We start from the raw sequence: 64,625 nt of genomic DNA on the forward strand, positions 1-64,625 counted from the left end.
TAAACCAGGGCAGGACATATACAGTGAATGGCAGGGCCCTGGGGAGTGTTGTTGAGCAGAGAGACCTTGGGGTGCAAGTACATAGTTCCCTGAAAGTGGCAACACAGGTAGACAGGGTGTTGAAGAAGGCGTATGGCATGCTTGCCTTCATCGGCCGAGGCATTGAGTACAAGAGTTGGGACGTCATGTTACAGTTGTACATAACGTTGGTTAGGCTGCATTTGGAGCACTGTGTGCAGTTCTGGTCGCCGCACTACAGGAAAGATGTGATTAATCTAGAGAGGGTGCAGACAAGATTCACAAGGATGTTGCCTGGTTTGGTGGGCCTGAATTATAAAGAGAGATTGGATAGGCTGGGTCTGTTTTCCCTGGAGCGAAGGAGGCTGAGAGGGGACATGATAGAGGTATATAAAATGATGAGAGGCATAGATAGGGTAGATAGCCAGAGTCTGTTTCCCATGGTAGGGGTGACATGGTAGGGTGGCACAGTGGTTAGCACCGCAGCCTCACAGCTCCAGTGACCTGGGTTCAATTCTGGGTACTGCCTGTGCGGAGTTTGCAAGTTCTCCCTGTGATCGCGTGGGTTTTCGCCGGGTGCTCCGGTTTCCTCCCACAGCCAAAGACTTGCAGGTTGATAGGTAAATTGGCCATTATAAATTGCCCCTAGTATTGGTAGGTGGTAGGAGAATGGTGGGAATGTGGTAGGGAATATGGGATTAGTGTAGGATTAGTATAAATGGGTGGTTGATGGTCAGCACAGACTCAGTGGGCCGAAGGGCCTGTATCAGTGCTGTATCTCTAAATAAATAAAAATTAGAAGGCATAGATTTAAGGTGAGAGGGAGGAAGTTTAAAGGAGATCAAAGGGGTAAATTTTTCACACAAAGAATAGTGGGTATCTGGAATGAGCTGCCTGAGGAGGTGGTGGAGGCAGGAACAGTAGCAACATTTAAGAGGCATCTGGACAGGTATTTGAATGAACAAGGCATTAGAGGGATATGGAATTAATGCAGGCAGGTGGGATTAGTATAGATAGGCATTATGGTCGGCATGGATGCAGTGGGCCGAAGGGCCTGTTTCTATGCTGTGCGACTCTATGATTCTATGACATATTAGCATCCAGATTTTCAAAGGCCTCTATTTTGTTCTACAGATCATTACTTATTGTCCAGGTTTCTGAGGCATAAGGAAAGTGGATAGAATGCAGCATCTTATGAGGTTTTTTTGTAAAAAAGCTTGAGTTTTCTTGTTAACACATCCGTCATCTTCACAAAATTACTTCTGGCTATCTCTATCCTCCTTCTGACTTCTTCATTGCATCTACCATCTTCTGTTATCATTGTCCTAAATAGACAAACTTAACTACTGTTCCAGTGTGACACCATCTACTTCAACCTTCACTCTGGTTTCTTATAATGTATTCCTTCTAACTCCCATTGTTTTTGTCTTTTTGGTGTTTATACTCAACCCATAAACTAAACTTCTAGATTTTACTTGATCTGTGATTTTGTACAGTCTCTTCTGATTCTGTAAATAGTGCCGTGTTGTCAGTATACCTGGGCTATTTTCCACATTGCTGGGTAGATGCCAGTGTTGTAGCTGTACTGGAACAGCTTGGCTAGGGGCACGGCAAGTTCTGGAGCACAGGTCTTCAGTACTATTGTCGGAATATTGTCAGGGCCCATAGCCTTTGCAGTATCCAGTGCCTTTAGTCGTTTATTGATATCACGTGGAGTGAATTGAATTGGCTGAAGACTGGCATCTGTGATGCTGGGGAGCTGAAGAGGAGGCTGAGATGGATCATCAACCCGGCACTTCTGGCTAGAGATAACAGCAAAAGCTTCAGCCTTATCTTTCGCATTGACGTGCTGGGTTCTCCCATCATTGAGATGTTTGTGGAGCCTTCTCCTCTGGTTAGTTGTTTAATTGTCCACCACCAATCATGATTGGATGTGACAGGACTGCAGAGCTTAGATCTCTTAATCTCTCTCTTACTCTCTCTCAACCTATGCATAAAAACGTAAGAACTAGGAGCTGGAGTCAGCCATTCGGCCCCTTGAGTCATTCAATAAGGTCATGGCTGATTGTCTACCTCAACTCCACCTTCCCATCTGATCCACATATCCCTTAATTCCCTTGGTCTTCAAAAATCTATCAACTTCTGTCTTTAATATACTCAACAACTGAGCATCCACAACCTTCTGGGGTAGAGAATTCCAAAGATTCACAACCCTCTGAGTAAAGAACTTTCTCCTCGTCTCAGTTGTAAATGGCTGACTCCTTATCCTGGGACTCTGACTCCTAGTTTGTTTCTTTCTGTTTCTCTTTCCCTCTGCGTTTTCTTTGTCTTCACCAAGTTCTATTCAGAGACTGCCTTTCTCTCTAGCTCTATACCTCTCTCGCTCTCCCTCTCCCATCATTCTTTCTCTCTCGCCTTCTCTCTCTGTCTCTCTAACTCTCTCTTTCTCATTACTCTCTCTCCACTTTCACTGTCTCTCTTACTCCTCAAACACTTCTTCCTGGAAGAATGTTTCTTTTTGGCCCTGGGGGTTCAGATCCACCCGATTCCTTTATTCCAGAGTCAGTATTCCCTTTATTCCTGGGATGTCAGAATATCTGTGATAAGATGGGGCTGCCTCCTCTCCTGCCCTATGTTAATGTTTGTCCGCAGCAGTGAAGGATTGATTTGTTAATACTCTGCTGCTGTGCTCTAGGAATTGTCGGGAGATCTTCATTCACCCCCACTGCAGCTGGCCAGTGCGAATGGGAGCAGTGGCCCAAAGCTATACCACTCGGAGAGCTGTGATGGGGACATGCCATTGGACAGCGCTCGGCTCAAGACTCTCTTCGCCCAGGGGTAGGTCCCCAGCCGCCAAACGGCACCGACTGGAATCCGCCATCTTGGCATGTCCTCCCTGACTGCATGGAACCTCACATCCTGTCAGCAGACAGGAAGTGACAACAACAGGAAGTCCTCTGCTCAATCATGTCATCCGTATTGTTGACATGACAATGTCTGTCTGAATTATTTTCACATTTTACTTCTGCCAAACACTCACCAGTAAATGGAAGATGCTCATTGTGAAATTGCAGTGCCCAATATGGCGGTACTGAGGCACACTGAGCTGAAAGGGCCCACATTCCAACCCTGCGTTGTATCAAATATGCTGATCTCAGCCAGGGCCTGAGTATTAGAAAGGATCAGCCTGGGCTCCCAGTTCTGACCCCAGTGATTCACTGCTGCATGGAGATTGGCTGAGGACAGGAATTCTGATGCCTTCCATGGGTTGAATACCCTGACAATGCATTGACTGGGCTCAAAGATAAAGAAAGAGCCAATTGGGGTAGAACCTAAGGGTGGGTAACGCCCATGGAACCCGTACCCCAGTGAGAGTCAGTGTGTGTGGGACCCATACCCCAGTGAGAGTCAGTGTGTGTGGAACCCGTACCCCAGTGAGAGTCAGTGTGTGTGGGACCCATACCCCAATGAGAGTCAGTGTGTGTGGAACCCGTACCCCAGTGGGAGTCAGTGTGTGTGGAACCCGTACCCCAGTGGGAGTCAGTGTGTGTGGAACCCGTACCCCAGTGAGAGTCAGTGTGTGTGGAACCCGTACCCCAGTGAGAGTCAGTGTGTGTGGGACCCGTACCCCAGTGAGAGTCAGTGTGTGTGGAACCCGTACCCCAGTGAGAGTCAGTGTGTGTGGGACCCGTACCCCAGTGAGAGTCAGTGTGTGTGGCACCTGTACCCCAGTGAGAGTCAGTGTGTGTGGCACCTGTACCCCAGCGAGAGTCAGTGTGTGTGGGACCCGTACCCCAGTGAGAGTCAGTGTGTGTGGAACCCGTACCCCAGTGGGAGTCAGTGTGTGTGGAACCCGTACCCCAGTGAGAGTCAGTGTGTGTGGAACCCGTACCCCAGTGAGAGTCAGTGTGTGTGGCACCTGTACCCCAGTGAGAGTCAGTGTGTGTGGAACCCGTACCCCAGTGAGAGTCAGTGTGTGTGGGACCCGTATCCCAGTGAGAGTCAGTGTGTGTGGGACCCGTACCCCAGTGGGAGTCAGTGTGTGTGGGACCTGTACCCCAGTGGGAGTCAGTGTGTGTGGCACCTGTACCCCAGTGGGAGTCAGTGTGTGTGGAACCCGTACCCCAGTGAGAGTCAGTGTGTGTGGCACCTGTACCCCAGCGAGAGTCAGTGTGTGTGGAACCCGTACCCCAGCGAGAGTCAGTGTGTGTGGGACCCGTATCCCAGTGAGAGTCAGTGTGCGTGGAACCCGTACCCCAGTGAGAGTCAGTGTGCGTCGGACCCATACCCCAGTGAGTGTCAGTGTGTGTGGGACCCGTACCCCAGTGAGTGTCAGTGTGTGTGGGACCCGTACCCCAGTGAGTGTCAGTGTGCGTCGGACCCATACCCCAGTGAGTGTCAGTGTGTGTGGGACCCGTACCCCAGTGGGAGTCAGTGTGTGTGGGACCCGTTCCCCAATGAGAGTCAGTGTGTGTGGAACCCGTACCCCAGCGAGAGTCAGTGTGTGTGGGACCCGTATCCCAGTGAGAGTCAGTGTGCGTGGAACCCGTACCCCAGTGAGAGTCAGTGTGCGTCGGACCCATACCCCAGTGAGTGTCAGTGTGTGTGGGACCCGTACCCCAGTGAGTGTCAGTGTGTGTGGGACCCGTACCCCAGTGAGTGTCAGTGTGTGTGGGTCTGTACCCCAGTGAGAGTCAGTGTGTGTGGGACCCGTTCCCCAGTGAGAGTCAGTGTGTGTGGGACCCGTTCCCCAGTGAGAGTCAGTGTGTGTGGGACCCGTACCCCAGTGAGTGTCAGTGTGTGTCGGACCCGTACCCCAGTGAGTGTCAGTGTGTGTCGGACCCGTACCCCAGTGAGTGTCAGTGTGTGTCGGACCCGTACCCCAGTGAGTGTCAGTGTGTGTGGGTCTGTACCCCAGTGAGTGTCAGTGTGTGTGGGACCCGTACCCCAGTGAGTGTCAGTGTGTGTGGGACCCGTACCTCAGTGAGAGTCAGTGTGTGTGGGACCCGTACCCCAGTGAGTGTCAGTGTGTGTCGGACCCGTACCCCAGTGAGTGTCAGTGTGTGTGGGTCTGTACCCCAGTGAGAGTCAGTGTGTGTGGAACTGTATCTGTTGCTGGTGTGGGGGGATGGGACGGGGATGGGGGTGGGGATGGGACGGTGATCCTACAGCTGCCTGATTTGATTCTTCACTGAAGTTATCTTGGATCCTGGGCAGTTTGCTGGTTGGACAGAGAGTTTAAATTATCCGCGTTGGGCTCAGGCCCTTGGCTGAGTTTGCTGTGAGCTCTTTGTATCCATCTCTCTCTCACTCTTTGCCACCTCTGTCTCCGTGTCTCTGTCTGTCTGTCTTTCTCTCCAGTTCTATTGGGGAATCACAGTGGGAGCTGGAGCTGTTTGCTCTTCAGGAAAGTAATGCCAAGCTAGTGCAGGCACTGCACGAATCAAACATCACCGTCGAACAATGGAAGAAACAACTGACCACTTATAAAGAGGAGACAGAAAAGCTGCGAGACCGGGTGAGGTGGTTGGAACCAGGAGGCTTGGTGGTGGGTTACTGGGGTACATTGGAGGGGGGGTGGGTTCTGGGCTGGGTGTGCGGAGTGGGAATGGGTTTCCCTGTTCTTGCCCCAGTGTTGGTTTGCTCAATCATGAGACTTGCTCTTGGTGCCTGGGCTCAGACTGGGATCTTCCTGCACAATAAGGGTCCGGGGTCATACACAGGGTGAAGCAGCTGTTACTGAAGCAGTGACAATCGCTTGCTGCTGTCTGCAGAAAATCACCTCAACCCCTGAAAACCACAGCCCATTACAGGAGGGAGCGGGGCCCTGCCCACGCCCGCTGCTCCTAGGACCCAGAACCCCTGTTTCCATCTCACCAACTTGTTACCTCCTCCCCAACTTGTTTCCCCCTCTCCCCCCCCTTGTTTCCCCCTCTCTCCACCCCCCTCTCCCCCAGTTGTCTACTGCTCCCCCCGTTGTTCCCCCTCCCCCACCGCTTCCATCCTCCTCCCCCTACTCTGCTCCCTTCAGTGCTGTGAAACAGGCAGGAACATTCTGTTCTGAATTAACAAACTATCTCAGAACTGAGCAGTTAATCATTTCTCATTATTTACTCCCCCTCTCCCTGCCCCCCCTCCCCCCGCCTCCCTCCCTCCCCCCGCCTCCCTCTCCCTCCCTCCCCCCGCCTCCCTCTCCCTCCCTCCCCCCGCCTCCCTCTCCCTCCCTCCCCCCCCCCCGCGTCCCCCCCCCGCCTCCCACTCCCTCCCACCCCCCCCGACTCCCACTCCCTCCCACCCCCCCGCCTCCCTCCCCCCCCCTCCCGCCTCCCACCCTCCCTCCCCCCCCCCGCCTCCCTCTCCCTCCCTCCCCCCCCCCTCCCGCCTCCCACCCTCCCTCCCCCCCCCTCCGCCTCCCTCTCCCTCCCACCCCCCCCCCCCTTTCTCTCTGTGCAGGTTATTGAGTTGGAGTCACAAGGTGAGGCCATTGTCACAGTTGCAACTCAGAACACAGACCTGAGCCAATCAGTGGAAGAGCTTGAGACACTGTTAAAGGAAAAGGAGGAGGTAACCTCCCCTCGCCGACACACTCGGGACAGTAACCTCCCCTCACTAACACACTCGGGACAGTAACCTCCCCTCACTGACACACTCGGGACAGTAACCTCCCCTCGCCGACACACTCGGGACAGTAACCTCCCCTCGCCGACACACTCGGGACAGTAACCTCCCCTCACTGACACACTCGGGACAGTAACCTCCCCTCGCCGACACACTCGGGACAGTAACCTCCCCTCACTGACACACTCGGGACAGTAACCTCCCCTCGCCGACACACTCGGGACAGTAACCTCCCCTCACTGACACACTCGGGACAGTAACCTCCCCTCACTAACACACTCGGGACAGTAACCTCCCCTCACTAACACACTCGGGACAGTAACCTCCCCTCACTAACACACTCGGGACAGTAACCTCCCCTCACTAACTCACTCGGGACAGTAACCTCCCCTCGCCGACACACTCGGGACAGTAACCTCCCCTCGCCGACACACTCGGGACAGTAACCTCCCCTCACTGACACACTCGGGACAGTAACCTCCCCTCACTAACACACTCGGGACAGTAACCTCCCCTCACTAACACACTCGGGACAGTAACCTCCCCTCACTAACTCACTCGGGACAGTAACCTCCCCTCGCCGACACACTCGGGACAGTAACCTCCCCTCACCAACACACTCGGGACAGTAACCTCCCCTCACCAACACACTCGGGACAGTAACCTCCCCTCGCCGACACACTCGGGACAGTAACCTCCCCTCGCCGACACACTCGGGACAGTAACCTCCCCTCGCCGACACACTCGGGACAGTAACCTCCCCTCGCCGACACACTCGGGACAGTAACCTCCCCTCACTAACACACTCGGGACAGTAACCTCCCCTCGCCGACACACTCGGGACAGTAACCTCCCCTCACCGACGCACTCGGGACAGTAACCTCCCCTCGCCGACACACTCGGGACAGTAACCTCCCCTCGCCGACACACTCGGGACAGTAACCTCCCCTCACTAACTCACTCGGGACAGTAACCTCCCCTCACTAACTCACTCGGGACAGTAACCTCCCCTCGCCGACACACTCGGGACAGTAACCTCCCCTCGCCGACACACTCGGGATAGTAACCTCCCCTCACTAACTCACTCGGGACAGTAACCTCCCCTCACTAACTCACTCGGGACAGTAACCTCCCCTCGCCGACACACTCGGGACAGTAACCTCCCCTCGCCGACACACTCGGGACAGTAACCTCCCCTCACTAACTCACTCGGGACAGTAACCTCCCCTCGCCGACACACTCGGGACAGTAACCTCCCCTCACTAACTCACTCGGGACAGTAACCTCCCCTCACTAACTCACTCGGGACAGTAACCTCCCCTCGCCGACACACTCGGGACAGTAACCTCCCCTCGCCGACACACTCGGGATAGTAACCTCCCCTCACTAACTCACTCGGGACAGTAACCTCCCCTCACTAACTCACTCGGGACAGTAACCTCCCCTCGCCGACACACTCGGGACAGTAACCTCCCCTCGCCGACACACTCGGGACAGTAACCTCCCCTCGCCGACACACTCGGGACAGTAACCTCCCCTCACTAACACACTCGGGACAGTAACCTCCCCTCGCCGACACACTCGGGACAGTAACCTCCCCTCACTAACACACTCGGGACAGTAACCTCCCCTCGCCGACACACTCGGGACAGTAACCTCCCCTCACCAACACACTCGGGACAGTAACCTCCCCTCGCCGACACACTCGGGACAGTAACCTCCCCTCGCCGACACACTCGGGACAGTAACCTCCCCTCGCCGACACACTCGGGACAGTAACCTCCCCTCACTAACACACTCGGGACAGTAACCTCCCCTCGCCGACACACTCGGGACAGTAACCTCCCCTCGCCGACACACCCGGGACAGTAACCTCCCCTCGCCGACACACTCGGGACAGTAACCTCCCCTCGCCGACACACCCGGGACAGTAACCTCCCCTCACTAACTCACTCGGGACAGTAACCTCCCCTCACTAACTCACTCGGGACAGTAACCTCCCCTCGCCGACACACTCGGGACAGTAACCTCCCCTCACTAACTCACTCGGGACAGTAACCTCCCCTCGCCGACACACTCGGGACAGTAACCTCCCCTCACTAACTCACTTGGGACAGTAACCTCCCCTCGCCGACACACTCGGGACAGTAACCTCCCCTCACTAACTCACTCGGGACAGTAACCTCCCCTCGCCGACACACTCGGGACAGTAACCTCCCCTCACTAACTCACTCGGGACAGTAACCTCCCCTCACTAACTCACTCGGGACAGTAACCTCCCCTCACTAACTCACTCGGGACAGTAACCTCCCCTCGCCGACACACTCGGGACAGTAACCTCCCCTCACTAACTCACTCGGGACAGTAACCTCCCCTCACTAACTCACTCGGGACAGTAACCTCCCCTCACTAACTCACTCGGGACAGTAACCTCCCCTCGCCGACACACTCGGGACAGTAACCTCCCCTCGCCGACACACTCGGGACAGTAACCTCCCCTCGCCGACACACTCGGGACAGTAACCTCCCCTCACCAACTCACTCGGGACAGTAACCTCCCCTCACTAACTCACTCGGGACAGTAACCTCCCCTCACTGACACACTCGGGACAGTAACCTCCCCTCACTAACTCACTCGGGACAGTAACCTCCCCTCACTATCTCACTCGGGACAGTAACCTCCCCTCACTAACTCACTCGGGACAGTAACCTCCCCTCACTATCTCACTCGGGACAGTCACCTCCCCTCACTAACTCACTCGGGACAGTAACCTCCCCTCGCCAACACACTCGGGACAGTAACCTCCCCTCGCCGACACACCCGGGACAGTAACCTCCCCTCACTAACACACTCGGGACAGTAACCTCCCCTCACTAACTCACTCGGGACAGTAACCTCCCCTCGCCGACACACCCGGGACAGTCACCTCCCCTCACTAACTCACTCGGGACAGTAACCTCCCCTCGCCGACACACTCGGGACAGTAACCTCCCCTCACTAACGCACTCGGGACAGTAACCTCCCCTCGCCGACACACTCGGGACAGTAACCTCCCCTCACTAACGCACTCGGGACAGTAACCTCCCCTCGCCGACACACTCGGGACAGTAACCTCCCCTCACTAACACACTCGGGACAGTAACCTCCCCTCGCCGACACACTCGGGACAGTAACCTCCCCTCACTAACACACCCGGGACAGTAACCTCCCCTCACTAACTCACTCGGGACAGTAACCTCCCCTCACTAACGCACTCGGGACAGTAACCTCCCCTCACTAACTCACTCGGGACAGTAACCTCCCCTCACTAACGCACTCGGGACAGTAACCTCCCCTCGCTAACGCACTCGGGACAGTAACCTCCCCTCGCCGACACACCCGGGACAGTAACCTCCCCTCACTAACTCACTCGGGACAGTAACCTCCCCTCGCCGACACACTCGGGACAATAACCTCCCCTCACTAACTCACTCGGGACAGTAACCTCCCCTCACTAACTCACTCGGGACAGTAACCTCCCCTCGCCGACACACTCGGGACAGTAACCTCCCCTCGCCGACACACTCGGGACAGTAACCTCCCCTCACTAACTCACTCGGGACAGTAACCTCCCCTCACTAACGCACTCGGGACAGTAACCTCCCCTCGCCGACACACTCGGGACAATAACCTCCCCTCACTAACTCACTCGGGACAGTAACCTCCCCTCACTAACTCACTCGGGACAGTAACCTCCCCTCGCCGACACACTCGGGACAGTAACCTCCCCTCACTAACTCACTCGGGACAGTAACCTCCCCTCGCCGACACACTCGGGACAGTAACCTCCCCTCGCCGACACACTCGGGACAGTAACCTCCCCTCACTAACGCACTCGGGACAGTAACCTCCCCTCGCCGACACACTCGGGACAGTAACCTCCCCTCACTAACTCACTCGGGACAGTAACCTCCCCTCGCCGACACACTCGGGACAGTAACCTCCCCTCACTAACTCACTCGGGACAGTAACCTCCCCTCACTAACTCACTCGGGACAGTAACCTCCCCTCACTAACTCACTCGGGACAGTAACCTCCCCTCGCCGACACACTCGGGACAGTAACCTCCCCTCACTAACTCACTCGGGACAGTAACCTCCCCTCACTAACTCACTCGGGACAGTAACCTCCCCTCACTAACTCACTCGGGACAGTAACCTCCCCTCACTAACTCACTCGGGACAGTAACCTCCCCTCACTAACTCACTCGGGACAGTAACCTCCCCTCACTAACTCACTCGGGACAGTAACCTCCCCTCACTAACTCACTCGGGACAGTAACCTCCCCTCGCCGACACACTCGGGACAGTAACCTCCCCTCGCCGACACACTCGGGACAGTAACCTCCCCTCACTAACTCACTCGGGACAGTAACCTCCCCTCACTAACGCACTCGGGACAGTAACCTCCCCTCGCCGACACACTCGGGACAGTAACCTCCCCTCACTAACTCACTCGGGACAGTAACCTCCCCTCGCCGACACACTCGGGACAGTAACCTCCCCTCACTAACTCACTCGGGACAGTAACCTCCCCTCACTAACTCACTCGGGACAGTAACCTCCCCTCACTAACTCACTCGGGACAGTAACCTCCCCTCACTAACTCACTCGGGACAGTAACCTCCCCTCACTAACTCACTCGGGACAGTAACCTCCCCTCGCCGACACACTCGGGACAGTAACCTCCCCTCACTAACTCACTCGGGACAGTAACCTCCCCTCGCCGACACACTCGGGACAGTAACCTCCCCTCGCCGACACACTCGGGACAGTAACCTCCCCTCACTAACTCACTCGGGACAGTAACCTCCCCTCACTAACGCACTCGGGACAGTAACCTCCCCTCGCCGACACACTCGGGACAGTAACCTCCCCTCACTAACTCACTCGGGACAGTAACCTCCCCTCGCCGACACACTCGGGACAGTAACCTCCCCTCACTAACTCACTCGGGACAGTAACCTCCCCTCACTAACTCACTCGGGACAGTAACCTCCCCTCACTAACTCACTCGGGACAGTAACCTCCCCTCGCCGACACACTCGGGACAGTAACCTCCCCTCACTAACTCACTCGGGACAGTAACCTCCCCTCACTAACTCACTCGGGACAGTAACCTCCCCTCACTAACTCACTCGGGACAGTAACCTCCCCTCACTAACTCACTCGGGACAGTAACCTCCCCTCGCCGACACACTCTGGACAGTAACCTCCCCTCGCTAACGCACTCGGGACAGTAACCTCCCCTCGCCGACACACTCGGGACAGTAACCTCCCCTCGCTAACGCACTCGGGACAGTAACCTCCCCTCGCCGACACACTCGGGACAGTAACCTCCCCTCGCCGACACACTCGGGACAGTAACCTCCCCTCGCCGACACACTCTGGACAGTAACCTCCCCTCGCCGACACACTCGGGACAGTAACCTCCCCTCGCCGACACACTCGGGACAGTAACCTCCCCTCGCCGACACACTCGGGACAGTAACCTCCCCTCGCCGACACACTCGGGACAGTAACCTCCCCTCACTAACTCACTCGGGACAGTAACCTCCCCTCACTAACTCACTCGGGACAGTAACCTCCCCTCGCCGACACACTCGGGACAGTAACCTCCCCTCGCCGACACACTCGGGACAGTAACCTCCCCTCACTAACACACTCGGGACAGTAACCTCCCCTCGCCGACACACTCGGGACAGTAACCTCCCCTAGCCGACACACTCGGGACAGTAACCTCCCCTCGCCGACACACTCGGGACAGTAACCTCCCCTCGCCGACACACTCGGGACAGTAACCTCCCCTCACTAACACACTCAGGACAGTAACCTCCCCTCGCCGACACACTCGGGACAGTAACCTCCCCTCGCCGACACACTCGGGACAGTAACCTCCCCTCACTAACTCACTCGGGACAGTAACCTCCCCTCACTAACACACTCAGGACAGTAACCTCCCCTCGCCGACACACTCGGGACAGTAACCTCCCCTCGCCGACACACTCGGGACAGTAACCTCCCCTCGCCGACACACTCGGGACAGTAACCTCCCCTCACTAACTCACTCGGGACAGTAACCTCCCCTCACTAACACACTCGGGACAGTAACCTCCCCTCGCCGACACACTCGGGACAGTAACCTCCCCTCGCCGACACACTCGGGACAGTAACCTCCCCTCGCCGACACACCCGGGACAGTAACCTCCCCTCACTAACTCACTCGGGACAGTAACCTGCCCTCACTAACTCACTCGGGACAGTAACCTCCCCTCACTAACTCACTCGGGACAGTAACCTCCCCTCGCCGACACACTCGGGACAGTAACCTCCCCTCACTAACTCACTCGGGACAGTAACCTCCCCTCGCCGACACACTCGGGACAGTAACCTCCCCTCACTAACTCACTCGGGACAGTAACCTCCCCTCGCCGACACACTCGGGACAGTAACCTCCCCTCACTAACTCACTCGGGACAGTAACCTCCCCTCGCCGACACACTCGGGACAGTAACCTCCCCTCACTAACTCACTCGGGACAGTAACCTCCCCTCACTAACTCACTCGGGACAGTAACCTCCCCTCACTAACTCACTCGGGACAGTAACCTCCCCTCGCCGACTCACTCGGGACAGTAACCTCCCCTCACTAACTCACTCGGGACAGTAACCTCCCCTCACTAACTCACTCGGGACAGTAACCTCCCCTCGCCGACACACTCGGGACAGTAACCTCCCCTCACCGACACACTCGGGACAGTAACCTCCCCTCGCCGACACACTCGGGACAGTAACCTCCCCTCGCCGACACACTCGGGACAGTAACCTCCCCTCGCCGACACACTCGGGACAGTAACCTCCCCTCACCAACACACTCGGGACAGTAACCTCCCCTCACTGACACACTCGGGACAGTAACCTCCCCTCACTGACACACTCGGGACAGTAACCTCCCCTCACTAACTCACTCGGGACGGTAACCTCCCCTCACTATCTCACTCGGGACAGTAACCTCCCCTCACTAACTCACTCGGGACAGTAACCTCCCCTCGCCAACACACTCGGGACAGTAACCTCCCCTCACTAACACACTCGGGACAGTAACCTCCCCTCGCCGACACACCCGGGACAGTAACCTCCCCTCACTCACGCACTCGGGACAGTAACCTCCCCTCGCTAACGCACTCGGGACAGTAACCTCCCCTCACTGACACACTCGGGACAGTAACCTCCCCTCACTAACTCACTCGGGACAGTAACCTCCCCTCACTAACACACTCGGGACAGTAACCTCCCCTCGCCGACACACTCGGGACAGTAACCTCCCCTCACTATCTCACTCGGGACAGTAACCTCCCCTCACTAACTCACTCGGGACAGTAACCTCCCCTCGCCAACACACTCGGGACAGTAACCTCCCCTCGCCGACACACTCGGGACAGTAACCTCCCCTCACTCACGCACTCGGGACAGTAACCTCCCCTCGCTAACGCACTCGGGACAGTAACCTCCCCTCACTAACTCACTCGGGACATTAACCTCCCCTCACTAACACACTCGGGACAGTAACCTCCCCTCGCCGACACACTCGGGACAGTAACCTCCCCTCACTAACTCACTCGGGACAGTAACCTCCCCTCGCCGACACACTCGGGACAGTAACCTCCCCTCACTAACTCACTCGGGACAGTAACCTCCCCTCACTAACTCACTCGGGACAGTAACCTCCCCTCACTAACTCACTCGGGACAGTAACCTCCCCTCACTAACTCACTCGGGACAGTAACCTCCCCTCGCCGACACACTCGGGACAGTAACCTCCCCTCACTAACACACTCGGGACAGTAACCTCCCCTCACTAACTCACTCGGGACAGTAACCTCCCCTCACTAACGCACTCGGGACAGTAACCTCCCCTCGCTAACGCACTCGGGACAGTAACCTCCCCTCACTGACACACTCGGGACAGTAACCTCCCCTCACTAACTCACTCGGGACAGTAACCTCCCCTCGCCGACACACTCGGGACAGTAACCTCCCCTCGCCGACACACTCGGGACAGTAACCTCCCCTCGCCGACACACTCGGGACAGTAACCTCCCCTCGCCGACACACTCGGGACAGTAACCTCCCCTCGCCGACACACTCGGGACAGTAACCTCCCCTCGCCGACACACTCGGGACAGTAACCTCCCCTCACTAACTCACTCGGGACAGTAACCTCCCCTCGCCGACACACTCGGGACAGTAACCTCCCCTCACCAACTCACTCGGGACAGTAACCTCCCCTCGCCGACACACTCGGGACAGTAACCTCCCCTCACTAACACACTCGGGACAGTAACCTCCCCTCACTAACTCACTCGGGACAGTAACCTCCCCTCGCCGACACACTCGGGACAGTAACCTCCCCTCACTAACTCACTCGGGACAGTAACCTCCCCTCGCCGACACACTCGGGACAGTAACCTCCCCTCGCCGACACACTCGGGACAGTAACCTCCCCTCGCCGACACACTCGGGACAGTAACCTCCCCTCGCCGACACACTCGGGACAGTAACCTCCCCTCACTAACTCACTCGGGACAGTAACCTCCCCTCACTAACGCACTCGGGACAGTAACCTCCCCTCGCCGACACACTCGGGACAGTAACCTCCCCTCGCCGACACACTCGGGACAGTAACCTCCCCTCACTAACTCACTCGGAACAGTAACCTCCCCTCACTAACTCACTCGGAACAGTAACCTCCCCTCGCCGACACACTCGGGACAGTAACCTCCCCTCACTAACTCACTCGGGACAGTAACCTCCCCTCACTAACTCACTCGGGACAGTAACCTCCCCTCACTAACTCACTCGGGACAGTAACCTCCCCTCGCCGACACACTCGGGACAGTAACCTCCCCTCGCCGACACACTCGGGACAGTAACCTCCCCTCACTAACTCACTCGGGACAGTAACCTCCCCTCACTAACTCACTCGGGACAGTAACCTCCCCTCGCCGACACACTCGGGACAGTAACCTCCCCTCGCCGACACACTCGGGACAGTAACCTCCCCTCACTAACACACTCGGGACAGTAACCTCCCCTCGCCGACACACTCGGGACAGTAACCTCCCCTCACTAACTCACTCGGGACAGTAACCTCCCCTCACTGACACACTCGGGACAGTAACCTCCCCTCACTAACTCACTCGGGACAGTAACCTCCCCTCACCAACACACTCGGGACAGTAACCTCCCCTCACTAACTCACTCGGGACAGTAACCTCCCCTCACCAACACACTCGGGACAGTAACCTCCCCTCACGAACTCACTCGGGACAGTAACCTCCCCTCGCCGACACACCCGGGACAGTAACCTCCCCTCACTAACTCACTCGGGACAGTAACCTCCCCTCGCCGACACACTCGGGACAGTAACCTCCCCTCGCCGACACACTCGGGACAGTAACCTCCCCTCGCCGACACACTCGGGACAGTAACCTCCCCTCACTAACTCACTCGGGACAGTAACCTCCCCTCACCAACACACTCGGGACAGTAACCTCCCCTCGCCGACACACTCGGGACAGTAACCTCCCCTCACTAACTCACTCGGGACAGTAACCTCCCCTCACCAACACACTCGGGACAGTAACCTCCCCTCGCCGACACACTCGGGACAGTAACCTCCCCTCGCCGACACACTCGGGACAGTAACCTCCCCTCACTAACTCACTCGGGACAGTAACCTCCCCTCGCTGACACACTCGGGACAGTAACCTCCCCTCGCCGACACACTCGGGACAGTAACCTCCCCTCGCCGACACACTCGGGACAGTAACCTCCCCTCACTAACTCACTCGGGACAGTAACCTCCCCTCGCCGACACACTCGGGACAGTAACCTCCCCTCGCCGACACACTCGGGACAGTAACCTCCCCTCGCCGACACACTCGGGACAGTAACCTCCCCTCGCCGACACACTCGGGACAGTAACCTCCCCTCACTAACTCACTCGGGACAGTAACCTCCCCTCACCAACACACTCGGGACAGTAACCTCCCCTCGCCGACACACTCGGGACAGTAACCTCCCCTCGCCGACACACTCGGGACAGTAACCTCCCCTCACTAACTCACTCGGGACAGTAACCTCCCCTCGCCGACACACTCGGGACAGTAACCTCCCCTCACCAACGCACTCGGGACAGTAACCTCCCCTCGCCGACACACTCGGGACAGTAACCTCCCCTCGCCGACACACTCGGGACAGTAACCTCCCCTCGCCGACACACTCGGGACAGTAACCTCCCCTCACTAACTCACTCGGGACAGTAACCTCCCCTCGCCGACACACTCGGGACAGTAACCTCCCCTCGCCGACACACTCGGGACAGTAACCTCCCCTCGCCGACACACTCGGGACAGTAACCTCCCCTCGCCGACACACTCGGGACAGTAACCTCCCCTCACTAACTCACTCGGGACAGTAACCTCCCCTCGCCGACACACTCGGGACAGTAACCTCCCCTCGCCGACACACTCGGGACAGTAACCTCCCCTCGCCGACACACTCGGGACAGTAACCTCCCCTCGCCGACACACTCGGGACAGTAACCTCCCCTCGCCGACACACTCGGGACAGTAACCTCCCCTCACTAACTCACTCGGGACAGTAACCTCCCCTCGCCGACACACTCGGGACAGTAACCTCCCCTCGCCGACACACTCGGGACAGTAACCTCCCCTCGCCGACACACTCGGGACAGTAACCTCCCCTCGCCTACACACTCGGGACAGTAACCTCCCCTCGCCTACACACTCGGGACAGTAACCTCCCCTCACTAACTCACTCGGGACAGTAACCTCCCCTCGCCGACACACTCGGGACAGTAACCTCCCCTCGCCGACACACTCGGGACAGTAACCTCCCCTCGCCGACACACTCGGGACAGTAACCTCCCCTCACTAACTCACTCGGGACAGTAACCTCCCCTCACTGACACAATCGGGACAGTAACCTCCCCTCGCCGACACACTCGGGACAGTAACCTCCCCTCGCCGACACACTCGGGACAGTAACCTCCCCTCGCCGACACACTCGGGATAGTAACCTCCCCTCACCAACACACTCGGGACAGTAACCTCCCCTCACTAACTCACTCGGGACAGTAACCTCCCCTCACCGACACACCCGGGACAGTAACCTCCCCTCACTAACTCACTCGGGACAGTAACCTCCCCTCACCAACACACTCGGGACAGTAACCTCCCCTCACTAACTCACTCGGGACAGTAACCTCCCCTCGCCGACACACTCGGGACAGTAACCTCCCCTCACCAACACACTCGGGACAGTAACCTCCCCTCGCCGACACACTCGGGACAGTAACCTCCCCTCACTAACGCACTCGGGATAGTAACCTCCCCTCACTAACTCACTCGGGACAGTAACCTCCCCTCGCCGACACACTCGGGACAGTAACCTCCCCTCGCCGACACACTCGGGACAGTAACCTCCCCTCACTAACTCACTCGGGACAGTAACCTCCCCTCGCCGACACACTCGGGACAGTAACCTCCCCTCACTGACACACTCGGGACAGTAACCTCCCCTCGCCGACACACTCGGGACAGTAACCTCCCCTCACCGACACACTCGGGACAGTAACCTCCCCTCGCCGACACACTCGGGATAGTAACCTCCCCTCGCCGACACACTCGGGACAGTAACCTCCCCTCGCCGACACACTCGGGACAGTGACCTCCCCTCGCCGACACACTCGGGACAGTAACCTCCCCTCACTAACTCACTCGGGACAGTAACCTCCCCTCACTAACTCACTCGGGACAGTAACCTCCCCTCACTAACTCACTCGGGACAGTAACCTCCCCTCACTAACTCACTCGGGACAGTAACCTCCCCTCACTAACTCACTCGGGACAGTAACCTCCCCTCACTAACTCACTCGGGACAGTAACCTCCCCTCACTAACTCACTCGGGACAGTAACCTCCCCTCACCGACACACTCGGGACAGTAACCTCCCCTCACTCACGCACTCGGGACAGTAACCTCCCCTCGCCGACACACTCGGGACAGTAACCTCCCCTCACTAACACACTCGGGACAGTAACCTCCCCTCACTAACTCACTCGGGACAGTAACCTCCCCTCGCCGACACACTCGGGACAGTAACCTCCCCTTGCCGACACACTCGGGACAGTAGCCTCCCCTCACTAACACACTCGGGACAGTAACCTCCCCTCACTGACACACTCGGGACAGTAACCTCCCCTCACTAACTCACTCGGGACAGTAACCTCCCCTCGCCGACACACTCGGGACAGTAACCTCCCCTTGCCGACACACTCGGGACAGTAGCCTCCCCTCACTAACACACTCGGGACAGTAACCTCCCCTCACTGACACACTCGGGACAGTAACCTCCCCTCGCCGACACACTCGGGACAGTAACCTCCCCTCACTAACACACTCGGGACAGTAACCTCCCCTCGCCGACACACTCGGGACAGTAACCTCCCCTCACTAACTCACTCGGGACAGTAACCTCCCCTCACCAACACACTCGGGACAGTAACCTCCCCTCGCCGACACACTCGGGACAGTAACCTCCCCTCACTAACTCACTCGGGACAGTAACCTCCCCTCACCAACACACTCGGGACAGTAACCTCCCCTCGCCGACACACTCGGGACAGTAACCTCCCCTCGCCGACACACTCGGGACAGTAACCTCCCCTCACTAACTCACTCGGGACAGTAACCTCCCCTCGCCGACACACTCGGGACAGTAACCTCCCCTCGCCGACACACTCGGGACAGTAACCTCCCCTCGCCGACACACTCGGGACAGTAACCTCCCCTCACTAACTCACTCGGGACAGTAACCTCCCCTCGCCGACACACTCGGGACAGTAACCTCCCCTCGCCGACACACTCGGGACAGTAACCTCCCCTCGCCGACACACTCGGGACAGTAACCTCCCCTCGCCGACACACTCGGGACAGTAACCTCCCCTCGCCGACACACTCGGGACAGTAACCTCCCCTCACTAACTCACTCGGGACAGTAACCTCCCCTCGCCGACACACTCGGGACAGTAACCTCCCCTCACTAACTCACTCGGGACAGTAACCTCCCCTCGCCGACACACTCGGGACAGTAACCTCCCCTCGCCGACACACTCGGGACAGTAACCTCCCCTCACTAACTCACTCGGGACAGTAACCTCCCCTCGCCGACACACTCGGGACAGTAACCTCCCCTCACTGACACACTCGGGACAGTAACCTCCCCTCGCCGACACACTCGGGACAGTAACCTCCCCTCGCCGACACACTCGGGACAGTAACCTCCCCTCGCCGACACACTCGGGACAGTAACCTCCCCTCGCCGACACACTCGGGACAGTAACCTCCCCTCGCCGACACACTCGGGACAGTAACCTCCCCTCGCCGACACACTCGGGACAGTAACCTCCCCTCGCCGACACACTCGGGACAGTAACCTCCCCTCACTAACTCACTCGGGACAGTAACCTCCCCTCGCCGACACACTCGGGACAGTAACCTCCCCTCACTAACTCACTCGGGACAGTAACCTCCCCTCGCCGACACACTCGGGACAGTAACCTCCCCTCGCCGACACACTCGGGACAGTAACCTCCCCTCGCCGACACACTCGGGACAGTAACCTCCCCTCGCCGACACACTCGGGACAGTAACCTCCCCTCGCCGACACACTCGGGACAGTAACCTCCCCTCGCCGACACACTCGGGACAGTAACCTCCCCTCGCCGACACACTCGGGACAGTAACCTCCCCTCGCCGACACACTCGGGACAGTAACCTCCCCTCGCCGACACACTCGGGACAGCACCCGGGGCAACTGAATCAGACACTTCCAAGAGTGTATGGAGCATAAACATGAGCCCAGACCAGTCGAGGCGAAAGGCCTGATGGTGGATGTCCTGCTGTTTGTGTTAGCATTTCTGTGCTGCTGTCTCCCCGAGCCGCTGATCTTTTTGTTTCTCTCAGGAGATCCGGTTGTTGAGGAGCCAAAAATCTGATGTGTGCGACTTAGAAAATGACCGGGAGGAGGCACTGCTGAGACTGCAGGTATGACAGGGCTGGGGGAGCAGTTTGTATCCCAGTCCCAGTTCACATCCTCCGAGGACTCTGTGGGCCCCGGGAGCGGAGCCGTCCTGTGGGCCCCGGGAGTGGACCCGGGAGCGAGCCGTCCTGTGGGCCCCGGGAGTGGACCCGGGAGCGGAGCCATCCTGTGCGCCCCGGGAGTGGACCCGGGAGCAGAGCCGTCCTGTGGGTCTGGATGGAGCGGGACTGGCCTGTGGATCTGGATGGAGCGGGACTGGCCTGTGGGTCTGGAGGGAGCGGGGCCGGCCTGTGGGCCCCGGGAGCGGAGCCGTCCTGTGGGTCTGGAGGGAGCGGAGCCGGCCTGTGGGTCTGGAGGGACTGGAGCAGGCCTGTGGGCCCTGGGAGCGGAGGCGGCCTGTGGGCCCCGGGAGCGGAGGCGGCCTGTGGGCCCCGGGAGCGGAGGCGGCCTGTGGGCCCCGGGAGCGGAGGCGGCCTGTGGGCCCCGGGAGCGGAGGCGGCCTGTGGGCCCCGGGAGCGGAGGCGGCCTGTGGGTCTGGAGGGAGCTGGAATTGATTGAATCCCAATTGACTTTTGACCATTTTCCTCAGGAAGTTGAGAGTCGGAATGCCGATCTGGAGCAGCAGCTGCAGGATGTAGAGCAAACACTGCTCGACTGTGTGAATGATCGAGAGAGAATCCAGTGTAATGCCAGGAAGCTGCTGGATATCCTGGATGTCAAGCTCTACGAATTGAACGATTTGCGACATGGTTTAGCGAAAATTGCTGAGAAAGATGAAAAATCTTGAAGAGTATGTCTGGCCTTGGTGTGATACTGATGGCAGTTCTCCTTGTTTCCTGGAACTCCCTCACTCACAGCAATGCTTCAATTGCTTCCATCACTGCCCCACAACCATCGCTAAAACTTCACTTAAATCCACTTCCGTTTCACCGAGGCCTGAGTAAGATGAGGAAACAGGATCCGAGCAGAACTGACCTCCCAATTATTTCTGTGAATCAGCATTTCATGCGAAACCAGTAGCTACAATGCAGGCTTGTTCCAGCAATAGCTTAGTCTCCCTTCCCACTAAAGCAGCAATCCAGTTACCCACTGCTCACAACCACAGCTCTGCAATTCTTCCGTCAAACTCTTATCCAATTCTCTGATATGCCCCACACCCCTCACTGTAACACTCTGATATCTCCCACACACCTCACTGTAACACTCTGATATCTCCCACACCTCTCACTGTAACACTCTGATATATCCCACACCCCTCACTGTAACACTCTGATATACCCCACATCCCTCACTGTAAACACACTGATATATCCCACACCCCTCACTGTAACACACTGATATATCCCACACCCCTCACTGTAACACTCTGATATACCCCACACCCCTCACTGCAACACACTGATATATCCCACACCCCTCACTGTAACACTCTGATATATCCCACACCCCTCACTGTAACACTCTGATATACCCCACACCCCTCACTGCAACACACTGATATATCCCACACCCCTCACTGTAACACTCTGATATACCCCACACCCCTCACTGTAACACACTGATATATCCCACACCCCTCACTGTAACACTCTGATATATCCCACACCCCTCACTGTAACACTCTGATATATCCCACACCCCTCACTGTAACACTCTGATATATCCCACACCCCTCACTGTAACACTCTGATATATCCCACACCCCTCACTGTAACACTCTGATATATCCCACACCCCTCACTGTAACACACTGATATACCCCACACCCCTCACTGTAACACTCTGATATACCCCACACCCCTCACTGCAACACACTGATATATCCCACACCCCTCACTGTAACACTCTGATATACCCCACACCCCTCACTGTAACACACTGATATATCCCACACCCCTCACTGTAACACTCTGATATATCCCACACCCCTCACTGTAACACTTTGATATATCCCACACCCCTCACTGTAACACACTGATATACCCCACACCCCTCACTGTAACACTCTGATATACCCCACACCCCTCACTGTAACACACTGATATATCCCACACCCCTCACTGTAACACTCTGATATACCCCACACCCCTCACTGTAACACACTGATATACCCCACACCCCTCACTGTAACACTCTGATATATCCCACCCCCCTCACTGCAACACTCTGATATATCCCACACCCCTCACTGTAACACTCTGATACACCCCACACCCTTCACTGTTACACTCTGATATACCCCACACCCCTCACTGTAACACACTGATATATCCCACACCCCTCACTGCAACACTCTGATATACCCCACACCCCTCACTGCAACACTCTGATATACCCCACACCCCTCACTGCAACACTCTGATATACCCCACACCCCTCACTGTAACACACTGATATACCCCACATCCCTCACTGTAACACTCTGATATACCCCACACCCCTCACTGTAACACACTGATATATCCCACACCCCTCACTGCAACACTCTGATATACCCCACACCCCTCACTGCAACACACTGATATACCCCACATCCCTCACTGTAACACTCTGATATACCCCACACCCCTCACTGTAACACACTGATATATCCCACACCCCTCACTGCAACACTCTGATATACCCCACACAACTCACTGTAACACTCTGATATATCCCACACCCCTCACTGCAACACTCTGATATACCCCACACCCCTCACTGTAACACACTGATATATCCCACACCCCTCACTGCAACACTCTGATATACCCCACACAACTCACTGTAACACTCTGATATATCCCACACCCCTCACTGCAACACTCTGATATACCCCACACCCCTCACTGCAACACTCTGATATACCCCACACCCTTCACTGTAACACACTGATATACCCCACATCCCTCACTGTAACACTCTGATATACCCCACACCCCTCACTGTAACACACTGATATATCCCACCCCCTCACTGTCAGACTCTGAAATATCCCAGCCCCCTCACTGTCAGACTCTGAAATATCCCACCCCCCCTCACTGTAAGACTCTGAAATATCCCACCCCCCTCACTGTAAGACTCTGAAATATCCCACCCCCTCACTGTAAGACTCTGAAATATCCCACCTCCCTCACTGTAAGACTCTGAAATATCCCACCCCCCTCACTGCAAGACTCTGATATATCCCACCCCCCTCACTGTAAGACTCTGAAATATCCCACCATCCTCACTGCAAGACTCTGATATATCCCACCCCCCTCACTGTAAGACTCTGAAATATCCCACCCCCCCTCACTGTAAGACTCTGATATACCCCGCACCCCTCACTGTAACACTCTGATATACCCTGCACCCCTCACTGTAACACTCTGATATACCTCACCCCCCTCACTGTAATTCTCTGATATATCCCACACCCCTCACTGTAAACACTCTGATATATCCCACCCCCCTCACAGTAACACTCTGATATATCCCACCCCCCTCACAGTAACACTCTGATATATCCCACACCCCTCACTGTAATACTCTGATATATCCCACACCCCTCACTGTAAACACTCTGATATATCCCACCCCCCTCACAGTAACACTCTGATATATCCCACCCCCCTCACAGTAACACTCTGATATATCCCACACCCCTCACTGTAATACTCTGATATATCCCACCCCCCTCACAGTAACACTCTGATATATCCCACACCCCTCACTGTAACACTCTGATGTATCCCACACCCCTCACTGTAATTCTCTGATATATCCCACACCCCTCACTGTAACACTGATATACCCCACACCCCTCACTGTAACACTCTGATATATCCCACACCCCTCACTGTAACACTCTGATATACCCCACACCCCTCACTGTAACACACTGATATACCCCACACCCCTCACTGTAACACACTGATATACCCCACACCCCTCACTGTAACACACTGATATATCCCACACCCCTCACTGTAACACACTGATATATCCCACACCCCTCACTGTAACACTCTGATATACCCCACACCCCTCATTGTAACACTCTGATATATCCCACACCCCTCACTGTAACACTCTGATATACCCCACACCCCTCACTGTAACACTCTGATATACCGCACACCCCTCACTGTAACACTCTGATATACCGCACACCCCTCACTGTAACACTCTGATATACCCCACACCCCTCACCGCAACACTCTGATATACCCCACACCCCTCACTGTAACACTCTGATATACTGCACACCCTTCACTGTAACACACTGATATACCGCACACCCCTCACTGTAACACTCTGATATACCCCTCACCGCAACACTCTGATATACCCCACACCCCTCACTGTAACACTCTGATATACCGCACACCCCTCACTGTAACACACTGATATACCCCACACCCCTCACTGTAACACACTGATGTCCCCCACATCCCTCACTGTAACACTCTGATATATCCCACACCCCTCACTGTAACACACTGATATACCCCACACCCCTCACTGTAACACACTGATGTCCCCCACATCCCTCACTGTAACACTCAGATATACCCCACACCCCTCACTGTAACACACTGATATACCCCACCCCCTCTCACTGTAAGACTCTGAAATATCCCACCCCCCTCACTGTAAGACTCTGAAATATCCCACCCCACTCACTGTAAGACTCTGAAATATCCCACCCCCCTCACTGCAAGACTCCGATATATCCCACCCCCCTCACTGTAACACTCTGATATACCCCACCCCCCTCACTGTAAGACTGAAATATCCCACCCCTCTCACTGTAAGACTCTGAAATATCCCACCCCGCTCACTGTAAGACTCTGAAATATCCCACCCCCCTCACTGTAACACACTGATATATCCCACACCCCTCACTGTAAGACTCTGAAATATCCCACACCCCTCACTGTAACACTCTGATATACCCCACCCCCCTCACTGTAAGACTCTGAAATATCCCACCCCCCTCACTGTAACACACTGATATACCCCACCCCCCTCACTGTAAGACTCTGAAATATCCCACCCCCCCTCACTGTAAGACTCTGATATATCCCACCCCCTCACTGTAAGACTCTGAAATATCCCACCCCCCTCACTGTAAGACTCTGAAATATCCCACCCCCCTCACTGTAAGACTCTGAAATATCCCACCCCCCTCACTGTAAGACTCTGAAATATCCCACCCCCCTCACTGTAAGACTCTGATATATCCCACCCCCCTCACTGTAAGACTCTGAAATATCCCACCCCCCTCACTGTAAGACTCTGAAATATCCCACCCCCCTCACTGTAAGACTCTGAAATATTCCACACCCTTCACTGTAACATTCTGATATACCCCACACCCCTCACTGTAACACACTGATATAACCCACACCCCCTCACTGTAACACACTGATATACCCCACACCCCTCACTGTAACACTTTGATATAACCCACACCCCCTCACTGTAACACACTGATATACCCCACACCCCTCACTGTAACACTTTGATATAACCCACACCCCCTCACTGTAACACTCTGATATACCCCACACCCCTCACTGTAACACTCTGATATAACCCACACCCCCTCACTGTAACACACTGATATACCCCACACCCCTCACTGTAACACTCTGATATAACCCACACCCCCTCACTGTAACACACTGATATACCCCACACCCCTCACTGTAACATTCTGATATACCCCACACCCCTCACTGTAACACACTGATATACCCCACACCCCTCACTGTAACACTCTGATATATCCCACACCCCTCACTGTAACATTCTGATATACCCCACACCCCTCACTGTAACACACTGATATACCCCACACCCCTCACTGTAACACTCTGATATATCCCACACCCCTCACTGTAACATTCTGATATACCCCACACCCCTCACTGTAACACACTGATATACCCCACACCCCTCACTGTAACACTCTGATATACCCCACACCCCTCACTGTAACACACTGATATACCCCACACCCCTCACTGTAACACTCTGATATACCCCACACCCCTCACTGTAACACTCTGATATACCCCACACCCCTCACTGTAACACTCTGATATAACCCACACCCCTCACTGTAACACACTGATATACCCCACACCCCTCACTGTAACACTCTGATACACCCCACACCCCTCACTGTAACATTCTGATATACCCCACACCCCTCACTGTAACACACTGATATACCCCACACCCCTCACTGTAACACTCTGATATATCCCACCCCCCTCACTGTAACACTCTGATATATCCCACACCCCTCACTGTAACACTCTGATATACCCAACACCCCTCACTGTAACACTCTGATATATCCCACACCCCTCACTGTAACACTCTGATATACCCCACACCCCTCACTGTAACATTCTGATATACCCCACACCCCTCACTGTAACACACTGATATACCCCACTCCCCTCACTGTAACACTCTGATATATCCCACCCCCTCACTGTAACACTCTGATATATCCCACACCCCTCACTGTAACACTCTGATATACCCCACACCCCTCACTGTAACACTCTGATATATCCCACACCCTTCACTGTTACACTCTGATACACCCCACACCCTTCACTGTTACACTCTGATATACCCCACACCCCTCACTGCAACACTCTGATATACCCCACACCCCTCACTGCAACACTCTGATATACCCCACACCCCTCACTGTAACACACTGATATACCCCACATCCCTCACTGTAACACTCTGATATACCCCACACCCCTCAGTGTAACACACTGATATATCCCACCCCCTCACTGTCAGACTCTGAAATATCCCAGCCCCCTCACTGTCAGACTCTGAAATATCCCACCCCCCTCACTGTAAGACTCTGAAATATCCCACCCCCCTCACTGTAAGACTCTGAAATATCCCACCCCCTCACTGTAAGACTCTGAAATATCCCACCTCCCTCACTGTAAGACTCTGAAATATCCCACCCCCCTCACTGCAAGACTCTGATATATCCCACCCCCCTCACTGTAAGACTCTGAAATATCCCACCATCCTCACTGCAAGACTCTGATATATCCCACCCCCCTCACTGTAAGACTCTGAAATATCCCACCCCCCCTCACTGTAAGACTCTGAAATATCCCACCCCCCCTCACTGTAAGACTCTGATATACCCCGCACCCCTCACTGTAACACTCTGATATACCCTGCACCCCTCACTGTAACACTCTGATATACCCCACCCCCCTCACTGTAATTCTCTGATATACCCCACCCCCCTCACAGTAACACTCTGATATATCCCACACCCCTCACTGTAATACTCTGATATATCCCACACCCCTCACAGTAACACTCTGATATATCCCACCCCCCTCACAGTAACACTCTGATATATCCCACCCCCCTCACAGTAACACTCTGATATATCCCACACCCCTCACTGTAACACTCTGATATATCCCACCCCCCTCACAGTAACACTCTGATATATCCCACCCCCCTCACAGTAACACTCTGATATATCCCACACCCCTCACTGTAACACTCTGATATATCCCACCCCCCTCACAGTAACACTCTGATATATCCCACCCCCCTCACAGTAACACTCTGATATATCCCACACCCCTCACTGTAAACACTCTGATATATCCCACCCCCCTCACTGTAACACACTGATATATCCCACACCCCTCACAGTCACACACTGATATATCCCACACCTATCACAGTAACACTCTGATGTATCCCACACCCCTCACTGTTACACTGATATATCCCACACCCCTCACTGTAACACTCTGATATATCCCACATCCCTCACTGTAACACTCTGATATATCCCACACCCCTCACTGTAACACTCTGATATATCCCACACCCCTCACTGTAAACACTCTGATATATCCCACACCCCTCACTGTAACACTCTGATATATCCCACACCCCTCACTGTAAACACTCTGATATATCCCACACCCCTCACTGTAAACACTCTGATATATCCCACACCCCTCACTGTAACACTCTGATATATCCCACACCCCTCACTGTAAACACTCTGATATATCCCACACCCCTCACTGTAACACTCTGATATATCCCACACCCCTTCACTGTAAACACTCTGATATATCCCACACCCCTCACTGTAACACTCTGATATATCCCACACCCCTTCACTGTAATTCTCTGATATATCCCACACCCCTTCACTGTAATTCTCTGATATATCCCACACCCCTCACTGTAACACTCTGATATATCCCACACCCCTTCACTGTAATTCTCTGATATATCCCACACCCCTTCACTGTAATTCTCTGATATATCCCACACCCCTCACTGTAACACTCTGATATATCCCACACCCCTTCACTGTAATTCTCTGATATATCCCACACCCCTCACTGTAACACTCTGATATATCCCACACCCCTCACTGTAACACTCTGATATATCCCACACCCCTCACTGTAACACTCTGATATATCCCACACCCCTCTCTGTAACACTCTGATATATCCCACACCCCTCTCTGTAACATTCTGATATATCCCACACCCCTCACTGTAACACTCTGATATATCCCACACCCCTCACTGTAACACTCTGATAGATCCCACACCCCTCACTGTAACACTCTGATATATCCCACACCCCTCTCTGTAACATTCTGATTTATCCCACACCCCTCACTGTAACACTCTGATATATCCCACACCCCTCACTGTAACACTCTGATATATCCCACACCCCTCACTGTAACACTCTGATATATCCCACACCCCTCACTGTAACACTCTGATATATCCCACACCCCTCACTGTAAACACTCTGATATATCCCACACCCCTTCACTGTAATTCTCTGATATATCCCACACCCCTTCACTGTAATTCTCTGATATATCCCACACCCCTCACTGTAACACTCTGATATATCCCACACCCCTTCACTGTAATTCTCTGATATATCCCACACCCCTTCACTGTAATTCTCTGATATATCCCACACCCCTTCACTGTAACACTCTGATATATCCCACACCCCTTCACTGTAATTCTCTGATATATCCCACACCCCTTCACTGTAATTCTCTGATATATCCCACACCCCTCACTGTAACACCCTGATATATCCCACACCCCTTCACTGTAACACTCTGATATATCCCACACCCCTTCACTGTAATTCTGATATATCCCACACCCCTTCACTGTAATTCTCTGATATATCCCACACCCCTTCACTGTAATTCTCTGATATATCCCACACCCCTTCACTGTAATTCTCTGATATATCCCACACCCCTTCACTGTAATTCTCTGATATACCCCACACCCCTCACTGTAACACTCTGATATATCCCACACCCCTCACTGTAACACTCTGATATATCCCACACCCCTCACTGTAACACTCTGATATATCCCACACCCCTCACTGTAACACTCTGATATACCCCACACCCCTCACTGTAACACTCTGATATATCCCACCCCCTCACTGTAAGACTCTGATATACCCCACCCCCCTCACTGTAACACTGATATATCCCACACCCCTCACTGTAACACTCTGATATACCCCACACCCCTCACTGTAACACTGATATATCCCACACCCCTCACTGTAACACTCTGATATATCCCACACCCCTCACTGTAACACTCTGATATATCCCACACCCCTCACTGTTGGACTCTGATATACCCCACCCCCCTTACTGTAACACTCTGATATACCCCACCCCCCTCACAGTAACACTCTGATATATCCCACACCCCTCACTGTAACAGTCTGATATAACCCACACCCCTTCACTGTAACACTCTGATATATCCCACACCCCTCACTGTAACACTCTGATCTATCCCACACCCCTTACTGTAACACTCTGATATACCCCACCCCCCTCACAGTAACACTCTGATATATCCCACACCCCTCACTGTAACAGTCTGATATACCCCACACCCCCTCACTGTAACACTCTGATATATCCCACACCCCCTCACTGTAACACTCTGATATATCCGATTGATTGATTTTCTTTGTCTGATCCTTTGCTATCCAGATGGTGTGAATTGGTTGTTGCTGTTTACTTTTGCCCTCATGGGTGGAGTGTTCATCATGTGGATCTCACTGGAATCCCACCACTGACAGAAGCCCTTTGTTGCATTGTCCTTGTGCTGGCTCATCTAAAACAGTATCCAATTATTTCCTTGCTCTTTTCCCATTATTTGAAGTGTTTCCCAATGAATCTGCTTCCACCACCCTTTCAGGAAGCGTGTTCCAGATCACAACAACTTGCTGTGAAAGAAAAAATTTCTCCTCGTCTCACTTCTGCCTGTTAAATTAAATCTGTGTCCCTCTGATTACTGACCCTCCTGCCACTGGAAACAGTTTCTTCTTATTTACTCTATCAGAATCCTTCATGATTTTGAACACCTTTATTAAATCTCCCCTTAATCTTCTCTGCTGTAAGGAGAACAATCCCAGTTCCTCCAGACACTCCTCATTAACTGAAATCTCTCATCCCGGAGCCATTCCAGTAAATCTCCTCTGCTCCCTCTCCAAGGTCTTCACATCCTTTTTAAAGTGCGCTGCCCAGAATTGGACACAATTCTCCAGCTGAAGCATAACCAGTTTTATAAAGGTTTAGCACAATTTCTTTGATTTTGTCATCAAATGTGTCTGTTTGTAAACCCATTGATTCATTGCTTTTTCACAGCCTTATCATCCTGTCCTGTCACCTTCAAAGATTTGTGTACAGACACCCCCAGGTCTCTCTGCACCCCCTTAAAATTGAACGATTTAATTTATTTGCTCTGCTGATTCTTCCTTCCAAAATGTAATACTTCACACTCTAAGTTTGCATTAAATTTCATTTTTTTCTGTCCATTTCACCAGTCTCTGTCGTCCTGAAGTCTGTTACTATCCTCCTCACTGTTTACTAAACCTCCATGTTTCGGAGTATCTGCGAACTTTGAAATTATGCACTGTATATCCAAACTCAGGTCATTAATATATATCAACGAGCATTGACCCCAACATCAACCCTTGGGGAAACACCCCCAGTGTGTCACTCCTTCCAGTCTGAAAAACAACTGCTCTCCACCACTCTCTGCTTTCTGAACTTTAGCCTATTACTGTCCACACTGCCCAATATCCCTTTTATCCCACCAGTTTCAATTGTGATAACATCTGGTTGTGTGGAGTGTCTCTGATTGCCAGGCTATGTGTCAGGCTATGCCCTCAGTAGCTTTTTAATGATTCAATGAGCCAGTTGCTGAGTGTGTGTTGCAGTTTATGGATTAATCTCGACAGGTTTTCTCACCCTATCTGTAGTCGACAGCAAGCTGGTAGATTTATCTCAGATGTTCACCTGGGGAGAAGGTAGATTGGGTTAGCTTTAGATGTGTGCCATAGTTAAGATTTGACGAGGCTATAACTGAGCTTATGTTTACATTAAGGAAGCTCGATGTGTTGTCGCTGTGTTCTGTTCTGTGCAGTGTTTACAGGACGTCCTGGCTTGAGGGCTGTGCAGGAAGGGGGCTGGAGCGAGGAGATTTCCTAGTCAGACTGAGAGAAATTGATCGGTTTGAGTGACTGATTTCTGCACGTGGCCTCACCGACCTCGTCTCTGATTCAACTCCACTAGTAAATGTTAATCTGTAATGTTAATCTTGAATTCTGTCAGTGTTTCAACAGGTTAATTAGGTCATGTTGCTGACCTCAATGCTGACTTCAGTCAGGGAGAAGTCAGAGCTACAATTAGAGAGAGAGGCAATCAGCCAGGGTTCCTGCTCCTGATCACTGTCCAGTGACCCCTGGGTTAGAGAGAGGGGGGGAAATCAGCCAGGGTTCCTGCTCCTGATCACTGTCCAGTGACCCTGGGTTAGAGAGAGGGGAAATCAGCCAGGGTTCCTGCTCCTGATCTCTGTCCAGTGACCCTGGGTTAGAGAGAGGGGAAATCAGCCAGGGTTCCTGCTCCTGATCACTGTCCAGAGACCCCTGGGTTAGAGAGAGAGGGGAAATCAGCCAGGGTTCCTGCTCCTGATCTCTGTCCAGAGACCCCTGGGTTAGAGAGAGGGGGAAATCAGCCTGGGTTCCTGCTCCTGATCTCTGTCCAGTGACCCCTGGGTTAGAGAGAGGGGGGGAAATCAGCCAGGGTTCCTGCTCCTGATCTCTGTCCAGAGACCCCTGGGTTAGAGAGAAGGGAAATCAGCCAGGGTTCCTGCTCCTGATCACTGTCCAGAGACCCCTGGGTAAGAGAGAAGGGAAATCAGCCAGGGTTCCTGCTCCTGATCACTGTCCAGTGACCCCTGGGTTAGAGAGAGAGGGGAAATCAGCCAGGGTTCCTGCTCCTGATCTCTGTCCAGTGACCCCTGGGTTAGAGAGAGGGGGGGAAATCAGCCAGGGTTCCTGCTCCTGATCTCTGTCCAGAGACCCCTGGGTTAGAGAGAGGGGGGGAGATCAGCCAGGGTTCCTGCTCCTGATCTCTGTCCAGTGACCCCTGGGTTAGAGAGAGGGGGGGGAAATCAGCCAGGGTTCCTGCTCCTGATCTCTGTCCAGAGACCCCTGGGTTAGAGAGAGGGGGGGAGATCAGCCAGGGTTCCTGCTCCTGATCTCTGTCCAGTGACCCCTGGGTTAGAGAGAGGGGGGGGAAATCAGCCAGGGTTCCTGCTCCTGATCTCTGTCCAGAGACCCCTGGGTTAGAGAGAGGGGGGGAGATCAGCCAGGGTTCCTGCTCCTGATCTCTGTCCAGTGACCCCTGGGTTAGAGAGAGGGGGGGGAAATCAGCCAGGGTTCCTGCTCCTGATCTCTGTCCAGAGACCCCTGGGTTAGAGAGAAGGGAAATCAGCCAGGGTTCCTGCTCCTGATCTCTGTCCAGTGACCCCTGGGTTAGAGAGAGTGGGGGAAATCAGCCAGGGTTCCTGCTCCTGATCTCTGTCCAGAGACCCCTGGGTTAGAGGGGGGGAAATCAGCCCGGGTTCCTGCTCCTGATCTCTGTCCAGTGACCCCTGGGTTAGAGAGAGGGGGGGAAATCAGCCAGGGTTCCTGCTCCTGATCACTGTCCAGTGACCCTGGGTTAGAGAGGGGGGGAAATCAGCCAGGGTTCCTGCTCCTGATCACTGTCCAGTCACCCCTGGGTTAGAGAGAGGGGAAATCAGCCAGGGTTCCTGCTCCTGATCACTGTCCAGAGACCCCTGGGTTAGAGAGAGAGGGGAAATCAGCCAGGGTTCCTGCTCCTGATCTCTGTCCAGAGACCCCTGGGTGAGAGAGATGGGGAAATCAGCCTGGGTTCCTGCTCCTGATCTCTGTCCAGTGACCCCTGGGTTAGAGAGAGAGGGGAAATTAGCCAGGGTTCCTGCTCCTGATCTCTGTCTAAAAACCCTGGGTTAGAGAGAGGAGAAATCAGCCAGGGTTCCTGCTCCTGATCTCTGTCTAGTGACCCCTGGGTTAGAGAGAGAGGGGGAAATCAGCCAGGGTTCTTGCTCCAGATCTCTGTCCAGTGACCCCTGGGTTAGAGAGAGGGGGGGAAATCAGCCAGGGCTCCTGCTCCTGATCACTGTCCAGTGACCCCTGGGTTAGAGAGAGGGGGGGAAATCAGCCAGGGTTCCTGCTCCTGATCTCTGTCCAGTGACCCTGGGTTAGAGAGAGGGGAAATCAGCCAGGGTTCCTGCTCCTGATCACTGTCCAGAGACCCCTGGGTTAGAGACAGTGGGGGAAATCAGCCAGGGTTCCTGCTCCTGATCTCTGTCCAGAGACCCCTGGGTTAGAGAGAGGGGAAATCAGCCAGGGTTCCTGCTCCTGATCACTGTCCAGTGACCCCTGAGTTAGAGAGAGGGGGGGAAATCAGCCAGGGTTCCTGCTCCTGCTCCTGATCACTGTCCAGTGACCCTGGGTTAGAGAGAGGAGAAATCAGCCAGGGTTCCTGCTCCTGATCACTGTCCAGAGACCCCTGGGTAAGAGAGAAGGGAAATCAGCCAGGGTTCCTGCTCCTGATCACTGTCCAGTGACCCCTGGGTTAGAGAGAGAGGGGAAATCAGCCAGGGTTCCTGCTCCTGATCTCTGTCCAGTGACCCCTGGGTTAGAGAGAGGGGGGGAAATCAGCCAGGGTTCCTGCTCCTGATCTCTGTCCAGAGACCCCTGGGTTAGAGAGAGGGTGGGAGATCAGCCAGGGTTCCTGCTCCTGATCTCTGTCCAGTGACCCCTGGGTTAGAGAGAGGGGGGGAAATCAGCCAGGGTTCCTGCTCCTGATCTCTGTCCAGTGACCCCTGGGTTAGAGAGAGGGGGGGAAATCAGCCAGGGTTCCTGCTCCTGATCTCTGTCCAGAGACCCCTGGGTTAGAGAGAAGGGAAATCAGCCAGGGTTCCTGCTCCTGATCTCTGTCCAGTGACCCCTGGGTTAGAGAGAGTGGGGGAAATCAGCCAGGGTTCCTGCTCCTGATCTCTGTCCAGAGACCCCTGGGTTAGAGGGGGGGAAATCAGCCAGGGTTCCTGCTCCTGATCTCTGTCCAGTGACCCCTGGGTTGGAGACAGTGGGGGAAATCAGCCAGGGTTCCTGCTCCTGATCACCGTCCAGTGACCCCTGGGTGAGAGAGAGGGGGAAATCAGCCCGGGTTCCTGCTCCTGATCTCTGTCCAGTGACCCCTGGGTTAGAGAGAGAGGAAATCAGCCAGGGTTCCTGCTCCTGCTCCTGATCACTGTCCAGTGACCCCTGGGTTAGAGAGAGGGGGGGAAATCAGCCAGGGTTCCTGCTCCTGATCACTGTCCAGTGACCCTGGGTTAGAGAGAGGGGAAATCAGCCAGGGTTCCTGCTCCTGATCTCTGTCCAGTGACCCTGGGTTAGAGAGAGGGGAAATCAGCCAGGGTTCCTGCTCCTGATCACTGTCCAGAGACCCCTGGGTTAGAGAGAGAGGGGAAATCAGCCAGGGTTCCTGCTCCTGATCTCTGTCCAGAGACCCCTGGGTTAGAGAGAGGGGGAAATCAGCCTGGGTTCCTGCTCCTGATCTCTGTCCAGTGACCCCTGGGTTAGAGAGAGAGGGGAAATTAGCCAGGGTTCCTGCTCCTGATCTCTGTCCAAAAACCCTGGGTTAGAGAGAGGAGAAATCAGCCAGGGTTCCTGCTCCTGATCTCTGTCTAGAGACCCCTGGGTTAGAGAGAGAGGGGGAAATCAGCCAGGGTTCCTGCTCCAGATCTCTGTCCAGTGACCCCTGGGTTAGAGAGAGAGGGGAAATCAGCCAGGGTTCCTGCTCCTGATCACTGTCCAAAGACCCCTGGGTTAGAGAGAGAGGGGAAATCAGCCAGGGTTCCTGCTCCTGATCTCTGTCCAGTGACCCCTGGGTTAGAGACAGTGGGGGAAATCAGCCAGGGTTCCTGCTCCTGATCTCTGTCCAGAGACCCCTGGGTTAGAGAGAGGGGAAATCAGCCAGGGTTCCTGCTCCTGATCTCTGTCCAGAGACCCCTGGGTTAGAGAGAGGGGAAATCAGCCAGGGTTCCTGCTCCTGATCACTGTCCAGTGACCCCTGAGTTAGAGAGAGGGGGGGAAATCAGCCAGGGTTCCTGCTCCTGATCACTGTCCAGTGACCCTGGGTTAGAGAGAGGAGAAATCAGCCAGGGTTCCTGCTCCTGATCTCTGTCCAGTGACCCTGGGTTAGAGAGAGGGGAAATCAGCCAGGGTTCCTGCTCCTGATCACTGTCCAGTGACCCTGGGTTAGAGAGAGGGGGGAAATCAGCCAGGGTTCCTGCTCCTGATCACTGTCCAGAGACCCCTGGGTTAGAGAGAGCGGGGAAATCAGCCAGGGTTCCTGCTCCTGATCACTGTCTGACCCTGGGTTAGAGAGAGGGGAAATCAGCCAGGGTTCCTGCTCCTGATCACTGTCCAGAGACCCCTGGGTTAGAGAGTGGGGGGGAAATCAGCCAGGGTTCCTGCTCCTGATCTCTGTCCAGTGACCCCAACTCTAACATTGCCCATGTGGAGTTTTCGGCTGGGACCTTGATATCATTGGTTAAATATCCCCTCCACACTCGAGGTAATTTTGAGACTGCACAGTCGAGTCTCGACACAGCCTCTTTGACATCTCCGTGTTTTTATTTCCATGTCCCTGGCTTTGCTATGATATGCTGAGTGGAGTTTTGTGTTTAGTACGCTGCAGGCATCTGCCTCTGTTTCTCAGTGCCATCAGTTCGGTGATGGAATAAATGAATTGCTCGGTTTCGCTGTTTGCCTGGAGCGCACTGCTGACGTGAATCTGTCATCCACTGCTGTTTCTGATGGCAACAGAAAAATGTTGAATTTCTTATTTTTGTCACTTTTGCCAAATTGATAAAATCAATATTTAGCTCTTTCCAGAGCCAACACTCTCCAGGTGAACACTGTGCTAATTAGACACTTGCATTGCAATTTTCTTAACATGCAAAAATAACCCCAAAATAAACTGAAGCCAATCCCCTCGCCCCCAGTCCTCTAAACCCTAACCCCAAGTCCTAGAGACTGGACTCACACACACTCTCATATTCACACACAGTTTAGTCACTGCACCTTTGTTGGGAATGAAAGAAGCTAAAAACTGCAACCTGGATGACTGACAGGCTGTTTAAACACAGGGGGAGCCATAAACTCACATCGGCCCTGCTTATGAAGAACAACAGTGACCAGGAGACTGACCCAGCGCCTGATGGTGAGGCAGTGAAAACTATCAGGCTACACAGCAACCATCAAAACCACACTTTGTGTCAAAACATCACAACATTGTTTAGCACAAGCAATCCATATGGTATTTAATCCTAGTTTTAATAATTAGAATTAACAATTCAATATGGGCTACAATAAAACCACTGGGAGATCTTTGATATTTGTGTTAAAAAAATTGTCAATGTATTAGAAATTTATTAAATTGTGCAATTTATAATCAGGTTACACACATTTTGAACACTACATATCCAGCCTACACCTAGTATATACGCAGTGTGTACATGGCACCTCTGCAGTATGCACATTTTAGGCAGCACAGCCAGAGTACATATGCAGTATGTACACAATATATACTCCATAGGTAGTGTGTATGACTGTATCCACCGGAATACAAGCACACAATATCGACACGATTGAGATGCAGTATTTCAACGTCTAGCTTCAGATTGCAAGATTTTAAGTTTGTATAAATCTAGTCTAGTATTAGTTAATAATTCAATCCGATATGAGTCTTTTAAACAGTGAATTAAGAATTTATAGGTGTGTGTTCCTCTGTTCATAATAAATAAAATCCATCTTTAGAACTTTCTTGGCATCTGTTTCTTTCATTATCAAAACTCATCTTAGATTGCTGAACATCAAATTCAGCAGGGTAATGATCACTGACTACAACTGTACGGAGTCACAGTTTATTCAGGGTGAGGATCACTGACTGTACAACTGTACGGAGTCACAGTTTATTCAGGGTGAGGGTCGCACTGCGTAACTGTACAGAGTCACCGTTTATTCAGGGTGAGGGTCGCACTGCGTAACTGTACAGAGTCGCAGTTTATTCAGGGTGATGGTCACTCACTGTGTAACTGTACAGAGTCGCTGTTTATTCAGGGTGATGGTCACTCACTGTGTAACTGTACAGAGTCGCAGTTTATTCAGGGTGATGGTCACTCACTGTGTAACTGTACAGAGTCGCTGTTTATTCAGGGTGATGGTCACTCACTGTGTAACTGTACAGAGTCGCTGTTTATTCAGGGTGATGGTCACTCACTGTGTAACTGTACAGAGTCACTGTTTATTCAGGGTGAGGGTCACTCGGTGTAACTGTACAGACTCGCTGTGTATTCAGGGTGATGGTCACTCACTGTGTAACTGTACAGAGTCACTGTTTATTCAGGGTGAGGGTCACTCACTGTGTAACTGTGCAGAGTCACTTTATTCAGGATGAGGATCACTCACTGTGTAACTGTTCAGAGCCATGGTTTGTGAGGGTCTAAGGTAAAAGGAAACTATCATAGAATTAGAATTAGAACATTACAGCGCAGTACAGGCCCTTCGGCCCTCGATGTTGCACCGACCATCTGACCTACACTATTTCATTTTCATCCATATGTCTATCCAATGACCACTTAAATGCCCTTAAAGTTGGCGAGTCTACTACTGTTGCAGGCAGGGCGTTCCACGCCCCTACTACTCTCTGCGTAAAGAAACTACCTCTGACATCTGTCCTATATCTTTCACCCCTCAACTTAAAGCTATGTCCCCTCGTGTTTGCCATCCTCATCTGAGGAAAAAGACTCTCACTATCCACCCTATCTAACCCTCTGATTATCTTGTATGTCTCTATTAAGTCACCTCTCCTCCTCCTTCTCTCTAACGAAAACAACCCCAAGTCCCTCAGCCTTTCCTCGTAAGACCTTCCTTCCATACCAGGCAACATCCTAGTAAATCTCCTCTGCACCCTTTCCAAAGCTTCCACATCCTTCCTATAATGCGGTGACCAGAACTGCACGCAATACTCAAGGTGCGGCCTCACCAGAGTTTTGTACAGCTGCATCATGACCTCGTGGCTCCGAAACTCGATCCCCCTACTAATAAAAGCTAACACACCATATGCCTTCTTAACAGCCCTATTAACCTGGGTAGCAACTTTCAGGGATTTATGTACCTGGACACCAAGATCTCTCTGCTCATCTACACTACCAAGAATCTTCCCATTAGCCCAGTACTCTGCATTGCTGTTACTCCTTCCAAAGTGAATCACCTCACACTTCTCCGCATTAAACTCCATTTGCCATCTCTCAGCCCAGCTCTGCAGCCTATCTATGTCCCTCTGTACCCTACAACACCCTTCGACACTATCCACAACTCCACCGACCTTCGTGTCATCCACAAATTTACTAACCCACCCTTCTACACCCTCATCCAGGTCATTTATAAAAATGACAAACAGCAGTGGCCCCAAAACAGAACCTTGCGGTACACCACTAGTAACTAAACTCCAGGATGAACATTTGCCATCAACCACCACCCTCTGTCTTCTTTCAGCTAGCCAATTTCTGATCCAAAGCTCTAAATCACCTTCAACCCCATACTTCCGTATTTTCTGCAATAGCCTACCGTGGGGAACCTTATCAAACGCCTTACTGAAATCCATATACGCCACATCCACTGCTTTACCCTCATCCACCTGTTTGGTCACCTTCTCGAAAAACTCAATAAGGTTTGTGAGGCACGACCTACCCTTCACAAAACCGTGCCGACTATCGCAAATCATATTTCACTCTGTGAGTTAATGCTTTTCTTTATTACTGGATCAGTCTTGTTTTATGATAAACTGATAATTTTGTTGTTTATTAAAGAAACCTAGTTGGTGTATTTCTTTCTGAGATAAAAAGTAGAGTCTATGATTGACCGCATCGATAACTGAGTAAACATTTAAATATATGTTGTGACCTGTGGAGAAGTGAAACTAGAAAAGCCTTGGTGGTAACACAATAAAGAAAAAGTTTTGGAGAAGATTAAGGGACTAAATCTGACAAATTCCCAGGACCTGATGGCCTCCATCCTCGTGTTTTAAAACAGATAGCTGCAGAGATAATGGATGTGCTGGCTATGATTTTCCAAAATTCCCTGGATTCTGGAACGGTCCCAGCAGATTGGAAGCTATCAGAAGTAACATCGCTATTCAAGAAAGGAGAGAGGGAGAAAACAGGTAACGACAGGCCAATTAGCCTGACATCAGTCGTCAGGAAAATGCTGGAATCTATTATTAAGGAAATCGTAACGATGCACTTAGAAAATCATTGTATGATAAGACAAAGTCAACATGGTTTTCCGAAAGGAATATCATGTTTGACAAATTTATTGAGTTTTTTGAGGATGTAACAAGTAGGTGAGATAAAGGGGAACCAGTAGATGTAGTATACCTGAATTTCCAAAAGGCATTCGATAAGGTGCCACACAAAAGGTTAAAGGCAAGAAATGGGCTCACGGAGTTGGGGTAATATATTAGCATGGATGAAGGATTAGTTAAGGGACAAGAAGCAAAGAGTAGACATAAACAGGGCATTTTCAAGTTTGCAGACAGTAAATAGTGAATTGCTACAAGGATCAGTGCTGGGGTTTCAGCTATTTACAATCTACATTAATGACAGATGAAGAGTCAGAGAGTAATGTATCTAAGTTTGCTGATGATACAAAGGTGGATTCCACAGAGGGGCTGCTAAGAGATATAGACAGATTAAATGAGTGTACAACAAGGTGGCAGATGGAGTATAATGTGGGGAAGTGTGAGGTTCTTCACTTTGTTCATCAGAATAGAAAAGCAGAATATTTTTTAAAAGGTGTGAAACTTGTCACTGTCGATGTTCAAAGAGACTTGGTTGTACTTGTACAAGGAATGCAGAAAGTTAGCGTGCAGGTACAGCAAGCAATTCGGAAGGTAAATGGCATGTTGGCCTTTATTGCAAGGGGATTGGAGTACAGGAATAAGGAAGTTTTGCTACAATTGTACAGGGCTTTGGTGAGACCACACCTGGAAGACTGTGTGCAATTTTGGTCTCCATATTTAAGGAAGGATATACTTACTTTGGAAGCCGTACAGCAAAGGTTCACGAGATTGATCCCTGGGATGAGAGGGTTGTGCTTTGAGTAAATTGGGTCGATATTCTCTGGAGGTGAGAAGAATGAGAGGTGATCTCATTGAAACAAGATTCTGAAGAGGCGTGACAGGGTACACACTGAGAGATTGGTTCCGCTGGCTGGTGAACCTCAAACACGGGGGAGCAGAGGAGCATTGTCTCAAGATCATTTAGGATTAAGATGAGGAGAAATTTCTTCACGCAAAGGGTTGTGAATCTTTGGAGTTCTCTATCCCTGAGGGTAGTGGATTCTCCAGTGTTGAGTATATTTAAGGCTGGGATAGACAGAGTTTTGGTCTGTCAGGGAATCAAGGGGTATGGGGAGCAGGCAAGAAAGTGGAGTTGAAGCCCAAGATGAGCCATGGTTGTATTCAATGGCAGAGCAGGCTCAATGGCTGTATGGTGTACTCCTGTTCCTATTTCTTATGTTCTTATGGTCTGAGAACATAAGAACATAAGAAATAGAAGAAGGCCATTCAGTCCTTTGAACCTGCTCCGTCATTCAATAAGATCATGATCTGACTGTGGCCTTAACTCCACTTTCCTGCTTGCCCTTCATAACCCTTTACTCCCTTGTCAATCAAAAAATCTAACTCAGCCTTGAATATATTCAAAGATCTCGTCTCCACTCTCACTGGGGAAGAGAATTTCAAATACTAACCACCCTCTAAGAGAACAAATTCATCCTTTTCTCCTTAAATGGGAGACCCTTTAATTTGAAACTGTGCCCCCTAGTTCTCGATTTCCCCTACAAGAGGCCCAACCTGCTCAACTTTCCCTGATGAGACAAACCCCTCATCCCAGAAATCAGCCTAGTGAACCTTCTTTGAACTTCTTCCAATGCAAGTATATCACTCTTAAAATAAGATCAATACTGTACACAGTCCTCTAGGTGAGGTCTCGCCAATGCCCTGTGCAGTTGTAGCAAGACTTCCCTACTTTTATCCTTGTCATGCTCGGCCCCCAGCTGCCAAGAATGAGGCACATTAATTTTGTCATGAACATTGAGTTTAAACTGTTACTGGAGTGAAGAAAGGACTTGTTAAACAGATCAGCCGTGGCTGGAAAAGACATTTGCATATTAACAGACTGTGATTTGAAGGACAAAGGATCATTCCCTGACACAATGGACCTTGATCACCAGGTATTGTGTGTCAGAGGAGCATTCCAGAGACTGCTAAGGTGATACAATCCAAGATCTGGTCAGACCAGTTAGTCACATGACTAACTTGCTTGGCAACCTGGGGTTTTCTGAATTGTACAAACAGTTTGAACTCAGAGAGTGTCTGTTTGCTCTGGGACTGAGAAGATCGCTCCTGTCTGTACCCATTTCTTTCTCTCAAGCCTCTGAATCTACTGACGAGAAATGAACGGCAAGAAAGAAAAATCTCCTACAACGAACAAGGTTTAAGAAGAATACTGGGCCCTAACGAAAAGCAAGATCGACCTACAATCAAGGACTCTGCAGTGAGCTCAAAGAACCGTAACAAAAACTCTTCAGATATTGCTTCAAACTTTTACACTTTATTTTTCTTCTGCTCTTTTCTGTCTCTTTTTGCATGTGTGTATCATGTATGCATGCCAGCTTGGGGCGTCGTGTATCCATATGCATCAACCAAATTAGAGTTTAAGTTTAATAAATTTCAACTTTTCTTCTTTAAACCTAAGAAAGCCTGTTTGTGCTGGTTTCTTTGCCTTATAATTGGAAAGCTGTGAACAAGGATTCACCAAGAGGGAGCTAAATACACGGCGTGTTTAAAATTAAACCCTGTTATAATGGCCGGCTGCCCAACCCGAACCTGACGGGACCCAACGACGTGTGGGGTTCAGGTCGGGTCGGGTCGCACTTCTGGGTCCAGCATTCAGGCTCGGGTTGGGTTCGGGTCGGACATGCTCCATCACCACCTCCGGCAATTGGCTCCACTGTTAATTTACTTTTTGGACTTTAAAGGTGGTTTTGTTACAGTTATTTTAACCTAATGCAGATAAGCAACAAAGTGAAAAACAGAAGGTAGGTTAAGTGATGGTCAGGTGGGGGCGGGCACGGGAAAAATTGGAAGGACTCGGGCTGGGTCGGGGTCGGATGTGTTTCTGTCGGGCTCGGGTCGGGTTTCATTTGCAGACCCAAACTGGCCTTTACCCTGTTACAGTAAGACTAGATGAAGGCTAAAAGGGAACCATAGACCTCTTTCTTGTCTGGTCAGAACATACTCCATCCTCCTTGCAATAAAGGCCAACATTCCATTTGCTTTCCTAATTACTTGCTGCACCTGCATTCTGACTTCTTGTGATTCATGTACAAGGACAGGCAGGTCCCTCTGTACTACAGCATTCTGTAGTCTCCATTGAAATAATATTCTGCTTTTCTACCCTTCATGCCAAAGTGGAAAAACCTTACATTTTCCCACATTATGCCCCATCTGCCAAATTGTATCAGTGTTCACTAAGAGGATGCCGACAAAATATTGGTAGAAGGGGAGATGGTAAAGGTAATGGTTGGGGTGAAAATTGATAGGAAGGGTGTCGTGGAAAGGCTGGCTATGTTTAGAGTGGATAAGTTGCTTGGCCCGGATGGCTTGAGTCTCTGGTTGCTACTAGGAGTGGGAGTGGAGATAGTGGAAGTGTTTGCCATAATATTCCAATCTTCCCGAGAGACATGGGAAGTGCTAGAGGATTGGAAAGTGGCAAATATGACACCCTTATTCAAGAGTATAAGGACATTCCTAATAGGCCAGTTAGTTTGACATCAGTGCTGGGTAAGACTTTATAAACAATAATTGGCGGGGGTGGGGGGGGGGGGGGGGGGGAGAATCAAAAGGCGCTTGGAGAAGTTTGAGTTATTTAAGGAGAGCCATCATGAATTTAAAAGGCAGATCATGCTTGACTAGTCCAATTAAATTTGTTGATGAAGTAACAGGGGGGGCTGATGAGGGGAGTGTGGTGGATGTTGTCTATATGGATTTTAAGAAAGCTTTTGACAAAGTACCACATGAAAGGCTGGTTAACAAAACTGAAGCTCATGGAATTGGATGGTCAGTGTCAGCTTAGATAAAAAAATTAGCTTAAGGACAGAATACAGCAAGTTGTGGTAAATGGTTGTTTTTTCAGACTGGAGGATGGTCAACAGTAGTGTTCCCCCAGATGACAGTGCTAGGACCACTGCTTTTTTTTATTTGTTTCATGGTATGTGGGTGTCACTGGCAAGGCCAGTATTTGTAAATGACTTGGATCTTGGAATACAGAGTAAAATTTCAAAATTTGCCAATGATACCAAACTTGGAGGTGTGGCAAACAGTGAGAATGTTATGAACCGTCTGCAATAGGACATAGTTAGGCTAGCAGAATGGGTAAATGGGCAGATGGAATTGAATACAGACAAGTGTGAGATGATGCATTTGGCAGAAGGAATAGGGAGAGGAAATCTAGACTTAATGGCACAGTTCTAAAGAGTGTGCAGGGACAGAGGAACCTGGGGTGCACTTGTGTAGATCTTTGATGTGGCAGGATATATTGAGAGAGTAGTTTCCCTTTCATAAAACCATGTTGACTCTGCTCGATTGTATTGTGATTTTCTAAATGTCCTGCTACTGCTTCCTTAATGATGGATTCCTGCATTTTCCCAATGTCAGATGTTAGGATAACTGGCCTATAGTTTCCTGCTTTCTGTCTCCCTCCTTTCTTGAATAGGGCCTTTGCATTTGCAGTTTTCCAATCTGCTGGGACCTTTCCAGAATCCAAAACATTGACCAAGATTGAATCTGAGCACCTGCTCAGTTCAGTGGCCTCAGCAATAGCCTGGGCAGCACATCTGTGGCCACTGAACCATCAGGCAACTCCTTACAAAGGTTCCAGAACCAAACACCTCCTTTCTATCTTGTTGTAAATCGTGCTACACTCTAGGAGTCCTACATTTCAGAGAGAATAAACTTTAACCACCCACTGAGGTGGGTTACTAGGCACAGCAGGGGCAGGGTCACACACTGTAACAGAGGCAGAGGTGGGGTGGAGGTGAACGAGGGAGTTAAGCATTGGTTGTGGGCAAGGCAGAGGTGAGGGCACAGAATGAGGTAAGGATGGCAGAGTGGGAAACAGGGGTCAAGGGTGAGGGACCATAAAGGGATGGCATTGGTTTTCTTGATGCTAGGATGAAGGAAGTTTTTTGTTGATTCAGCCGCCATGGATGGAGGGGTGGTGGAGAGATAGAGCTTGGTATCATCAGCTTATGTGTGAAATCTGACCATGAATAACAGCATAAATAGGAACATAAGAGCAGGAGGAGGCATTCAGCCCCTCCAGCCAATTTTGACATTCAATGACATCATGGCTGACCTGTGACTGAACTCCATATACCTGTCATTTTAAACTGTGTCCCCTAGGCCTAGACCCCCTAACCAGCGGAAATAGTTTCTCTCTATTGACCCTATCTGTTCCCCTTGTTATGACTGAGGCAGGAGTAATGCACTGTCATTTCAGTCCCAATACTCCACAGGTTGCAGCATATTATTAAAGTTTTCCCAACTACTGGAAATTAGGTAATTAAAACACTTTAGTAACCCCCAGAATAAAACAGACCAAACCAGGTATCATTACACAACAAATTAACTATTTATTAATAAACTAAATCTTAACACTATTAAGATAAACCTGTCTAAAGACCTTATAATTTCTTAGTTAACCTAAGCTTCCCCATGCACACACACATACATTCAAAACTAACAATAGTTAACCAGTTTTTTAAAATACTATTTCTTAGGAATAAAATAAGTAGCTGGGTTGTAAATCCTGGTGAATTACGTTCCTGGTTGGTGAGGTGTCTCAGATTTGAACAATCAGATGCCACTCGAAGTCTCCAGGCAAATTTGACAGTCTATAATGGATAGGCATTCAAAGTACTTCGATTGCAGCAGGCATCACACAGTTCTTTTAACAAGGCGTATAGCCACAGGTCTATTTGGATTCTAAAAGTAGTAGTTTTTTAGTAGAAACTTTACTGAGAATTCCAGCAAACACAAACAAATGACAGTGAGTCCCTTTTGAAGACAAATGTTCTTTCTTTCCAGGGTTTTTTCTCTCCTTAGTCAATATGGAGCCTGAAGATAAATGTAGATTTTCCTGCTAAGAGAAATAGACAGCTTCTTCTTTCAGAGCATGCTGTGCTGGACTCTAATTTAAACCAGTTGAAGCCAGTCATTATCCACAGTTAAAAGTTACAGAACACCATGTGACATTCTCTCTCTCTTGCTGTGGTCCAGGAAACAGGTGCAGCTGCTGGCAAACTGTGCTCAGTCTTAAAGGCACACTGTTATAAACAGAGGTGATAAAAAGTGCCGGGACACCCTTAATGTGTTGAAAACTGAACCAAACACTCAATTTTCTAAATTTCTAGAGGGAATACAACTCCAGTTTGTATAATTGCTGCTCCTAATTGAACTCTTGGAATTCTGATATCGTTCTGGTAAATCTACTCTGCACTCCCGCCGATATTTCTGATTAGTGTAGGATTAGTATAAATGGGTGGTTGATGGTCGGCACAGACTAGGTGGGCCGAAGGGCCTGTTTCAGTGCTGTATCTCTAAATAAATAAATAAAAGTGTGGTGCCTAGAACTGCTCACAGAAACTGCAGGTGTGGTCTAACGAACTATGACTTCCACCTCCTTGTATTTTAATGATATGTGCACGTCCACTGTTCCGAGCTTTTCACCATCTAGAAAGTATCCTGTTCTATTCTATTCTATTTAGGCCCAAAGTGGATAATCTCACATTTTCCGACAATTCATTTGCCACAATTTTGCCCATTCACTTAATCGATGAACATTTTTTGGAATGTTTGAGGGAGGAGGAGGGAGAGGGAGGAAAAGGGGTGGAGGAGGGAGGGGGAGAGTGAAGTGGGGGAGAGTGAGGGGGGGGAAAGGGGGAGAGTGAGGGGGGGGAAAGGGGGAGAGTGAGGGGGGGGGAAAGGGGGAGAGTGAGGGGGGGGAAAAGGGGGAGAGTGAGGGGGGGAAAAGGGGGAGAGTGAGGGGGGGGAAAAGGGGGAGAGTGAGGGGGGGGAAAAGGGGGAGAGTGAGGGGGGGAAAAGGGGAGAGTGAGGGGGGAGAAAAGGGGGAGAGTGAGGGGGGGGAAAAGGGGGAGAGTGAGGGGGGGGAAAAGGGGGAGAGTGAGGGGGGGGAAAAGGGGGAGAGTGAGGGGGGGGAAGGGGGAGAGTGAGGGGGGGAAAGGGGAGAGTGAGGGGGGGGAAAGGGGGAGAGTGAGGGGGGGAAAGGGGGAGAGTGAGGGGGGGGAAAGGGGGAGAGTGAGGGGGGGGGAAAGGGGGAGAGTGAGGGGGGGAAAGGGGGAGAGTGAGGGGGGGAAAGGGGGAGAGTGAGGGGGGGGGAAAGGGGGAGAGTGAGGGGGGGGGAAAGGGGGAGAGTGAGGGGGGGGGAAAGGGGGAGAGTGAGGGGGGGGGAAAGGGGGAGAGTGAGGGGGGGGAAAGGGGGAGAGTGAGGGGGGGGAAAGGGGGAGAGTGAGGGGGGGGAAAGGGGGAGAGTGAGGGGGGGGAAAGGGGGAGAGTGAGGGGGGGAAAGGGGGAGAGTGAGGGGGGGGGAAAGGGGGAGAGTGAGGGGGGGGAAAGGGGGAGAGTGAGGGGGGGGGAAAGGGGGAGAGTGAGGGGGGGGGAAAGGGGGAGAGTGAGGGGGGGGGAAAGGGGGAGAGTGAGGGGGGGGGAAAGGGGGAGAGTGAGGGGGGGGGAAAGGGGGAGAGTGAGGGGGGGGGAAAGGGGGAGAGGGGGGGGGGAAAGGGGGAGAGAGGGGGGGGAAGGGGGAGAGAGGGGGGGGGAAAGGGGGAGAGTGAGGAGGGGGAAAGGGGGAGAGTGAGGGGGGGGGAAAGGGGGAGAGTGAGGGGGGGGAAAGGGGGAGAGTGAGGGGGGGGAAAGGGGGAGAGTGAGGGGGGGGAAAGGGGGAGAGTGAGGGGGGGGAAAGGGGGAGAGTGAGGGGGGGAAAGGGGGAGAGTGAGGGGGGGGAAAGGGGGAGAGTGAGGGGGGGGAAAGGGGGAGAGTGAGGGGGGGAAAGGGGGAGAGTGAGGGGGGGGAAGGGGGAGAGTGAGGGGGGGGAAAGGGGGAGAGTGAGGGGGGGGGAAAGGGGGAGAGTGAGGGGGGGGGAAAGGGGGAGAGTGAGGGGGGGGAAAGGGGGAGAGTGAGGGGGGGGAAAGGGGGAGAGTGAGGGGGGGGAAAGGGGGAGAGTGAGGGGGGGGAAAGGGGGAGAGTGAGGGGGGGGGAAAGGGGGAGAGTGAGGGGGGGGAAAGGGGGAGAGTGAGGGGGGGGAAAGGGGGAGAGTGAGGGGGGGGAAAGGGGGAGAGTGAGGGGGGGGAAAGGGGGAGAGTGAGGGGGGGGGAAAGGGGGAGAGTGAGGGGGGGGGGAAAGGGGGAGAGTGAGGGGGGGGGGAAAGGGGGAGAGTGAGGGGGGGGAAAGGGGGAGAGTGAGGGGGGGAAGGGGGAGAGTGAGGGGGGGGAAAGGGGGAGAGTGAGGGGGGGGGAAAGGGGGAGAGTGAGGGGGGGGGAAAGGGGGAGAGTGAGGGGGGGGAAGGGGGAGAGTGAGGGGGGGAAGGGGGAGAGTGAGGGGAGGGAAAGGGGGAGAGTGAGGGGGGGGGAGGGGGGGGGAAAGGGGGAGAGTGAGGGGGGGGGAGGGGGGGGGAAAGGGGGAGAGTGAGGGGGGGAGGGGAGGTTACGCTCCATTGCCCGGGTTTTCGATTCGCTTCCCGAAGCGACCAGCTTCAGAATTGACCCCATTTAACCCCTGACCCAACGTGACCACGCCCACACGCAACCCTTCAATTCCCGGATGGAGACCACACGTGACGGTAAGGGAGGGCCGCGCCTGCGCATTGCTCTTTCCAGGCAGAAGCTGAGACCGGGAGAAGGAGCAGAACCGAGACTGACCGGATAACACTGGGGTACAGTACTGGTGGGGACGGGTCTGTCACTGTATAACACTGGGGTACAGTACTGGTGAGGACAGGTCTGTCACTGTATAACACTGGGGTACAGTACTGGTGGGGGCAGGTCTGTCACTGTATAACACTGGGGTACAGTACTGGTGGGGGCAGGTCTGTCAGTGTATAATACTGGGGTACAGTACTGGTGGAGACAGGTCTGTCACTGTATAACACTGGGGTACAGTACTGGTGAGGACTGGTCTGTCACTGTATAACACTGGGGTACAGTACTGGTGGGGGCAGGTCTGTCACTGTATAACACTGGGGTACAGTACTGCTGGGGACGGGTCTGTCACTGTATAACACTGGGGTACAGTACTGGTGGGGGCAGGTCTGTCACTGTATAACACTGGGGTACAGTACTGGTGGGGACAGGTCTGTCACTGTATAACACTGGGGTACAGTACTGGTGGGGGCAGGTCTGTCACTGTATAACACTGGGGTACAGTACTGGTGGGGGCAGGTCTGTCACTGTATAACACTGGGGTACAGTACTGCTGGGGACGGGTCTGTCACTGTATAACACTGGGGTACAGTACTGGTGGGGACGGGTCTGTCACTGTATAACACTGGGGTACAGTACTGGTGGGGACAGGTCTGTCACTGTATAACACTGGGGTACAGTACTGGTGGGGACAGGTCTGTCACTGTATAACACTGGGGTACAGTACTGGTGAGGACAGGTCTGTCACTGTATAACACTGGGGTACAGTACTGGTGAGGACAGGTCTGTCACTGTATAACACTGGGGTACAGTACTGGTGGGGCAGGTCTGTCACTGTATAACACTGGGGTACAGTACTGGTGGGGACAGGTCTGTCACTGTATAACACTGGGGTACAGTACTGGTGAGGACAGGTCTGTCACTGTATAACACTGGGGTACAGTACTGGTGAGGACAGGTCTGTCACTGTATAACACTGGGGTACAGTACTGGTGAGGACAGGTCTGTCACTGTATAACACTGGGGTACAGTACTGGTGGGGGCAGGTCTGTCACTGTATAACACTGGGGTACAGTACTGGTGGGGACAGGTCTGTCACTGTATAACACTGGGGTACAGTACTGGTGGGGACAGGTCTGTCACTGTATAACACTGGGGTACAGTACTGGTGAGGACAGGTCTGTCACTGTATAACACTGGGGTACAGTACTGGTGAGGACAGGTCTGTCACTGTATAACACTGGGGTACAGTACTGGTGGGGGCAGGTCTGTCACTGTATAACACTGGGGTACAGTACTGGTGGGGACAGGTCTGTCACTGTATAACACTGGGGTACAGTACTGGTGGGGACAGGTCTGTCACTGTATAACACTGGGGTACAGTACTGGTGAGGACAGGTCTGTCACTGTATAACACTGGGGTACAGTACTGGTGAGGACGGGTCTGTCACTGTATAACACTGGGGTACAGTACTGGTGGGGACGGGTCTGTCACTGTATAACACTGGGGTACAGTACTGGTGGGGACAGGTCTGTCACTGTATAACACTGGGGTACAGTACTGATGGGGACAGGTCTGTCACTGTATAACACTGGGGTACAGTACTGGTGGGGACAGGTCTGTCACTGTATAACACTGGGGTACAGTACTGGTGGGGACAGGTCTGTCACTGTATAACACTGGGGTACAGTACTGGTGAGGACAGGTCTGTCACTGTATAACACTGGGGTACAGTACTGGTGGGGACAGGTCTGTCACTGTATAACACTGGGGTACAGTACTGGTGAGGACAGGTCTGTCACTGTATAACACTGGGGTACAGTACTGGTGAGGACAGGTCTGTCACTGTATAACACTGGGGTACAGTACTGGTGGGGACAGGTCTGTCACTGTATAACACTGGGGTACAGTACTGGTGGGGACAGGTCTGTCACTGTATAACACTGGGGTACAGTACTGGTGGGGACAGGTCTGTCACTGTATAACACTGGGGTACAGTACTGGTGAGGACAGGTCTGTCACTGTATAACACTGGGGTACAGTACTGGTGGGGACAGGTCTGTCACTGTATAACACTGGGGTACAGTACTGGTGGGGACAGGTCTGTCACTGTATAACACTGGGGTACAGTACTGGTGGGGACAGGTCTGTCACTGTATAACACTGGGGTACAGTACTGGTGGGGACAGGTCTGTCACTGTATAACACTGGGGTACAGTACTGGTGGGGACAGGTCTGTCACTGTATAACACTGGGGTACAGTACTGGTGAGGACAGGTCTGTCACTGTATAACACTGGGGTACAGTACTGGTGGGGACAGGTCTGTCACTGTATAACACTGGGGTACAGTACTGGTGGGGACAGGTCTGTCACTGTATAACACTGGGGTACAGTACTGGTGGGGACAGGTCTGTCACTGTATACCACTGGGGTACAGTACTGGTGGGGACGGGTCTGTCACTGTATAACACTGGGGTGGAGTACTGGTGGGGACAGGTCTGTCACTGTATAACACTGGGGTACAGTACTGGTGGGTACAGGTCTGTCAGTGTATAACACTGGGGTACAGTACTGGTGGGGACAGGTCTGTCACTGTATAACACTGGGGTACAGTACTGGTGGGGACAGGTCTGTCACTGTATAACACTGGGGTACAGTACTGGTGGGGACGGGTCTGTCACTGTATAACACTGGGGTACAGTACTGGTGGGGACAGGTCTGTCACTGTATAACACTGGGGTACAGTACTGGTGGGGACAGGTCTGTCACTGTATAACACTGGGGTACAGTACTGGTGGGGACAGGTCTGTCACTGTATAACACTGGGGTACAGTACTGGTGGGGACAGGTCTGTCACTGTATAACACTGGGGTACAGTACTGGTGGGGACAGGTCTGTCACTGTATAACACTGGGGTACAGTACTGGTGGGGACAGGTCTGTCACTGTATAACACTGGGGTACAGTACTGGTGGGGACAGGTCTGTCACTGTATAACACTGGGGTACAGTACTGGTGGGGACGGGTCTGTCACTGTATAACACTGGGGTACAGTACTGGTGGGGACAGGTCTGTCACTGTATAACACTGGGGTACAGTACTGGTGGGGACAGGTCTGTCACTGTATAACACTGGGGTACAGTACTGGTGGGGACAGGTCTATCACTGTATAACACTGGGGTACAGTACTGGTGGGGACAGGTCTGTCACTGTATAACACTGGGGTACAGTACTGGTGGGGACGGGTCTGTCACTGTATAACACTGCGGTACAGTACTGGTGGGGACAGGTCTGTCACTGTATAACACTGGGGTACAGTACTGGTGGGGACAGGTCTGTCACTGTATAACACTGGGGTACAGTACTGGTGGGGACAGGTCTGTCACTGTATAACACTGGGGTACAGTACTGGTGGGGACAGGTCTGTCACTGTATAACACTGGGGTACAGTACTGGTGGGGACAGGTCTATCACTGTATAATACTGGGGTACAGTACTGGTGGGGACAGGTCTGTCACTGTATAACACTGCGGTACAGTACTGGTGGGGGCAGGTCTGTCACTGTATAACACTGGGGTACAGTACTGGTGGGGACAGGTCTGTCACTGTATAACACTGGGGTACAGTACTGGTGGGGACGGGTCTGTCACTGTATAACACTGGGGTACAGTACTGGTGGGGACAGGTCTGTCACTGTATAACACTGGGGTACAGTACTGGTGGGGACGGGTCTGTCACTGTATAACACTGGGGTACAGTACTGGTGGGGACAGGTCTGTCACTGTATAACACTGGGATACAGTACTGGTGGGGACAGGTCTGTCACTGTATAACACTGGGGTACAGTACTGGTGGGGACGGGTCTGTCACTGTATAACACTGGGGTACAGTACTGGTGGGGACAGGTCTGTCACTGTATAACACTGGGGTACAGTACTGGTGGGGGCAGGTCTGTCACTGTATAACACTGGGGTACAGTACTGGTGGGGGCAGGTCTGTCACTGTATAACACTGGGGTACAGTACTGCTGGGGACGGGTCTGTCACTGTATAACACTGGGGTACAGTACTGGTGGGGACAGGTCTGTCACTGTATAACACTGGGGTACAGTACTGGTGGGGGACAGGTCTGTCACTGTATAACACTGGGGTACAGTACTGGTGGGGACGGGTCTGTCACTGTATAACACTGGGGTACAGTACTGGTGGGGACGGGTCTGTCACTGTATAACACTGGGGTACAGTACTGGTGGGGACAGGTCTGTCACTGTATAACACTGGGGTACAGTACTGGTGGGGGCAGGTCTGTCACTGTATAACACTGGGGTACAGTACTGGTGGGGGCAGGTCTGTCACTGTATAACACTGGGGTACAGTACTGGTGGGGACAGGTCTGTCACTGTATAACACTGGGGTACAGTACTGGTGGGGACGGGTCTGTCACTGTATAACACTGGGGTACAGTACTGGTGGGGACGGGTCTGTCACTGTATAACACTGGGGTACAGTACTGGTGGGGACAGGTCTGTCACTGTATAACACTGGGGTACAGTACTGGTGGGGACGGGTCTGTCACTGTATAACACTGGGGTACAGTACTGGTGGGGACAGGTCTGTCACTGTATAACACTGGGGTACAGTACTGGTGGGGACAGGTCTGTCACTGTATAACACTGGGGTACAGTACTGGTGGGGACAGGTCTGTCAGTGTATAACACTGGGGTACAGTACTGGTGGGGACAGGTCTGTCACTGTATAACACTGGGTACAGTACTGGTGGGGACGGTCTGTCACTGTATAACACTGGGGTACAGTACTGGTGGGGACAGGTCTGTCACTGTATAACACTGGGGTACAGTACTGGTGGGGACAGGTCTGTCACTGTATAACACTGGGGTACAGTACTGGTGGGGACAGGTCTGTCACTGTATAACACTGGGGTACAGTACTGGTGGGGACGGGTCTGTCACTGTATAACACTGCGGTACAGTACTGGTGGGGACAGGTCTGTCACTGTATAACACTGGGTACAGTACTGGTGGGGACAGGTCTGTCACTGTATAACACTGGGGTACAGTACTGGTGGGGACAGGGTCTGTCACTGTATAACACTGGGTACAGTACTGGTGGGGACAGGTCTGTCACTGTATAACACTGGGGTACAGTACTGGTGGGGACAGGTCTGTCACTGTATAACACTGGGTACAGTACTGGTGGGGCAGGTCTGTCACTGTATAACACTGGGGTACAGTACTGGTGGGGACAGGTCTGTCACTGTATAACACTGGGGTACAGTACTGGTGGGGACGGGTCTGTCACTGTATAACACTGGGGTACAGTACTGGTGGGGACAGGTCTGTCACTGTATAACACTGGGGTACAGTACTGGTGGGGACGGTCTGTCACTGTATAACACTGGGGTACAGTACTGGTGGGGACAGGTCTGTCACTGTATAACACTGGGTACAGTACTGGTGGGGACAGGTCTGTCACTGTATAACACTGGGGTACAGTACTGGTGGGGACGGGTCTGTCACTGTATAACACTGGGTACAGTACTGGTGGGGACAGGTCTGTCACTGTATAACACTGGGGTACAGTACTGGTGGGGGCAGGTCTGTCACTGTATAACACTGGGGTACAGTACTGGTGGGGCAGGTCTGTCACTGTATAACACTGGGGTACAGTACTGGTGGGGACAGGTCTGTCACTGTATAACACTGGGGTACAGTACTGGTGGGGACAGGTCTGTCACTGTATAACACTGGGGTACAGTACTGGTGGGGACAGGTCTGTCACTGTATAACACTGGGGTACAGTACTGGTGGGGACGGGTCTGTCACTGTATAACACTGGGGTACAGTACTGGTGGGGACAGGTCTGTCACTGTATAACACTGGGGTACAGTACTGGTGGGGACTGGTCTGTCACTGTATAACACTGGGGTACAGTACTGGTGGGGCAGGTCTGTCACTGTATAACACTGGGGTACAGTACTGGTGGGGACAGGTCTGTCACTGTATAACACTGGGGTACAGTACTGGTGGGGGACGGGTCTGTCACTGTATAACACTGGGGTACAGTACTGGTGGGGACAGGTCTGTCACTGTATAACACTGGGGTACAGTACTGGGGGGACGGTCTGTCACTGTATAACACTGGGGTACAGTACTGGTGGGGACGGGTCTGTCACTGTATAACACTGGGGTACAGTACTGGTGGGGACGGGTCTGTCACTGTATAACACTGGGGTACAGTACTGGTGGGGACAGGTCTGTCACTGTATAACACTGGGGTACAGTACTGGTGGGGACAGGTCTGTCACTGTATAACACTGGGGTACAGTACTGGTGGGGGCAGGTCTGTCACTGTATAACACTGGGGTACAGTACTGCTGGGGACGGGTCTGTCACTGTATAACACTGGGGTACAGTACTGGTGGGGACAGGTCTGTCACTGTATAACACTGGGGTACAGTACTGGTGGGGACAGGTCTGTCACTGTATAACACTGGGGTACAGTACTGGTGGGGACGGGTCTGTCACTGTATAACACTGGGGTACAGTACTGGTGGGGACGGGTCTGTCACTGTATAACACTGGGGTACAGTACTGGTGGGGACAGGTCTGTCACTGTATAACACTGGGGTACAGTACTGGTGGGGACGGGTCTGTCACTGTATAACACTGGGGTACAGTACTGGTGGGGCAGGTCTGTCACTGTATAACACTGGGGTACAGTACTGCTGGGGACGGTCTGTCACTGTATAACACTGGGGTACAGTACTGGTGGGGGCGGGTCTGTCACTGTATAACACTGGGGTACAGTACTGGTGGGGACAGGTCTGTCACTGTATAACACTGGGGTACAGTACTGGTGGGGCAGGTCTGTCACTGTATAACACTGGGGTACAGTACTGGTGGGGCAGGTCTGTCACTGTATAACACTGGGGTACAGTACTGCTGGGGACAGGTCTGTCACTGTATAACACTGGGGTACAGTACTGGTGGGGGACGGGTCTGTCACTGTATAACACTGGGGTACAGTACTGGTGGGGACAGGTCTGTCACTGTATAACACTGGGGTACAGTACTGGTGGGACAGGTCTGTCACTGTATAACACTGGGGTACAGTACTGGTGAGGACAGGTCTGTCACTGTATAACACTGGGGTACAGTACTGGTGAGGACAGGTCTGTCACTGTATAACACTGGGGTACAGTACTGGTGGGGACAGGTCTGTCACTGTATAACACTGGGGTACAGTACTGGTGGGGACAGGTCTGTCACTGTATAACACTGGGGTACAGTACTGGTGGGGGACAGGTCTGTCACTGTATAACACTGGGGTACAGTACTGGTGGGGACAGGGTCTGTCACTGTATAACACTGGGGTACAGTACTGGTGAGGGACAGGTCTGTCACTGTATAACACTGGGGTACAGTACTGGTGGGGACAGGTCTGTCACTGTATAACACTGGGGTACAGTACTGGTGGGGACAGGTCTGTCACTGTATAACACTGGGGTACAGTACTGGTGGGGACAGGTCTGTCACTGTATAACACTGGGGTACAGTACTGGTGGGGACAGGTCTGTCACTGTATAACACTGGGGTACAGTACTGGTGGGGACAGGTCTGTCACTGTATAACACTGGGGTACAGTACTGGTGGGGACAGGTCTGTCACTGTATAACACTGGGGTACAGTACTGGTGGGGACAGGTCTGTCACTGTATAACACTGGGGTACAGTACTGGTGGGGACAGGTCTGTCACTGTATAACACTGGGGTACAGTACTGGTGAGGGACAGGTCTGTCACTGTATAACACTGGGGTACAGTACTGGTGAGGACGAGGTCTGTCACTGTATAACACTGGGGTACAGTACTGGTGGGGACGGGTCTGTCACTGTATAACACTGGGTACAGTACTGGTGGGGGACAGGTCTGTCACTGTATAACACTGGGGTACAGTACTGGTGGGGACAGGTCTGTCACTGTATAACACTGGGGTACAGTACTGGTGGGGACAGGTCTGTCACTGTATAACACTGGGGTACAGTACTGGTGGGGACAGGTCTGTCACTGTATAACACTGGGGTACAGTACTGGTGAGGACAGGTCTGTCACTGTATAACACTGGGGTACAGTACTGGTGAGGACAGGTCTGTCACTGTATAACACTGGGGTACAGTACTGGTGGGGGCAGGTCTGTCACTGTATAACACTGGGGTACAGTACTGGTGGGGACAGGTCTGTCACTGTATAACACTGGGGTACAGTACTGGTGGGGACAGGTCTGTCACTGTATAACACTGGGGTACAGTACTGGTGAGGACAGGTCTGTCACTGTATAACACTGGGGTACAGTACTGGTGAGGACAGGTCTGTCACTGTATAACACTGGGGGTACAGTACTGGTGGGGCAGGTCTGTCACTGTATAACACTGGGGTACAGTACTGGTGGGGACAGGTCTGTCACTGTATAACACTGGGGTACAGTACTGGTGGGGACAGGTCTGTCACTGTATAACACTGGGGTACAGTACTGGTGAGGACAGGTCTGTCACTGTATAACACTGGGGTACAGTACTGGTGAGGACAGGTCTGTCACTGTATAACACTGGGGTACAGTACTGGTGGGGGCAGGTCTGTCACTGTATAACACTGGGGTACAGTACTGGTGGGGACAGGTCTGTCACTGTATAACACTGGGGTACAGTACTGGTGGGGACAGGTCTGTCACTGTATAACACTGGGGTACAGTACTGGTGAGGACAGGTCTGTCACTGTATAACACTGGGGTACAGTACTGGTGAGGACAGGTCTGTCACTGTATAACACTGGGGTACAGTACTGGTGGGGGCAGGTCTGTCACTGTATAACACTGGGGTACAGTACTGGTGGGGACAGGTCTGTCACTGTATAACACTGGGGTACAGTACTGGTGAGGACAGGTCTGTCACTGTATAACACTGGGGTACAGTACTGGTGAGGACAGGTCTGTCACTGTATAACACTGGGGTACAGTACTGGTGAGGACAGGTCTGTCACTGTATAACACTGGGGTACAGTACTGGTGGGGGCAGGTCTGTCACTGTATAACACTGGGGTACAGTACTGGTGGGGACAGGTCTGTCACTGTATAACACTGGGGTACAGTACTGGTGGGGACAGGTCTGTCACTGTATAACACTGGGGTACAGTACTGGTGGGACAGGTCTGTCACTGTATAACACTGGGGTACAGTACTGGTGGGGACAGGTCTGTCACTGTATAACACTGGGGTACAGTACTGGTGGGGGCAGGTCTGTCACTGTATAACACTGGGGTACAGTACTGGTGGGGACAGGTCTGTCACTGTATAACACTGGGGTACAGTACTGGTGAGGACAGGTCTGTCACTGTATAACACTGGGGTACAGTACTGGTGAGGACAGGTCTGTCACTGTATAACACTGGGGTACAGTACTGGTGGGGGCAGGTCTGTCACTGTATAACACTGGGGTACAGTACTGGTGGGGACAGGTCTGTCACTGTATAACACTGGGGTACAGTACTGGTGTGGACAGGTCTGTCACTGTATAACACTGGGGTACAGTACTGGTGAGGACAGGTCTGTCACTGTATAACACTGGGGTACAGTACTGGTGAGGACAGGTCTGTCACTGTATAACACTGGGGTACAGTACTGGTGGGGGCAGGTCTGTCACTGTATAACACTGGGGTACAGTACTGGTGGGGACAGGTCTGTCACTGTATAACACTGGGGTACAGTACTGGTGGGGACAGGTCTGTCACTGTATAACACTGGGGTACAGTACTGGTGGGGACAGGTCTGTCACTGTATAACACTGGGGTACAGTACTGGTGGGGACAGGTCTGTCACTGTATAACACTGGGGTACAGTACTGGTGGGGGCAGGTCTGTCACTGTATAACACTGGGGTACAGTACTGGTGGGGACAGGTCTGTCACTGTATAACACTGGGGTACAGTACTGGTGGGGACAGGTCTGTCACTGTATAACACTGGGGTACAGTACTGGTGGGGACAGGTCTGTCACTGTATAACACTGGGGTACAGTACTGGTGGGGACAGGTCTGTCACTGTATAACACTGGGGTACAGTACTGGTGGGGACAGGTCTGTCACTGTATAACACTGGGGTACAGTACTGGTGGGGACAGGTCTGTCACTGTATAACACTGGGGTACAGTACTGGTGGAGGCAGGTCTGTCACTGTATAACACTGGGGTACAGTACTGGTGGGGACAGGTCTGTCACTGTATAACACTGGGGTACAGTACTGGTGGGGGCAGGTCTGTCACTGTATAACACTGGGGTACAGTACTGGTGGGGCAGGTCTGTCACTGTATAACACTGGGGTACAGTACTGGGGGACAGGTCACTGTATAACACTGGGGTACAGTACTGGTGGGGACAGGTCTGTCACTGTATAACACTGGGGTACAGTACTGGTGGGGACAGGTCTGTCACTGTATAACACTGGGGTACAGTACTGGTGGGGACAGGTCTGTCACTGTATAACACTGGGGTACAGTACTGGTGGGACAGGTCTGTCACTGTATAACACTGGGGTACAGTACTGGTGGGGGACAGGTCTGTCACTGTATAACACTGGGGTACAGTACTGGTGGGGACAGGTCTGTCACTGTATAACACTGGGGTACAGTACTGGTGGGGACAGGTCTGTCACTGTATAACACTGGGGTACAGTACTGGTGGGGACAGGTCTGTCACTGTATAACACTGGGGTACAGTACTGGTGGGGACAGGTCTGTCACTGTATAACACTGGGGTACAGTACTGGTGGGACAGGTCTGTCACTGTATAACACTGGGGTACAGTACTGGTGGGGACAGGTCTGTCACTGTATAACACTGGGGTACAGTACTGGTGGGGACAGTCTGTCACTGTATAACACTGGGGTACAGTACTACTGGTGGGGACAGGTCTGTCACTGTATAACACTGGGGTACAGTACTGGTGGGGACAGGTCTGTCACTGTATAACACTGGGGTACAGTACTGGTGGGGACAGGTCTGTCACTGTATAACACTGGGGTACAGTACTGGTGGGGACAGGTCTGTCACTGTATAACACTGGGGTACAGTACTGGTGGGGACAGGTCTGTCACTGTATAACACTGGGGTACAGTACTGGTGGGGACAGGTCTGTCACTGTATAACACTGGGGTACAGTACTGGTGGGGACAGGGTCTGTCACTGTATAACACTGGGGTACAGTACTGGTGGGGACAGGTCTGTCACTGTATAACACTGGGGTACAGTACTGGTGGGGACAGGTCTGTCACTGTATAACACTGGGGTACAGTACTGGTGGGGACAGGTCTGTCACTGTATAACACTGGGGTACAGTACTGGTGGGGACAGGTCTGTCACTGTATAACACTGGGGTACAGTACTGGTGGGGACAGGTCTGTCACTGTATAACACTGGGGTACAGTACTGGTGGGGACAGGTCTGTCACTGTATAACACTGGGGTACAGTACTGGTGGGGACAGGTCTGTCACTGTATAACACTGGGGTACAGTACTGGTGGGAGGACAGGTCTGTCACTGTATAACACTGGGGTACAGTACTGGTGAGGACAGGTCTGTCACTGTATAACACTGGGGTACAGTACTGGTGAGGACAGGTCTGTCACTGTATAACACTGGGGTACAGTACTGGTGGGGACAGTCTGTCACTGTATAACACTGGGGTACAGTACTGGTGGGGACAGGTCTGTCACTGTATAACACTGGGTACAGTATTTTATTAGTGGGACAGACGGTCGTCACTGTATAACATGGGTACAGGTAGTCCTGAACCTGGGGACGGTGGGAGGTCTGTCACTGTTAACTGGGTACAGTACTGGTGGGGACAGGTCTGTCACTGTATAACACTGGGGTACAGTACTGGTGAAGGACAGGTCTGTCACTGTATAACACTGGGGTACAGTACTGGTGGGGGCAGGTCTGTCACTGTATAACACTGGGGTACAGTACTGGTGGGGACAGGTCTGTCACTGTATAACACTGGGGTACAGTACTGGTGGGGACAGGTCTGTCACTGTATAACACTGGGGTACAGTACTGGTGAGGACAGGTCTGTCACTGTATAACACTGGGGTACAGTACTGGTGAGGACAGGTCTGTCACTGTATAACACTGGGGTACAGTACTGGTGGGGACAGGTCTGTCACTGTATAACACTGGGGTACAGTACTGGTGGGGACAGGTCTGTCACTGTATAACACTGGGGTACAGTACTGGTGGGGACAGGTCTGTCACTGTATAACACTGGGGTACAGTACTGGTGGGGACAGGTCTGTCACTGTATAACACTGGGGTACAGTACTGGTGGGGACAGGTCTGTCACTGTATAACACTGGGGTACAGTACTGGTGAGGACAGGTCTGTCACTGTATAACACTGGGGTACAGTACTGGTGAGGACAGGTCTGTCACTGTATAACACTGGGGTACAGTACTGGTGGGGGCAGGTCTGTCACTGTGTAACACTGGGGTACAGTACTGGTGGGGACAGGTCTGTCACTGTATAACACTGGGGTACAGTACTGGTGGGGACAGGTCTGTCACTGTATAACACTGGGGTACAGTACTGGTGAGGACAGGTCTGTCACTGTATAACACTGGGGTACAGTACTGGTGGGGACAGGTCTGTCACTGTATAACACTGGGGTACAGTACTGGTGGGGACAGGTCTGTCACTGTATAACACTGGGGTACAGTACTGGTGGGGACAGGTCTGTCACTGTATAACACTGGGGTACAGTACTGGTGAGGACAGGTCTGTCACTGTATAACACTGGGGTACAGTACTGGTGAGGACAGGTCTGTCACTGTATAACACTGGGGTACAGTACTGGTGGGGGCAGGTCTGTCACTGTATAACACTGGGGTACAGTACTGGTGGGGACAGGTCTGTCACTGTATAACACTGGGGTACAGTACTGGTGGGGACAGGTCTGTCACTGTATAACACTGGGGTACAGTACTGGTGAGGACAGGTCTGTCACTGTATAACACTGGGGTACAGTACTGGTGAGGACAGGTCTGTCACTGTATAACACTGGGGTACAGTACTGGTGGGGGCAGGTCTGTCACTGTATAACACTGGGGTACAGTACTGGTGGGGACAGGTCTGTCACTGTATAACACTGGGGTACAGTACTGGTGAGGACAGGTCTGTCACTGTATAACACTGGGGTACAGTACTGGTGAGGACAGGTCTGTCACTGTATAACACTGGGGTACAGTACTGGTGAGGACAGGTCTGTCACTGTATAACACTGGGGTACAGTACTGGTGGGGGCAGGTCTGTCACTGTATAACACTGGGGTACAGTACTGGTGGGGACAGGTCTGTCACTGTATAACACTGGGGTACAGTACTGGTGGGGACAGGTCTGTCACTGTATAACACTGGGGTACAGTACTGGTGGGGACAGGTCTGTCACTGTATAACACTGGGGTACAGTACTGGTGGGGACAGGTCTGTCACTGTATAACACTGGGGTACAGTACTGGTGGGGGCAGGTCTGTCACTGTATAACACTGGGGTACAGTACTGGTGGGGACAGGTCTGTCACTGTATAACACTGGGGTACAGTACTGGTGAGGGACAGGTCTGTCACTGTATAACACTGGGGTACAGTACTGGTGAGGACAGGTCTGTCACTGTATAACACTGGGGTACAGTACTGGTGGGGGCAGGTCTGTCACTGTATAACACTGGGGTACAGTACTGGTGGGGACAGGTCTGTCACTGTATAACACTGGGGTACAGTACTGGTGAGGACAGGTCTGTCACTGTATAACACTGGGGTACAGTACTGGTGAGGACAGGTCTGTCACTGTATAACACTGGGGTACAGTACTGGTGAGGACAGGTCTGTCACTGTATAACACTGGGGTACAGTACTGGTGGGGACAGGTCTGTCACTGTTAACACTGGGGTACAGTACTGGTGGGACAGGTCTGTCACTGTATAACACTGGGGTACAGTACTGGTGGGGACAGGTCTGTCACTGTATAACACTGGGGTACAGTACTGGTGGGGACAGGTCTGTCACTGTATAACACTGGGGTACAGTACTGGTGGGGACAGGTCTGTCACTGTATAACACTGGGGTACAGTACTGGTGGGGACAGGTCTGTCACTGTATAACACTGGGGTACAGTACTGGTGGGGACAGGTCTGTCACTGTATAACACTGGGGTACAGTACTGGTGGGACAGGTCTGTCACTGTATAACACTGGGGTACAGTACTGGTGGGGACAGGTCTGTCACTGTATAACACTGGGGTACAGTACTGGTGGGGACAGGTCTGTCACTGTATAACACTGGGGTACAGTACTGGTGGGGACAGGTCTGTCACTGTATAACACTGGGGTACAGTACTGGTGGAGGACAGGTCTGTCACTGTATAACACTGGGGTACAGTACTGGTGGGGACAGGTCTGTCACTGTATAACACTGGGGTACAGTACTGGTGGGGGCAGGTCTGTCACTGTATAACACTGGGGTACAGTACTGGTGGGGACAGGTCTGTCACTGTATAACACTGGGGTACAGTACTGGTGGGGACAGGTCTGTCACTGTATAACACTGGGGTACAGTACTGGTGGGGACAGGTCTGTCACTGTATAACACTGGGGTACAGTACTGGTGGGGACAGGTCTGTCACTGTATAACACTGGGGTACAGTACTGGTGGTGACAGGTCTGTCACTGTATAACACTGGGGTACAGTACTGGTGGGGACAGGTCTGTCACTGTATAACACTGGGGTACAGTACTGGTGGGTACAGGCCTGTCACTGTATAACACTGGGGTACAGTACTGGTGGGGACAGGTCTGTCACTGTATAACACTGGGGTACAGTACTGGTGGGGACAGGTCTGTCACTGTATAACACTGGGGTACAGTACTGGTGGGTACAGGCCTGTCACTGTATAACACTGGGGTACAGTACTGGTGGTGACAGGTCTGTCACTGTATAACACTGGGGTACAGTACTGGTGGGGACAGGTCTGTCACTGTATAACACTGGGTACAGTACTGGTGGGTTACAGGCCTGTCACTGTATAACACTGGGGTACAGTACTGGTGGGGACAGCTCTGTCACTGTATAACACTGGGGTACAGTACTGGTGGGGACAGGTCTGTCACTGTATAACATTGGGGTACAGTACTGGTGGGGACAGGTCTGTCACTGTATAACACTGGTGTACAGTACTGGGTGGGGCCA

General features: G+C 52.6%; 1 protein-coding gene across 1 annotated transcript; it reads left to right on the forward strand.

Moving 5' to 3' along the window:
• Positions 1-1,753: 1,753 nt before the first annotated feature.
• Positions 1,754-38,067, forward strand: LOC137361896 (homer protein homolog 3-like; the record flags this gene model as incomplete). The annotated part of the gene is made up of 7 exons (XM_068026500.1): positions 1,754-1,912; positions 2,714-2,856; positions 5,380-5,536; positions 6,472-6,582; positions 20,726-20,806; positions 21,391-21,591; positions 37,412-38,067. Coding segments are annotated over 6 exons (849 nt in total), but the record flags the coding sequence as incomplete, so codon positions are not given.
• Positions 38,068-64,625: the final 26,558 nt, after the last annotated feature.

The sequence above is a fragment of the Heterodontus francisci genome, unplaced genomic scaffold (genome assembly GCF_036365525.1).
Source record: "Heterodontus francisci isolate sHetFra1 unplaced genomic scaffold, sHetFra1.hap1 HAP1_SCAFFOLD_1579, whole genome shotgun sequence".
Classification (NCBI taxonomy): domain Eukaryota; kingdom Metazoa; phylum Chordata; class Chondrichthyes; order Heterodontiformes; family Heterodontidae; genus Heterodontus; species Heterodontus francisci.